At 43.7% G+C, this 62,913-nt stretch overlaps 4 protein-coding genes across 4 annotated transcripts; all 4 read left to right on the forward strand.

The window, feature by feature from the left end:
- Positions 1-22,619: 22,619 nt before the first annotated feature.
- Positions 22,620-25,822, forward strand: LOC122893137 (granzyme B-like). Its single transcript, XM_044229975.1, has 5 exons — positions 22,620-22,791; positions 23,778-23,925; positions 24,374-24,509; positions 24,714-24,974; positions 25,546-25,822. Exons 1-5 carry the CDS (start codon positions 22,731-22,733, stop codon positions 25,714-25,716), a joined length of 777 nt encoding a protein of 258 aa, XP_044085910.1. The 5' UTR covers positions 22,620-22,730; the 3' UTR covers positions 25,717-25,822.
- Positions 25,823-35,499: 9,677 nt separating this feature from the next.
- Positions 35,500-42,980, forward strand: LOC122894512 (mast cell protease 1A-like). The gene is given in 6 exon segments (XM_044232344.1): positions 35,500-35,634; positions 41,530-41,609; positions 41,856-41,991; positions 42,187-42,378; positions 42,381-42,446; positions 42,822-42,980. Coding segments are annotated over 6 exon segments (768 nt in total).
- A 1,368-nt stretch (positions 42,981-44,348) lies between these two features.
- LOC122893130 (granzyme H-like) lies at positions 44,349-48,043 on the forward strand. The gene is made up of 5 exons (XM_044229967.1): positions 44,349-44,534; positions 46,086-46,233; positions 46,753-46,882; positions 47,085-47,342; positions 47,770-48,043. The coding sequence occupies exons 1-5, from the start codon at positions 44,480-44,482 to the stop codon at positions 47,911-47,913; spliced, it is 735 nt and encodes a 244-aa protein (XP_044085902.1). The 5' UTR covers positions 44,349-44,479; the 3' UTR covers positions 47,914-48,043.
- An 8,739-nt stretch (positions 48,044-56,782) lies between these two features.
- On the forward strand, positions 56,783-59,543 carry LOC122893171 (cathepsin G-like). Its single transcript, XM_044230024.1, has 5 exons — positions 56,783-56,849; positions 57,728-57,866; positions 58,351-58,486; positions 58,658-58,912; positions 59,355-59,543. Exons 1-5 carry the CDS (start codon positions 56,795-56,797, stop codon positions 59,541-59,543), a joined length of 774 nt encoding a protein of 257 aa, XP_044085959.1. The 5' UTR covers positions 56,783-56,794.
- The last annotated feature ends 3,370 nt before the right edge of the window (positions 59,544-62,913 follow it).

Here is a 62,913-nt window from a genome sequence, read left to right on the forward strand (position 1 = left end):
GGAGCCTGCTTCCCTTCCTCTCTCTCTGCCTGCCTCTCTGCCTAATCGTGATCTCTGTCTGTCAAATAAAAAATAAAAAAATAAGAAGTTCTCCATGAACACCATTAACATGCATCTATATTCACATGTGCAAGACTTTCTCCAGGGTATATCCACTTAGGGATATACCCTGTGTATTTGGCTGGGTCATAGAATATATGCACCTTCACTTGTCTTTAGTATTGCCCAATCACTTCACAAAGTTATTGTCCCAGTTAATACAACAATACTTAGTATTGTAAAGCTTAATAACTTTTATCATTCTACTCTGTGTGAAATGGGAAACCATGATAGTTTTTATTACCACTTCCTTGATTATTAGTGAGGCTTATTATCTTTCAAATACTTACTAGCCATCTCAGTTAGCTCTTCTATGAATTGTGTCATACATACCCTTTGCACATTTATATTATTATATATTATATATTAATATTATTATATATTATATATTAATATTCCTTAAGAATTTTAAAAATTTATTTGTATGTTATAGATGCCTTTTTCAACAGATAATTTGAGTATCATCACCCAGTCTAGAGTTGTTTTCTATACTATCATGATACCTTTGATTAAAACAGAAGATTTAGGTTTTCAAAGACTCCAATTCATTAATTTCTGCCTATTATCTTTGAATTCTATGTATTTTTTAGAAAATAGAAGAATTAATTTTTTTAAAGATTTTATTTATGTGTTGACAGTGAGAGCGAGAGCATAAGCAGGGGGAGCAGTAGAGGGAGAGGGCGAAGTAGGCTTACTGCTGAGCAGGGAGCCCAATGCAGGGCTCTATCCCAGGACCCTGGGAATATGGCCTGAGCCAAAGGCAGATGCCCAACCATCTAAGCCACTCATGTGCCTCGAAGACATTAATTTTTGGAAAAATTCTTCACTATTTCTCAAAATGTTTGGATACTCCAGAACCTCTGGCTATGTGATCACCCCAAGAGAACTACTTAAACATATCAGAGAACACTTTCCATCTTCAACTTCATATTTGCAGGATTGGCAAATATTACCTCCTTAAGAAGGTTTTTCCTGACCCTTACAAAAGGTCAGTTTAACCTGTTATATTCCCTTTTTTTTCCCTTCGGAGTACTTGCCACCATTCATAATTACACTACATGTATGTTTATTTGGCCAAAGTGTGTTTCACTCCTCAAATTTAGAAATTGACTTGGTATTGCCCACCATCTGATTCCCAGTGCTTTGTACAATGCCACACACAGACAATGTACTTAATACATTCTTTTGGACTGAAAGAAGTGCCCAGACCTGGATGTTCCACCCCCATTTGTATTATACAAAAACCCTTCCCACAGAGACTGTTTCTCACGTGTTCTGAGATTTGGCTTCCCCGTATCAACTCAAGTAATAGAAAGTCTCAGAATTTGCAGGAGGCGGCTTTTTTTTTTTTTTTGCAGTATCTTTATTTTTGATCTAAAGCCCACAGTGATCTCTTTATGAGGTTCCCACTGTGGCTACAATGACCTTAAAGACTCAACGGCTCTTGCAACACAGTAAACCCTAAAAGACTGATCTGTGGTGACAGCAGTTAATTGCAATTTTGTGGTTATTGACTAATCAAAATGAGCTCTCAGCCTTAACTCAGCTCCAAGGCATTTAGCACTTTTTCTATGACACATTTTCAAGGGATTACTTTATTTTTATTAAGTCTGGGGCAATGAAAGGGGTATCAAGGTTATTTATGAGCAATTAGGCAATTTTGGAATGTCTGCCTTCCATCTGGATGCCATAGCACAGGGTTATGACATACAGACCTCAGCCATAATGCTCCCACTGTCTGCCTGTCACAGGTTTCCTGAGTATATCATCTGTACTCTCCTCTCCTCATCCTGGCTAGAGTTTGGGTTAGAAGCAAGATGACAGATGAAAACACTAACATGGTGTATCAGTATGTGGTATACAGCCATTTTATAAAAGGAAGGGAGAAGGAGGGTGAAAATCACATGTGAAAGAGGGAGTCCAGTGGAGTTCCTAAAGATGAAAATTTATTCTTCAATGACACAAAGAAATAAAAATACATTCCATACTCATGGACTGAAAGAACAAATGTCATTAAAATAGCAACACTACCCAAAACAATTTACACGTTTATTGTAATCCCTATCAGAATAAAAATAGCATTTTTCACAGAGCTAGAACAAATAATTCTAAAATTTGTATGGAAGCACAAAATATGCCAAATAACCAAACCAATCTTGAAAAAGAAAAACAGAGCTGGAGGTATCACAATTCCAGACTTTAAGCTATATAACAAACCTGTCATAACCAAAACAGTATGGTACTGGCAAAAAAACAGACACATAGATAAAAAGACCAGAATAGGAGACCCAGGAAAAAACTCATTGGCATATGGCCAATTAAACTTTGACAACACAGGGAAGAATACCCAATGGGAAAAAGACTCTCTCTTCAACAAATGGTGCTGGGAAAACCAGACAGCACCGTGCAAAAGAATGAAATTAGACCACTTTTTTACACCATACACAAAAATAAATTTAAAATGGTTTAAAAACCTAAATGTGAGATCTGAAACCACAAAAATCCTGAAAGAGAACACAGGCAGTAACTTCTTTGACACCGGCCATAGAAAACTTTTTTCTATATATGTCTCCTGGGGCAAGGGAAACAAAAGCAAAAATAAACTATTAGGGCTACATCAAAATAAAAAGCTTCTTCACAGCAAAGGAAACAATCAACAAAACTAAAAGACAAACTAATGAATGGGAAAAGATATTTGCAAATGGCATGTCTGATAAAGGGTCAGTATCCAAAATATATAAAAACCTTATAAAACTCAAAGAGCTAAAATCAACAACACAAGAAACAACCAGTGTTGGCAAGGATGTAAAGAAAAAAGAACCCTCTTGCACTGTTGGTGGGAATGCAAACTGGTGCAGCCACTGTGGAAATCGGTATGGACTTTCCTCAGAAAGTTACAAATAGAACTACCTATGACCCAGCAATCACACTACTAGGTATTTATTCAAAAATTATAAAAATACTAATTAAAAGGGCTACATGCACCCTGATGTTTACAGTAGCATTGACATCACTGGCCAAATTATGGGAACAGCCCAAGTGTCCATCACTTGATGAATGGATAAAGAATATGTGGTATATATACACATGGAATATTACTCAGCCATAAAAAAGAAGGAAATCTTGCCATTTGTAAGGACATGGAGGGAGCTAGAGAGTATTAAGCTAAGTGAAATATGTTAGTCAAAGAAAGACAAATACCATGGGATTTCACTCATATGTGGAATTTAAGCAACAAAACAAATAAGCAAAAGGGGAAAAAAGAGAGCCAAACTAAGAAACAGAATCTTAACTATACAGAACAACATGGTTACCAGAGAGGATGTGGGTAGGGGGATGGGTGAAATAGGTGAAGGGGATTACAGAGTGCCCTTGTTGTGATGAGCTCCAGGTGTTGTATGAAGTGTCAAATCACTATATTATAGTGACTATATTATACTCCTGAAACTAGTATTACACTGTACATAACTAGCTGGAATTTAAATAAAAACTTAAATTCTTTTGATCTATTATTCTTCATATAAAAAAGCAAGACTGAAGTTACACAATTGGCCTCCACTTTTTGAATGTCATGTTCCTAGAAAGGAAACTTCATAGTAGAAGGTAATGGCATGCAGGAAGAGGGCTACATGTCACCCCACATGAAAGTAACCCCAAAATTTTAGAGGACCAGATCAAATAACAGAAATGAAATCATCTATAGAAAGACATAGAAAGTAAAAGATGAAGTCTTTGTCTCATGGGTTAAGAAAAATGCAAAAATGCAATTGAAGACAACTATCCGTTCTAAAAGATCCTTCCTGCCTGATTTCCTGGAAATCCCAAGAAGCTCCTGGGATTTCTCTTTTGTACCAATAGGAAAGGCATTCTCTTTTCTACCACTGATTGCTCAGCAATCTTTTGATGATCTCCTAAGTAATTTATCAACTATCAGTTTCTCATTACTCTTTTCCCTATTACTCCACATTCATCCCCTGCCTTAAAGTCCACAACTTTGTATTTTGCATCATTTCTTATCATCCCCATCAATACTGACAACATTAAATAAATATCCACATGTGCATTGTCCTCATAATGCACATTCAGTTATTTTTTGGCTGGTTTTTTTTTCATCCTCTGGTTGGATAATCACACAGCTGTAAAACAGGAAGAATAAAGTATTGGAAGAGTAAGGGAAAATACAACCAATTTTGAGACCATCGGGGGTTTTTGGTGACTTTGTGAGACTGAGCCCCACCTCTTTCTCAATTAATAAAGTATTTACCAATACAGACATCTCATTTTCCAATGAGATGTTGTGCCTTCGGAAGGCACAAGATAAACTTCCTTCCTTCAGTGGGGCTGAGACTCTCGGGATGCTCTTCATAAAGCTATAACACTGCCTCTTTACTCTACCAAGAGAAAGTATTTAGGTGACATTCCTGCTCCCCAGAAACTTATTGGGAAAGGGGATAAGTAAAGACCTTCCTTCCTAAACTTTGGGTATAAAGAGAGGAGAAATATCCAAAGTCGGCCAGGAGGGGATGCCGTAAGGAAGCAAGACGTTAATGGAAGGATATTCCAAGAGATTATCTTGTTTGTAATTTATGAGAAGATTCCCTTTGAGCTTCAACTTCTGACTTGAAATATAAGGAAGAAATGCCAAAACTTGGGCTTTCCCACTTTGTCCTATCCTGACTCCTATAGGAAACAGAGCCTGAAGCAAGTATTATGGTGGTAAGGATTTATCTGGGAAGTGCAAGCCTAGGTCAATCAGAGTGAGAAAAAAGAACGGAGTCAAGGAAAGACGCAAAGCTATGTGACCTGTGATATTACCACAGTTGGCCATATTTCCCAAGTGGCTAAGGCAAGTGGTGCAGCAAGCTCAGATACTCAGTGTCAGGGGTTTCTCCAGAACAACTGCAAGGAGTGTCTCAGAGAGTCTGGCCCTGGACAGTAAGGACTAAGACACGAACTTTTCCAAAAGAGAGGCTCAAGAAGAAGTTATCCACAGGAAATAATATCCCAGATATTATTATAATATATAGAATATATATTATTATATTACTATGCTGTCCCCATAATTTATTTATTCTGGTTGTCCAAAACTTGGAGAAGAAGTCAAAGCTTTTTCTCTGTCCAGCCCTGTGATGGACGGTCACAACAACCCTGTTCACTGGCACTTATCACACCTGGACCTACTACCTAGTAGTGATTTGCAGGTGCACCCTGCTTGGCAGGAGTGGAGCATGGCCTCTGTGCCCTGATGATCTCCCCTGAACAAGAGAACCCTCAACCCCCAAACATGGGAGCATACATGAGCGTCAGAGCACCAGGTCCAGAGAACTGGAATGAAAAGCTAGAAACAGAGTCCATAGGGCTGAAACCCTCCTCCTCTCTGGTCCAGCCTTGTTTTCTCTCTCAGATCTACTCTCACATTTTCCCCCTCCAATCTCTATTGACTACCCTGTAAGGATCCCACTTGGGTTCTTTTCCAAATTCAGGCCTCCCAAGGGAAAGAGCTGGGAGGAGAACACCAGGATCACACACTGTCTGCAATACAGCCTAGAGAGAAGGGCTTTCTTGCATTCTTGTGGGAAAGACTGAAGCATCAATTTTCTTACCAGATGAGGAGTTGGTTAAATGGTTTCTGAGGGTTTTACACATACTGTTTATTAGACTAAGGAAGTTTCTTCCCACTTTGGTCTGCTAAAGGGGTATCTTTGTTATCATGAGTGGATGTTGAATTTTATTAACTGCTTTTCTGTTTATTAAGATACTGATATGATTTTTCTCTTAGATCTGTTTGTGTGACAAATTACATCAAATGATCTTCCTAAGGTTCAGTGAGATCTGCATTCTCAGTGTAAACCTAATTTGTTGGACTAATTTCACGAATTGATACTTTGTGCAGAGTTTTTGCATCTATGAATCATGCATGAGATTGACCTATAAATTTCCTTATTCGGCTATTTATATCAGGGCTATGTCAACCTTATAAAGTGAGATGGATAATATTCCTTCTTTATCTCTTTCCTAGAAGACTTTGTAGATGAAAATTTTCCTTCCTTGAATTTTAATAGAAATTAATAGTAAAGCCATCTAGGCCATTCTCTATGTGGAAAATTGTTGATTGCTAATGCAATTTATTTGCTTGTTCCAGGATCATCTAAGTTTGCAATTGCTTCTTCAATAGGGGTGAGGCAGTGATAGTTATATTTTGTTTGAAATTTAAAATTTGTTAGCATCAACTTGTTCTATAATATTCTTGGCTTATCTTTTAATGGCCTGCAGCTTTTGTAAAAATCCTCCCTTTTTAGTTCATAATATTAAATATTTGCTCCTTCGCTCTTTTGTCCTTGACTGGTTTCTCCAGAGGTTTGTCAATTTTATTAGCCTCTTCAAATAATCCATCTGTGCTTTATTAGACCTCTCTATTATATGTTTCCCTATTATTTCATTAACTTCTGCTAACCCCTACTTCTTCCTCCTACTTCACTGAATTTACTCACTTATTAATTTCTAACTTCTTGAGATATGTAATTTCAGTTTTTTGTAATATGTGAGGTTTAAGACTATAAATTTTTCCTCCACGTGCTTTAGCTGAATTCCACCATTTGTAATAAGAACAGTACTGGTGTTATTCAATTCAAAATATTTTCTGTTTCTTTTTAAACTTCATTTTGACTTGTGGGTTATTTCAAAGAATGTTTCTTTTTTTCTAATATTGTAAGGATTTTTCTAGTTACCATTTTATTGATTTTTAGCTTAATTATGTTGCAGCCAGTAAACAGTCCAAAGATCTATGTATTGGGAATTTCTCAAGATTTTCTTTGTGGTCAGTATGGGCCATTTTGACAAATGTGTTCTGTACTTATAAAATACATATTCTGCACTGAATGGGTGCACTGCTATAAATGTGTCTGTCATGAACAATTTGCTCATTGTTTTGTTTAAATCATCCTTACTGATTTTTTTTTTGGTGGGGGGAATCTACTTACAGTATCAATTCCTGAGATCTTTTTTTCTCCTTGGAGTTCTTTCAATTTTTGTTTTATATATTTTCTAGTCATAGAATGAGATGCATTAAAATTTTAAATCATTTTATCTTTCTGATAAATTTAACCTTTTTATTGATGAACTTGTTGATAAAATGGCCCTGTTTACTTTTACAGATGCTTTTGACTTAAAGTCGGTTTTGTCGGGTACAGATACACCTATAATGGTTTCCTATGGTTAACTGTAAATGGTGTATCCATTTCCTTTCTTTTCCTTTCAACTTTTACAACCTGTCTGCTGCACAGAATACTATTTATGTTTCATTTTCATAGTCGATCCGATGTTCTTTTGACTTCACTGAAGCATTCCATATGTTTACATTTAATATAGTTACTGATATATTACTTTTAAATATACTCTTACTTGTGCTTTTTATTTGTCCCCAATTATTCTATGATTTTTTTTTCCCTCATCTTTCTTACCTTTTCTAGGATGGATTACTTTTTACCCTTCCTTTTTCCCTTCTGTAATTTGAAAGACATTGTTTATATCACTTTAGTGGTTACAAAACAGTACAGCATGGGTCCTTAATTTATCAAAGACAAGCTTAATCAGGTCAACCCTCCTCCCTGAAAACCAAAGAAATTCAGGACCTTTAATCTCATTTACCTTCTCCCAACATTTCTGCATTTTTATTCTACCCTATTTCTTTTTTTTTTAAGGATTTTTTTTTTTTAAGATTTTATTTATTTATTTGACAGGGAGAGATTACAAGTAGGCAGAGAGGCAGGCAGAGAGAGAGAGGAGGAAGCAGGCTCCCTGCCGAGCAGAGAGCCCGATGCGGGATTCGATCCCAGGACCCTGAGATCATGACCCGAGCCGAAGGCAGCAGCCCAACCCACTGAGCCACCCAGGCGCCCCAAGGATTTTTTTTTTTATTTACTTGACACAAAGAATGTGTGTGTGCACAAGCATGGGGAGCAGCAGCAGGAGAGGGAGAAGCAGATTCCCCATTGAAGAGAGAGCCTGATTCAGTACTCAATCCCAGGATCCTGAGATCATGACCTGAGCCCAAGGCAGATGCCTAACTGACTGAGTCACACAGGCACCCCCATTCTACCTTCTTTTTTCAGCATTATTAGAAATTGTAATTATCATTTTATATAAACAATGTTCATTTTCCTTTAAGAGTTTCTAGTAACTACATTAGTTTGGGTTTTTCTGTATTGTACCCTAATAATTTCTTCTGCTATTTCTTCCAGCTAGTAATTCTCTTTTCTGTGGCCTTCAGTCTGTAATCAAAACCAACCATTGAATTTTTAATTTTATTACTATTTTTTATTTTTGGAATTCCTGTTTAGTTCCTTATCAAATCTGTTATAACACTACATATTTTCCTGTTCCCTACAGTTATTTTTAAGTCTGTATTATGATATGTGCCAGATAAAACCAACATCTCAAGGGCTTGCTGACCTGTTCTTACTAAGTGTTATTTCTGCATTCACAATGTCATGTTTTCTTGTGTTCTTTTGACATTTTGATTATGTGCAGCCTGTACTCTTAAAAGGTTACTCTTGGGGTGCATGCATGGCTCAGTGGGTTAAAGCCTCTGCCTTCGGCTCAGGTCATGATCCCGGGGTCCTGGGATCGAGCCCCGCATCGGGCTTTCTGCTCAGCAGGGAGACTGCTTCTTCCTCTCTCTCTCTCTCTCTCTCTCTATCTATCTGCCTCTCTGCCTACTTGTGATCTCTATCTGTCAAATAAAATAAATAAAATCTTTAAAAAAAAAAAAGATGTTGGGGGAGCGTGGAGATATCGGGATTTCCAAGGCCTAGAATAAGTGTCTCCTTCAGAAAGGATATGCAATTGCTTCCACGTGGCAGCTGGGGGCATTTCCCTTCTAAAGCATCAGAAAGTCCAGGCCACTGCTATAGACCTGTCCTGTCCAGTCAATGAGAACCTAGGCTGTAAATCTTCAGGAAGGTTGGCCCTTGGTCCTAACTTCTCAGGGTCTGGTTATTTTTCCCCTTTCGATGCTTTTTCACTTTATTCTGTACCAAGGCTGCCTTCTTTGGTGGGGACAGATTTAGTTCTGCTTTACCTTTATGCCACAATGGTAATCTGGGACGGGGGTCCCAGATTAGAGTGAGGGAGTTTCTTACTTGACCCTCTATATCATCTAGACTCAGGACATTGACTTTTATCTCTATTGCCCCAAGAAATCCCCAAAACTTAGGGCCAAATTGTTTAGATGCCAAATGCTTTCAGGGCAAGAAAATAGTTAGGTTGCCTTGATTTCTGCTTGCCTTTCTGGATTTCAGAATTAAATCCGAAGTTTAACCTGAGAGTTCTCCACTGTCTTATCAGTTCATCAGCACTTTTAAAAACTTTTTCTTCCCTGGTTCTTTTCCTTACATTTTTTTCAGTCAGAGGGTTGGGCTAACTAGTCTGCCTGCTAAAACCACAGATAGAAGTCAGCATATTCCTTTTTTATTTACTGAAGCAACCTGATTCAATTTCTTCTATGAGGGCCATAATTAGAATTATTTTCCCTAGCCGTTGCCCTATCTTTTTGGCAGTTATTCTTTACTTCACAAAATCCCAGAAAATAGTTCAATGACTATATTTTAGTGAGCTCCTGTGCTGGTAACATAGAGAAAAACTGTTAAATTTCAGTGAGAAATATCCAAATTTGTCACAGGTTGGTTTTCTTCAGGGGATGTCTCCTATAAAAATTTAATCCAATCTGGTGTGGAAACTTTTTCCTGATATCCTCTTCCTGAATTTTTAAAACTCCTCTTTTCTACATTTAGGGGAAACCTGTGGCACTTAGAGGAATGTAGGGGCATCCAACAGACCATTGTTTGATAGTCAGACCAGAGAATAATGGAAAAAGGAAAGGGAAAGACCTGAGAAACCAGCTAACGGAGATGTTCTGACACAGCAGACATAGGACCAAGGCTGGAGCAAGAGAAGGGATGAAAATACCCCACCAATCCCCTGGTTCTCACAAGGAGAGTTTAGCCTCTCGTTCCTCCCCTTAACTTGCTAGCACCTAATGGGTACCCTGGTCTTATTTAGTTGTGTAAAGGTTAAGACCCTAGAGATGAGAAACACAATGATGAAACTGTACTGCACTGGTAACTGTGGCAAGACAAGAACCAGGGAATGCTTGGGACACCTGGGTGGCTCCGTCGGCTAAGCCTCTGCCTTCGGCTCAGGTCATGATCCCAGGATCCTGGGACCGAGCCCCGTATCGGGCTCTCTGCTTGGTAGGGAGCCTGCTTCCTCCTCTCTCTCTGCCTGCCTCTCTGTCTACTTGTGATCTCTCTCTCTGACAATTAAATAAAATAAATAAAATCTTTTTTAAAAAGTTAAAAAAAAAAAGAAGAAGAAGAAGAAGAACCAGGGAGTGCTTGACGAGCCAGGATCCAGGATGTCATTTCTTAGTAGGTTTCCCAGCAACAAAGAGAAACAGTTCAGCATTTCGGTATCATTTTTTAGAATGTTTATGTGCTATGACATAATCATTCTACCACTGGGAATATATCCTAAAAAACAGAACCCAAAATACGTGCATGCACACACACACACACACACACACACTCACATAGGCTGCAGTAAACGATAAACTTTCAGCATAAAGATGTTCATCTCAGTTTTATTTACTATTGCCAGAAATTAGAAATGGCCTAAAAAACTAAGTGGGGAAGCATTAACTATGGGTATATCCACATAATGGAGTATGATATAAACATAAATAGGATTTTTAAGAATCCTATAGAAAACCAGGCTAAAAATTTTGAGTGGCTCTTTGCATGCTCTCACTCTCAAAAAAGAAAAGGATTAAAATGTCAAGATAACACTTTAGTCAAAAGGACTAACCTGAGGGTTAGTCAGGGATTTAGAAGACTGATGATAATATGCAGTATAGGCACAAGTTTAGAGAACTGTCATAGAGATTTCTTGATATTGAGTATATAAATCACCACAATTTGGCTCAGGTCATGATTTCAGGGTTTTGGGATTGAGCCCTGCCTCAGGCTCCCTGCTCAGTGGGGAACCTGCTTCTCCTTCTCCCTTTGCCCCTTCCCCCTGCTTGTGCACTCCCTCTCTCTCTCTCTCTCAAATAAATAAATGAAATCTTTTTTTTTTAAGTAAAATAAACTGGCACAATCTTTTTAGATAGCAATTGCTAACGTGTACAAAAAGTTAAAAAGGGGCACCTGGGTGGCTCAGTGGGTTAAAGCCTCTGCCTTCGGCTTGGGTCATGATCCCAGGATCCTCGGATCGAGACCCACATCAGGCTCTCTATTCAGCAGGGAGCCTGCTTCCCCCCCGCCCCTGCCTGCCTCTCTGCCTACTTGTGATCTCTGTCAAATAAATAAATAACATCTTTTTTTTTTAAGATTTTTATTTATTTATTTGACAGACAGGGATCACAAGTAAGCAGAGAGGCAGGCAGAGAGAGAGAGGAGGAAGCAGGCTCCCTGCTGGGCAGAGAGCCCGATGCGGGGCTCGAATCCAGGACCCTGGGATCATGACCTGAGCCGAAGGCAGAGTCTTAACCCACTGAGCCACCCAGGTGCCCCAATAAATAACATCTTTTTTAAAAAAAAAGTTTAAAAATACGACTAAACTTTGAACAAGCAAATCCATCCTTGGAAAATGAGACATGTACATAAGGCTGTTCATTACTGTGTTGTATATACTAGCAAATAAGAAAAAAAGAAAATGAGAGAAATCTTGCCACAGAACAAAAGGAGAAACATTAAGTAAATTGCTGTAAGTTCCTATGTCACATACAAATGACAAAATAAAATAAAATGATGATTAATATTTCCTGATAGTTACGTATGACTAAGTAACAAAAACAGATTACAAAATCTTACGTGTAGGAGAATGATGTCACCAAGATGGCAACAGAGGTTGTTCCTGACTTGGCTTCCCCTCACAAGAAGAACAATCAATAACTATTCATGGCCAAGACACCAGTGAGAAAATCCTAGAACACAAAGCACCTCTCTGTACTACAGAGACCAAGACAGATCACATTAGAAGGATAATGTACATTAGCTAAACTTATTTTTGGTAATCATTTCACAATACATGTAAGTCAAGTCATTATGCTGTTCACCTTAAACTTACATAGTGCACTATGTCAATTATACCTCAATAAAACTGGAGGGAAATTTTATGTGTAGCATTATCCCTTTTTCATTTTGCTAAGTATACCTATTTGCATAGGAAAAAACTATTAAAATATACACCAAATCATTGGTGGTTATAACTAGGGGGTGAATGTCATGTGGTATTTTTTCCTAACTTGACTTATTTGTAGCTCTTTTAATTATATTTCTACACATTTGAAGATGAAGAAAGGGGTCATGAACAAAGGAATATACTCTTGAAACTGGAAGAAGGAAGAAATAGATTCCCCTGGGCCCTCCAGAGGGGATACAACCCTGCTGACAACTTGACATTAGCCCCACAAAATTGATGTTTCTGGGGTCATGGCCTGCATAACTGTGAGAGAATATGTTTCTGTTGTTTTAAGCCATAAAATTGGTGATCGTTTGTTGCAGTGCCATAGGAAACTAATACAGCACCTTATCTGGAAGTGTGCATTTGAAAACCACATGCCCTGAGCTAGATGCATCAGGAAAAGCCAGCTCCTCTAAGAGGAGTAAATAGAGACAGACATCTTAGTAGGATTGTAACTAGTGTGGCTACACTGGTGTGCCATTTCTCCAAGGCTTTGCAGCCCCAAGCCAGGAAAGCCATTTCTGGCTGTGGGAGAGCACAACCCATGAAAGCCTAGGCAACTGTTCTGGAGTTTTTGCCACAGAAAAAGCTCTGTGGGCAGAGGTTAGGCCTGGATCAACCTGGGAGAACATACAAGGCCAGGGCTGGGCCCCAGGGCTGGTCCTGATCCCCCACACAGCCCCCTAACAGAGACGACCCACCACAGGTAGCTGGGAGGGGAGGACTAGGAGAAAGCCAGCTCAATCCTTCCTCTCTCTGCCCACAAGAGGCTCCAGAGGCCCCTTCTATATAACAACGAAGCCCAGGACATTGTCTCCTTTGGATGAAAAATAGACCACCTCCAGGTCTTCAGATCCTGAGCTTCCTGCACTGGAAGAAGAGATCAGCGGGGTCCCCGAAAAAAAAGAGTCTCAGCTGAAAGCGGGGACTCAACAAAGGCTCTTCTATGACTGACCATTGTCCCTAGGGAAGAGTCCAGACCTCCCTGTATGGAAGGCTTCATAAACATTCATTTCTCAAATGCAATGATTGATTTGTCCTTTATTTATTCAACCATCACTGAGTAGGAGCTATAACCCGACATCTGCTCACATCTCTCTCGTCTCCTGCATCTTTCTCTCTTCTACTCCTTACCACCTCCTTGCCAAATTATGACCTGCTTGACTCTTTTCCACACCTCTTGTGTGGCTGAGCCCCACACATCCAGTCCCATCCTCCAAGGGGTCAGAGTTCACTCATAGGCCATTCACTCCCAGATTTGGACCCTTTCAGATGTCTATTGGTCACCCATGGTAACCTGGCTTCTGTTCTAAGACCCTGGCTGCCCACCTATTGAACAAAGGAGAGAGTCTCCTCAGGAGAAATGGACAGCACTACTTTTTCTATCAATCAGCAAATAACAGATACTGAATACCTGTTATTTGCCAGACACTGGAGGCTCAGAAGTGAGCATGGCAGGCTCTGTCCAGGCCCTCATGAAACTTAAGGCCATAGGACATTCACCAGAATTTCCCCAAGTCTCCTTCCTTGTTCAGATTGGTGAGATTGGTCTGAATCTGTGTGGGAAATCCATCCAAATGAAAAATCATCTTGTTCAAGATATTCATTTATCTTACAACTTGCAATTTTTGTGTATGTTATCACATTTGACCCTGGAAGTGAAGTTTACAATTCTGGTATCAATGGAGACCTACTTCTAGATGAAGGAGAGATGTAGGAAGGAAAAAATATAACCACAGCAGCCATTTTTTCATGGTTTACATAGAGGTTACCCTATGGGGTGCAAAGTTCAATATAAACTCTGCCATGGAAGAAATACCACACTTCCCTTAACTTCTTTAAATCAGATTAGAGAGACACACATGGGGCCAGAAAAATAGAGAACAGCTTCCAAACCTCAGACCATCATGGTCACTGCAACTCACTGAGTTTCCAAGCTCACAGTGACCCTTCAAAGTCATTTAGCTCTTAGCTTGGGGACCACACATGTGGTATGAGACTCTTTTATGACCATGTGCTGGGTCAGTCTAGCCAGGCATGCCCAGCAGCCATCCCTTCCCAGGTCTTGATGCTTTGGGGTTAACTTTAGTCACAACCGTGGGGGACTATTTTTCAACCAAATAACACATACCACTAATACCATACTCATTTTCACATAGAGGAAATATCTCCCTCTGGGTTCCCATCACCTCAGAGTCATGTCTTTTCTTATCTGCTTGCCCACAAAGATCTCTGTAGCAGAATATCTTAATGATCTTGACCACTTTCATAATGAGGGGGAAATAGCTGACTTCAAATAGTTTCTGTTTGAATGCTGAAGATCCTTCCTCCTGAAACAAATATGTACCAAAATCATGCTCAGAAAGAAAAAAATGAAACAAAAACATACAGTATATATATATATATATATATATATATGTATATATATATATATACACACACATATATATACAACTGTATACACAGGCACATATAAATATATCCTAGGCACTAGACCACCAGGGAAATGTAAGCATACATAAATGTTTATGTCCATACATATACATATATGATGACATTTATAAAGCTCTGGATAAGATCACAGACTTTGGAATCAGATCCCAGCTATGTTAATGAGCACACATGTATAGAGGTGTAATTTGTGACAATAACAACATGGGGTGGGTGTTGAGCTGAATAGAAGTTAATAAAATGAATTCAACAAATTGAAGGTATAAGATCAGTTGTCTCTTTTTTGTATTTTCAAATTTTGTAAAAAAACAATCTTTTTACTTTGAGGTAATTGTGGATTCACATGTAATTCACATGGAAAAAATAATACAGCAATATCTCATAGACACTTGATCTGGTTAAGCCAAGGGTAACATCTTGCACAACTATAGTACAATATCTTCACTGGGTTACTGATATGTAACACTAATGCAGGCAAAGCACAGAACAGTTCTATCATCACAAGGATTCCTCCAGTTGTATTTTTATAGCTACACCCACCTCCCTCCCTCACCCCCACATCCTTGACAAGGAGAAACCACTAAAATGTTCTCCATCATGATAATATTGATATTTTAAGAATGCCAAAACAATTCAGTTATGTTCAGCTTAAACAGAAAGTAAGTCCATACAGGTTTTGAGAGATTTATATCACAGTATTTCTCTTTTTCTTGAGCAGTTGTAAGTGGTATTATATATATTTTTAAGATTGATTTATCTAAGAGAAAAAGAGAGTGTCAGGGCACAGAGGCAGAGGAAGAGGGAGAGAGAGTCTCAAGCAGTTTCCCGACTGAACACAGAACCTGGCATGGGGCTCAATCTCAGGACCCTGAGATCATGACCTGAGACAAAATCAAAAGATAGACAATCAACTGAGCCACTTAGGTGCCCCAGTGGTATTGTATTTTAAGCTTCAGTGCCACATGTTCATTGAGACATAGCCTAAGAAAACTTGAGAAAGAAGAAAAAATTGTTTCTATCCACCAGTAATGAACAATCAATAAGGATATTCTAAAAACAGTTCCACTTACAATAGAATCCAAAAGAATAAAATACCTAGGACTACACTGAATTTAACCAAGGAGGTGAACAAATTATACACTAAAAACTACAAAGTGCCATTGAAAGTAGTTAAAGAAGAACTACTTAATGGAAAGACATCCCATGTTCCTGGATTGGAAGACCTATATTGTTAAGATAGCGATACTCCCGAGTCATCTACAGAGTCAAAGCAATCTTTGTCCAAATCCCAGAGACCTTTTCTGCTGAAATGGAAGAGCCAATTCTAGAATTCACCTGGAATTGCAAGGGGTCCCATATAGCTAAAACAACATTGAAAAAGAAAAACTAAGTGGGAGGATCTGACTTCTTGGTTTCAGGACATATTATGAAGTTACAGCAATCAAAACTAGTGTGGTTCCAGCTTAAGGACAGACATATAGATGAAAGGAATAGAACTGAGAGCCCAGAAATAAACCCAAACATCCATGGCCAATTAATTTTTGACAAGGGTGCCAAGACCGCTCGGTGGAGAAAGAATGATATTTTCAATGAATGTTGCTGGGACAACCAGATAATGACATAAAAAGCATGTAGTTAAACCCCTACCTCATTCCATATATAATAATATACAAAATGGATCGACAGCCTAAATATAAGAGCTAAACCATAAAACTCTTAGAAGAAAACAGATGGCAAATCTTCATGACCTCTGATCTGACACTGGATTCTTACATTTGACACCAAAAACACCAACAACAAAAGATAAAATAGTTAAATTGGATTTCATAAAAATTTTTAAATTCATACACTAAAGAATAGTATCAAGAAAGTGAAAATATAATCTACAGAATGGGAGAAAGTATTTGTAAATTATGTATCTGGTAGAAGAGTAGTATCTGGGATAGACAAAGAACTCTTATAACTCAACAACAAAAAGATAAACAACGAGGGCACGTGGGTGGCTCTTTTGGTTAAGCATCTGCCTTCAGCTAAGGTCATGATCCCAGAGTCCTGGAATCGAGTCCCACATTGGGCTCCCTTCTCAGTAGAAAGACTGCTTCTTTCTCTTTCTCTGGCTCATTCTTTCTCTCCCTTTCTCTCTATCTCTTTCTCTTTCTCACTCTCTCAGAGAAATAAATAAAATCTTTTTTTTCAATTTATTTATTTTCAGAAAAACATTATTCATTATTTTTTCACCACACCCAGTGCTCCATGCAAGCCGTGCCCTCTATAATACCCACCACCTGGTACCCCAACCTCCCACCCCCCCGCCACTTCAAACCCCTCAGACTGTTTTTCAGAGTCCATAGTCTCTCATGGTTCACCTCCCCTTCCAATTTACCCAAATTCCCTACTCCTCTCTAACACCCCTTGTCCTCCATGCTATTTGTTATGCTCCACAAATAAGTGAAACCATATGATAATTGACTCTCTCTGCTTGACTTATTTCACTCAGCATAATCTCTTCCAGTCCCGTCCATGTTGCTACAAAAGTTGGGTATTCATCCTTTCTGATGGAGGCATAATACTCCATAGTGTATATGGACCACATCTTCCTTATCCATTCATCCGTTGAAGGGCATCTTGGTTCTTTCCATAGTTTGGCAACTGTGGCCATTGCTGCTATAAACATTGGGGTACAGATGGCCCTTCTTTTCATGATATCTGTATCTTTGGGGTAAATACCCAGGAGTGCAATTGCAGCGTCATAGGGAAGCTCTATTTTTAATTTCTTGAGGAATCTCCACACTGTTCTCCAAAGAGGCTGCACCAATTTGCATTCCCACCAACAGTGTAAGAGGGTTCCCCTTTCTCCACATCCTCTCCAACACATGTTGTTTCCTGTTTTGTTAATTTTGGCCATTCTAACTGGTGTAAGGTGATATCTCAATGTGGTTTTAATTTGAATCTCCCTGAGGGCTAATGATGATGAACATTTTTTCATGTGTCTGATAGCCATTTGTATGTCTTGATTGGAGAAGTGTCTGTTCATATCTTCTGCCCATTTTTTGATGTGTTTGCCTGTCTCGTGTGTGTTGAGTTTGAGGAGTTCATTATAGATCCTGGATATCAACCTTTTGTCTGTACTGTCATTTGCAAATATCTTCTCCCATTCCGTGGGTTGCCTCTTTGTTTTTTTGACTGTTTCCTTTGCTGTGCAGAAGCTTTTGATTTTGATGAAGTCCCAAAAGTTTATTTTCGCTTTTGTTTCCTTTGCTTTTGGAGACATATCTTGAAAGAAGTTGCGGTGGCTGATATCAAAGAGATTACTGCCTATGTTCTCCTGTAGGATTCTGATGGATTCCTGTCTCACGTTGAGGTCTTTTATCCATTTTGAGTTTATCTTTGTGTACGGTGTAAGAGAATAGTCGAGTTTCATTCTACATATAGCTGTCCAGTTTTCCCAGCACCATTTATTGAAGAGACTGTCTTTTTTCCACTATATATTTTTTCCTGTTTTGTCAAAAATTAATTGACCATAGAGTTGACGGTCCATATCTGGGCTCTCTACTCTGTTCCACCGGTCTATGTGTCTGTTTTTATGCCAGTACCATGCTGTCTTGGTGATCACAGCTTTGTAATAAAGCTTGAAATCAGGTAAGGTGATGCCGCCAGCTTTATTTTTGTTTTTCAACATTTCCTTAGCGATTCGGGGTCTCTTCTGATTCCATACAAATTTTAGGATTATTTGCTCCAGCTCTTTGAAGAATGCCGGTGGAATTTTGATCGGAATGGCATTAAAAGTATAGATTTCTCTAGGCAGTATAGACATTTTAACAATGTTTATTCTTCCGATCCAAGAGCATGGAATGGTCTTCCATCTATTACGCTTCAAAGTATAGGGATAGAGGGAACATTCCTGAACCTCATCAAATCTATCTATGAAAGACCCACAGCAAATATCATCCTCAATGGGAAAAAGCTTGCAGCCTTCCCATTGAGATCAGGAACAAGACAAGGATGCCCACTTTCACCACTCTTGTTCAACATAGTATTAGAAGTCCTAGCAACAGCAATCAGATAACAGAGAGAAATAAAAGGTATCCAAATTGGTAATGAAGAAGTCAAACTCTCTCTCTTCGCAGATGACATGATTCTTTATATGGAAAACCCAAAAGACTCCACCCCCAAACTACTAGAACTCATACAGCAATTCAGCAACGTGGCAGGATACAAAGTCAATGTGCAGAAATCAGTGGCTTTCTTATACACTAACAATGAAAATACAGAAAGGGAAATTAGAGAATCGATTCCATTTACTATAGCACCAAGAACCATAAGATACCTGGGAATAAACCTAACTAAAAAGGTAAAGGATCTGTACTCGAGGAACTACAGAACACTCATGAAAGAAATTGAAGAAGACACAAATAAAATCTTTAAAAAAAAAAAAGACAAACAACTCAATCAAGAAATGGGCAAAGGACTTGAATTGACATTCCTCCAAAGAAGAGATACAAATGACCAGCAAACATAGGTAAAAATGTTAAACATAGGGGTGCCTGGGTGGCTCCGTGGGTTAAAGCCTCTGTCTTCCGCTCAGGTCATGATCCTAGGGTCCTGGGATCAAGCCTCGCATTGGGATCTCTGCTCAGCCAGGAGCCTGCTTCCCTTCCTCCCTCTCTGCCTGCCTCTCTGCCTACTTGTGATCTCTGTCAAATAAATAAAATCTTTTAAAAAATTTTAAAAAGATGTTAAACATAATTAGTCATTAAAGAACTATAAATCAAAACCATAAGATACCTCTCCACACACTAGAATGGCTATAATAAAAAAATGAAAAATAACAAGTATTAACAAGGATGTGCAGGGGCACCTGGGTGGCTCAGTGGGTTAAAGCCTCTGCCTTCAGCTCAGGTCATGATCTCAGGGTCCTGGGATCCAGCCCCACATCGGTCTCTCTGCTGAGCAGGGAGCCTGCTTCCCCCTCTCTCTCTCTCTCTGCCTGCCTCACTGCCTACTTGTGATCTCTGTTTGTCAAATAAATAAATAGAATCTTAAAAAAACAACAACAACAAGGATGTGCAGGAAATAGGAACCCTTGTATAGAAGCCGATACAACAGGCCACATATCTCATGATCCTTTTATATAAAATATTCAGAATGCAAATCCATGGAATAGAAATAAGATTACTGGTTGCCAGTGGACAGAGCAGGGTTGGGGAATGGAGAAGTGAAAGTTATTAAGTACCCATTAAGTTGTGGATGGAATGGATGGATGTCCTGGTGTAATGAAAAAGATTTGTAACTAGAAAGAGGGGGTAGTCCCACAACACTTGGAATGTACAAAATGCCACTGGGCTGTACACTTTAATGAATTGTGAGTTATGTGAAATTCACCTCAATTGTTATGTGGGCCATAGCCTTATGTTTAATATAATCCTCTTTTAATTTTAATAAATGCAGATATATATGAGAGAAAAATATTTTAGATCACACTTCAAGTCATTAAAGATGACTGTCAATGAATGATGAGAAATCATTTTTTTAGTAGGTTCCACACCCAGAGTGGAGCCCAATGTGGGGCTTAAACTCACAACCTTGAGATCAAGACCCTGGCTGACATTAAGCCACCTTAACTAATTGAGCCACCCAGGCGCCCCAGAAATCAGATAATTGTAGGGGCACTTGGGTGGCACAGTCAGTTAAACATTGGATTCTTGGTTTTGGCTCAGGTAGTGACCTGAGGGTTGTGAGATCAGGCCCCATACAGCTCGCACACAGCATGGAGTCTCTTTCCCTCTCCCTCTGCCCCTCCCCTCTGCTCTCTCTCTAAAATAAAAATGAAATAAATCTTTTTATAAAAGGAAATCAGGTAATTTTAATTTTCTCTTTGCTTAAATTGTTTTTGAAATGTCCCAACAATTTTAGAAAATAACTGCTTGCTAAATTTTTAATAACTAGGAAAGAGAAATTAATAGTCATTAATGGCATGACAAAAACACTTCAATTATGGGATAAAGTGAAGATAAAACAAAACTATGTTGTATGTACAGTATGATTCCAGGTATTTAAAATGCGTTGCTGGAGTTGCCTGGGTGGCTCAGTGGGTTAAGTCTCTGCCTTCAGCTCAGGTCATGGTCTCAGGGTCCTGGGATGGAGCCCCACATCGGGCTCCCTGCTCAGCAGGGAGCCTGCCTCCCCCCTCCCCGCTTCTCTGCCTACTTGTGATCTCTCTCTGTCAAATTAAAACAAACAAACAAACAAAAAACGTTTAAAATGCATTGCTGGGACTCATGGGTTGCTCAGTTGGCTGAGCACTGGACTCTTAGTTTCAGCTCAAGTTGTAACCTTGGGGCCTTAGGATCAAGTCCCACCATGGGCTCCATGCTTAGCTTGGAGACTGCTTGGGATTCTTTCTCCCTCCCCATCTGCTTCTCCCCCTGCTTGGTTGCTCACTCTCTCTCGCTCGCTCGCTCGCTCGCTCTCATAAATAAATAAATCTTTTTAAAAATAAATATATTGCTTAGATAACTGTTTGTAGGAGATAGGCAAATAAATATCATTTTTCCTTCCTACTTTCCAAATTTTCTCAATGGACATGTATTACCACTATAATCAGAAAGATACCTTTTTTTTTTAAATGTCCACAACTGGGCAAGCTAGTTTCAAAAAATTAGAGGTTTGATAAATATACTTGATTTGAGAAGGAGGATATTTACACCAGAATTACATATTCTGATAGATAATTTCCTCACAGAAAAACTGTAAAGGACAGAAAATGTAGAGATGGAAACTTGTATCACCAGACTCTACCTACTTAGAGATATTTAGCTGTTCTTTAAACAGAACTGAGCTTAGCTTTTTAGAAAAATGGCCCCTCACATCCAATGACAGTGAGATCAACAGCAGTTTGCTTAGTAAAAGTTGAGTCTATTATGTGACAAACCTGCTGTCTCAGAAGTGTGGCTCTCTGGGCAGAGGCCAGAGAATGCTAAAAGGACAACTCTTGGTCTTTGCTTGCCCGGTGTAATTTCCCACTTGACATGGTACTGGCAATCTAGTAACTGGAACTTCTTTTGGGAACCAACCTTTCCCCAGGTTTAGTTCATGTGTTTTAGGTGGTTTAGACAGGACTGAGTCCAGTCTACCCAAAGGAGGAATGACCTAGGCTTCAGTCAACCAGTGGATTCGATGTCTAGGGTCAAGATGGTTCATTAACATAAGCTAAGTGTCAAATGCAAGGCATTTGTAAAAGCATTGACAAAAGACGTGGACTCTATGACTCTGAGCATTTGTAATTTTAAAACAGATGTTAAAATCCCTAGAAAAGAAGCCAGGCTGATGAAGGGGTTGCCCTATGAATTTAGTAAATAGTGGTCACGCTCTCTTACTGTCTTATGCCTCCCTTACCATGGCCCTGACCATGCTGAACCCTGGTTGTTGCTATTTCTGTCTCCTCCACCGGACATGCTCTCTGAGGGACGGAGACACATCTCTGGTATGTTGGATCATTCAGATAAGGAGCCTAAATACACAGCTGCTAAAGAAATCATCCTGATGGACTCAGCACGGAGCTGAGGCAGTGGTGGCCCTATCACTGGGGACTCAGGTTTCTGGGCTCTAGAAACCCTCCAGGCTGATACCACATCCTCCAGTCCCCACCTTGTACACTCGCTGTCCTGTTCTGGGCTGGAACAAGTGGTCTGTTCTGAGTCAACTTGTGTGGGTTCTGATGTGGTCACAGCAAAATTCTCACACAACCACCCCAAGAACGTCATCAGAGAGAGGGGTGGGGGCAGGGAGGCTGTCATAGAAAGCCTTCTAGGATGAAGCACCACAAACCAGAGAGGAGTTCAATGTCAGTGAGCCCATCTGCACCCCCTTCCTTTCCTGGGAGCTAAAAGCACAGAGGAAGCACCAGTAGCCCCGACCTGGGCAGTCTCCTGGGAAAGATGCAGCCACTCCTGCTCCTGCTCCTGCTGGCCTTTCACCTGCCTTCTGGGGCCCAGGCAGGTAAGTGACCACCTGCCCCAAGGCCCAACCCCCTCCCACAGTGGGCATAGCCCTCCTGGCCCTTCTGCACACCCCTGATCCACCTATCCACCAGGAACATTCTGTACCCTGTTGTCATCTTGCCTCCCACTCTCAAGTAGGGTGCTGGGTAAGCCACCAGCAGAAACGACAGAGCAGAAGACTGGTTTCTAGAAGAGCCAGTGGGTACTGTCCCCTCCCCAGGCTCTGCCTTTGCCATCTGGAAATGGAGATTTCCTAGAAGTACATAGCAGAGGGTGAGAAACTGGAAAAGAGAACATCATAAATCCCCCTGTAGAGGACAGAGCAGACCTGGCTTCCCTGTAGGATGAGCCAGGTACTTCCCTCAGCATCTGCTTGGGAGAGAAACCCAGGCTCAGCAGACCCCACTGTGGGATGGACCATGGTCCCCAGAAGACTGCTGTTACCTTGGCTCTATCCCAAGGCTCCTCATCCTTCTCTCCAACTCTGCTTTTCTTCCCAGGCTGTTAGCGGCTCCCCTTTTTCAAACAGGACCTTGGCAGACATAAACGTCTCTGCTTTCCAGAATCCTAGCAGCACTGGCCCTATCAGCCTTCATCTGGAGGCTCCCTGGGGAGGCTTGCCCTCACGCAGCCAAACAACACTTACCTAGGTATTTACTACATGTCCCATGGAAACAGGCCTTGTGAGACAATACCTATATAACTAAACTTAGGCCCTAAACACAGGATGATGAGGGCCTTAGAAACTCGCTAGAAACAAAGCAAAGTCAAGAGAGGGACTGCTCAGGATCCCCTAGGATGTCTCTGTCCCTACGATGGGTATGGTCCTCTCTGATCATGTGTAGAAGAAAGATTCACACACAGACCGAGACACAGTCTTTTTCCCACTCCCAGGGGAGGGAGTGGAGGCCCCTCCCAAATTCGGGCTGTGCCGGCCCGGTGCATTCAGTGGGTACACAGGAACAGAACAGAATTTTCCCTTAGGAGAGATCATCGGGGGACATGAGGCCAAGCCCCATTCCCGGCCTTACATGGCATATCTTAGTATCAAGAATCAGAATGAGGGGAGAAAGTGTGGTGGGTTCCTGGTACACAAGAAGTTCGTGCTGACGGCCGCTCACTGCTATGGGAGGTAAGGAGCAACTATGAGCCTGTACCACCCTGAAAACCCTGGCATGGAGCCCTGCCTTCTGCCCTCGGCGCTCTGAGGAATGCATGAGCCGGGGGACACCTGAAAGGGGGTGAGGGAGGTCAGGTAGGTGGTGGGGAGAGGGGAGGCTGAAACCAGGTGCATTGCTGGAGTAAGAGAAGAGCTGGGACCTGCTTTGGCATCAGAATGCAATCTCATCTCATTCACATGTTTCTCTGGGTAACTGACCCCAGTCATCTATGGCTCCAGAATCCTACCTCAGCCACGGAGAAGCAGAAGGCACAGACAGCTCAAACCTGGGAATCTCCTGTTGCCTCACTTACCCCATCAACTCCAGTGCTGCCCACCCCAACTGCCACCTGCCCTTCACAGCCCCTGAGATATATCCTGTGATTCCACACCCCCACACCCCACTCTGCCCTCTGTGTAGCTCCATCCAGGTCACCCTGGGGGCCCACAACATCATGAAACCAGAGACGACCCAGCAGGTCATCCCCGTGAAAACAGCCATCCCTCACCCAGACTATGATCCCAAGAACTACTCCAACGACATCATGTTACTGCTGGTAAGGAAACCTCTTTGCTGCCCTTGTTTTCCTGGGTCCACACTGGTTCTTCCTCCCACTGGAACCCGTCCCCTCCCTCCTTCCATCCTGGCTTCCTGGCCAATGTCCCTAGCTCAGGGCAGAGAGAAGACAGTGCAGCCTCATCGGGGCATCCAGGCCCTGAGGCCACTAGCTGAGCTGGACTCTCTTGCCTCTTCCCAACAGCTGGAGAGAGAGGCCAAGAAGACTGTAGCTGTGAAGCCCCTCCGCCTGCCCAGGGACAAGAACCGGGTGAGGCCAAGACAGGTGTGCACTGTGGCTGGCTGGGGGAAGATGGCCAAGATAGGCAGGTACCCAGACACTCTGCAGGAGGTGAGGCTGGAAGTGCAGGACGATGGCAAGTGCAAATCCCGCTATCCCAAGCATTACGACCGCACCATTGAGCTGTGCGTGGGGAACCCAAAGGAAAAGAAGTCTTCCTTTCAGGTGAGATTGGGTGTCTGCTTAGCATGGGTCTAGGGACAGGGGTGTTTGGGGAAGACCTGGGATCTGGAGACCCAAGCAGTGATCTTTCTCATGAGGAAAGGAGGGGGAACAGCCAGAGATAGGGGCACCCAGACCCTCTGCGAGCCTGCTGAGGGTGTAGGATGTATTCAAATGGGAGCTCCTACAGGTTGAATTTGCCGCACTCTTCCCCATGTCGGGCCACCAATGCTAGAAACCTCTGCTCCTTGGGCATGCAGGAGTGAAAACCAGGTGGCACCTCAGAGCTGGTCCCCACCTGGGTTACCAGGCTTGGCCTCTAGCTGAGTGCCAGCCCTGCCCACCGGCTTCTGGGTATCTAAACAGGAGAGTGCAGCATGCAGTCCTTCAGCACAGGACCTGGGACCCAGGGAAGGAGAGGGAGCTGCCAGTGAAGTGAAGCACTGACAAGGTCCAGCCCTGTCCTGTCCTCCCATCTCCTATGGGGTTCACACAAGGCAGTCTTCTCAGAGGGGCTGGGGAGAATGGGGGCAGCAGGAGAACTGATTCATTCCTTCCCTATCTCTGTCCACAGGGGGACTCTGGAGGCCCTCTCGTGTGTAACAATGTGGCCCAGGGCATTGTGTCCTATGGACAAAATGATGGGACACCACCCCGGGTCTACACCAAAATCTCACCTTTCCTGCCTTGGATAAAGAAAACCATGAAAAGCCCCTACTTACAGGAGCCAGACCATTTGCTCTAGAGCTGATCCAGAATCACACTGGAAAGGGTGGCAGGGAAGGCAACAGCAATCGAATAAATGTGTCTTACCTGAATGTCAGCCATCAAATAAATGTCTCTTAACTGAATGTGAAGGGCTGGTTTCTTGTTTATTCATTGACCTTCATTCCCTGGCATCAAATCTGTTCTTACAAGGTCAATTACACAATTCTGCTATTTTCTGCTTCCTCTTCTTCATCCTCCACCCCTTTGCCCCAACACTATGCAAAGTTCTTTCCAGCTCCTGCTTACCTACACCTGTCTCTCAGACCCTGCCCTTCTGCCAGGGCCAAAGCTGAGTACCACCAGGAGAAACCATGAACCTCTCTATGCCTGGGTCTCAGGGTGAACTTCTTACATCCTTCCTCTGTGTTCTCTGGAAGGGAAGAAGGAAACACTGTGGGCCTTGGACACCAAGCTGGCCCAGGCTAGGACAACAGCTCAAGGATGTAGCCCTACCCCACTGGGAAGTGACAGGGACATTCTCAAGCTGGACATCCATCCAAGGAAGCTGGCATGGATTGGGCCTGACTCTTTTGAGTAGCTCTGGAATCTCACCTCAACTGAGTTGAGTTCCATTTGCTGACCTCTTCTGAGCTCAGGGACCAACTTGGCCTCGAGTCTCCTGTATCCCTGCTTACCACTGAGAGTGTTGAGTGCCCACCAACACCTGTGTTTTCCAGACAACACTCTTCTGACCTGGACCTGCCTCCTATCCTTTCCACCTACAACATCCAAGTTTGAGCATCTCACCTCTGAGATGCCAGCCCAGTTCATGATCCAACAGAGAGGGGTATCACAGTCACAAGGCCTGAAAGCACCAGACAGCATCCATGGAGAACAGGGCTGGTTAGGTGGCTCTACAGAACTCTTGGCCCCATCTGTCACCTGGCCAGGCCAGCTCAACCCCTTCCATGTGTCAGCGTCCACTAGCTTCCGGGTCACTCAGTAGCTTAAGTCCCTCTCAACCTGTCCCTCTTGTCACTGCCAACCTCTAGGCTGAGACTTCTTGTTGGTCACCTTGGGCTAAATCAGCCTTTGATTGTAAAAGGGCTCCTCTGTTCAGTAGGACTGAAAAGGACAATTTTTTTCCATCAACCAACCAGCAAATGCTAACTAAGCACCTGCTAAGTGCCAGGTATTGAGTGGACAGAATGCAAGCTCTATCACCTGAGTCCAGGTGAACCTGACACTGTTGAATTTCACCTAAACCAACTAAACCCTTCTCCGTCCTCCACACAAGTCCATGTGACCTACGTCTCTGTGGGAAATGCACAGGAATCAAGTATTTATAGTTATTTTTATTACTGGTATAGTTATATAGTTATTTTTATTACAGGCTGTATGAATGTTATTGCATGTGACTCTAGAACAGCAGTGTATGTGATTTGGAAATAGCAATGTATGGGACTTTAGTCATTTAGTTCCTAGATGTGAAGTTACTAAACTTTGTTTCCTGGGGCATGCTCTTCACCTAAGGGACAGGGCAGCCTTATTTTCATTTGCTTCAAAAGTAACAGGTATAAGGGGCACCTAGGTGGTTCAGTCTGTTAAGCATCTGCCTTCTGCTTAAGTCTTGATCTCCAGATCCTGGGATCAAGCCAGTGGGGAGTCTAGTTCTCCCTCTCCATCTGCCCCTATTCCCCCACCCCCATTCACTCACAAGTGTGACTCTCTCTCACACACACAAAAAATACATAAAACTTTTTTTTAATAAAAATAAATAAAATAGAGAAAGGAGCAAGATGGTGGACAGTAGGAGGCCCAAATATCATCATATCCCAGGAGCTCATCTAGATAGTTACCAAAACATTTTGAACAGCTACAAACCAAAGAGGAAAGAGAAGAGAGGAAGAGCAGCAATTCTAGGAACAAAAAATTGACCACTTTCCAGAAAGTGGGACGCGGGGGTATAGCTCAGTGGTAGAGCATTTGACTGCAGAAAGTGGGACGCACAGAGAAGTGAATCCAAAGTGACAGAAAGATAGACCTCAGGGGAGGGGCCAGCTCCAGGGAAGTGAGAGAGCAGTGGAGCACAAAATTGGAACTTTTAGAGGTCTCCTCCACTGTGGGACGTCACTCCAGAGGCTATGCAGGATGTGGAGCCCTTGTGGAAACAGTGTGGTCTCAGGACCTGCAGGGTAACAAAAAGACCAGGGGTGTCTGAGTAGCAGAGCTCCCAGGTATCAGAGTGGGAAGCCGGCTGCAAAGAGAGAGCCAAGGAGTGAGCTCTCAGTTCAGGGTTACCTTACGCCATGATCCATGTCACAGCCAGGCCACTGCTCTTCAAACAAGGACCCCATGAGTGGAAGAACCCGGGAGACTCATCTTCCTCCCCAGGGAGAATTCCAGGGAGGAGCAGCACAGGAGTGAGGCAGGAATCTGCTAGGTTTGGAGACTCCAAATGGGGCTGTGCACCAGAAATAGAAACAATTGGTCACAGGCCAGGTGAGCTCGGAGCACAGCTGGAGACCAGGGAGACTGGGAGTGATTGACCTCTTTTCTCTGAGGAGTGGGGCCCCAAGCTCTTGCCTCCTCTGGGCTGGAGACTGGGAGGCTTCCATTTTCATCCCCATTCTCCAGAGCTCTACGAAAGAGTTCAGGGAACAAAAGCTCCCGAGCACAAAACCAAGAAGACTGCTTAGCCTGGCCCCTGGCAAGGGTGGTGCAATTGTACCTCAGGCAAATACATTTAAAAGCAACAGGCCTCTCCCTGAGGAGATCAGCAACAACATCAAGTCAAGACCAACTTAACTGATCAATGAGAACTGTGAAACTCCACAGCTAGGGGAAAGCAATGCATAGAATTCATGGCTTTTTCCCCCATGATCCTTTAGTCTTGCAAAATTAAATCTTTTTAAATTTTTTTCTTATTTTTTTATTTTCCTCTTTCCTATTATAACATTTTTATTTTTTTAAGATGTTTTATTTATTTATTTGACAGACAGAGATCACCAGTAGGCAGAGAGGCAGGCAGAGAGAGAGGAGGAAGCAGGCACCCTGCCGAGCAGAGAGCCCAATGTGGGGCTCAATCCCAGGACCCTAGATCATGACCTGAGCTGAAGGCAGAGGCTTTAACCCACTGAGCCACCCAGGCACTCCCTTATTTTAACATTTTTAAACTATTTTATCTTATCAATACTTTTTAAAAATCTTTTTTAAGTTTTCACTGTCATAGTCCTTTTTGTTTTTCTTTTCTTTTTCCAAACAACTTATCAATTCCCTTTTTAGAATCTTATTTAAGTTTCATCTTTACAGTCATATTCGATCCCTTCATCATGTTTACCTTTATTTTTGTACATATAAGTTTTTCTTTCTTTAAAATTTTGGGAGGTAGTTTCTTCTAACACACCAAAATATACATAAAATCAAGTGTGTGTCTCTGTTCTATACACCACTTTAATATACATATATATTTTTCTCTTTCTCCCCTTTCTTGTCTCCTTGGTTTCAGGTCTTTTCTGGTTTAGTTAGTGTATATTTTTCTGGGGTCACTGCTACCCTTTTAGTATTTTGCTCTCTCATTCATCTATTCTTATCTGGATAAAATGACAATGCAGAAAAATTCACCACAAAAAAAAAAAAAAAAAAAAACAAGGAGCAGTACCGATAGCTAGGGACCTAATCAATATGTACATTAGTTATATGTCAGAACTAGAGTTCAGAATAATGATTATCAAGATGCTAGCTGGGCTTGAAAAAAGCATGGAAGATACTAGAGAATCACTTTCTGGAGAAATAAAAATCCCTTTCTGGGGAAATAACTAAAATCTAATCAAGTTGAAATAAACAAAAGCTATTAAGGAGGTACAATAAAAAATGCAGGCTCTTACTGCTAGCATAAATGAGGCAGAAGAGAAAATTAGTGATATAGAAGATCGAATGATGGAGAATAAAGAAGCTGAGCAAAGGAGAAAAAAACAACTACTGGACCACAAGGGGAGAATTCAAGAGATAAGTGATAGCAAAAGACAAAACAATATAGATTAACTGGGATCCTGGAAGAAGAAGAAAGAGAGGGGGCAGAAGGTATATTGGAGCAAATTATAGCCAAGAATTTCCCTAACTTGGCAAGGGGAACAAGCATCAAAATCCAGGAGGCAAAAAGAACCCATTTTCAAAATCAATAAAAATAGGTCCACACCCCATCATCTAGTAGTAAAACATACAAGTCTCAGAGACCTGGCAGGCTAGAAAGGACTGGTATGATATACTCAGATCACTAAACAAGAAAAATATGCAGCCAATAATACTATATCCAACTACACTGTCATTGAAAATAGAAGGAGAGAGGGGACTGGGTGGTTCAGTAGGTTAAAGCCTCTGCCTTTGGCTCAGGTCATGACCCCAGGATCCTGGGATCGAGCCCTGCATCAGACTCTCTGCTCAGTGGGGAGACTGCTTCCTCCTCTCTCTCTGCCTACTTGTGATCTCTGTCTGTCAAATAAATAAATAAAATCTTTTAAAAAAAAAAGAAAATAGAAGAAGATATAAAAAGCTTCCAAGACAAACAAAAAGTAAAAGAATTTCAAACACTTAGCCAGCCCTACAGGAAATATTAAAAGGGGTCCTCTAAGAAAAGAGAGAGCCTAAACAGAACAGACCAGAAAGGAATAGAGACAATATACAATAATAGTCACCTTATAGGCAATCTGATGGCACTAAATTCATATCTTTCAATAGCTACCCTGAATGTAAATGGGTTGAGTGCCCCCAATCAAAAGACACAGGGTATCAGATGGATTAAAAAAAAAGACCCAGTGATATGCTGTCTATAAGAAACTGATTTTAGACCCAAAAACACCTCCAGATTTAAAGTGAGGGGATGAAAAACAATTTATCCTGCTAATGGACATCAAAAGAAAGCTGGGGTGGCAATCCTTATACCAGATAAATTAGATTTTAAGCCAAAGACCATAAGAGATGAGGAAGGACACTATGTCAGAATTAAAGGGTCTATCCAACAAGATCTGGCAATTTTAAATATCTATGCCCCTAACACAGGAGCAGCCAATTATATAAACCAATTAATAAAAAGAAATCAAAGAAACACATCAAAAATAATACAATAATAGTAGGGAACTTTAACATCCCACTCAATGAAATGGACAGATAATAGTAGGGAACTTTAACATCCCACTCAATGAAATGGAAAGATCATCTAAACAAAAGATCAAAAAGGAAACAAAGGCTTTAAATGACACACTGGACCAGATGGACATCACATCACAGATATATTTAGAACATTCCATTCCAAAAGAACAGAATACACATTCTTCTCTAGTGCACATGGAACATTCTCCAGAAGAGATCACATCCTGGGTCACAAATTAGGTCTCAACTGGTCCCAAAAGATTGGAATCATTCCCTGCATATTTTCAGACCACAGTGTTCTAAAACTAGAACTCAACCACAAGTAGAAAGTTGGAAAGAACTCAAATACATGGAGGCTAAAGAGCATCCTACTAAAGAATGAGTGCGTCAGCCAGGAAATTAAAGAAGAATTTTAAAAATTCATGGAAACAAATGATAATGAAAACACAACTGTTCAAAATCTTTGGGACACAATAAAGGCAGTCCTAAGAGGAGAGTATATAGCAATACGAGCCTTTCTCAAGAAACAAGAAAGGTCACAAGGACATAACCCAACCCTATACCTAAAGGAGATGGAGAAAAAAATGCAAAGAAAACCAAAACTCAGAAGGAGAAGAGAAATAATAAAGACCAGAGCAGAAGTCAATGATATAGAAATCAAAAGAACAGCAGAACAAATCAACAAAACTGGGAGCTGGTTCACTGAAAGAATTAATAAGATCGAGAAATCCCTGGCCAGACTTAAGAAAAGAGAAAGGACCCAATTAATAAAATCATGAATGAAAAAGCAATTACAATCAACACCAAAGAAATAAAAACATTTATAAGAACATATTATGAGCAAATATACACCAGAAAATTTGACAATCTGGAAGAAATGGATCCATTCCTAGAGACATATAAACTACCACAACTGAACCAGGAAGAAACAAAAAACCTGAACAGACCTATAACCAGTAAGGAGATTGAAGCAGTCATCAAAATCTCCCAACAAACAAGAGACCAGGGCTAGACAGCTTCCCAGGGGAATTCTACCAATATTTAAGAGGAATTAATACCTATTCTCCTGAAACTGTTCCAAAAAATAGAAATGGAAGGAAAACTTCCAAACTCATTTTATGAGGCCAGCATTACCTCGATCCCAAAACCAGACAAAGACCCCATCAAAAGGAGAATTACAGACCAATATTCTTGATGAACACGGATGCAAAAATTCTCATCAAATATTAGCCAATAGGATCCAACAGTAATTAAAAGGATTATTCACCACGACCAAGCATGATTTATTCCCGGGCTGCAAGTTTGGTTCAACATTGGCAAATCAATTGATGTGATACAATACATTAATAAAGGAAAGAACAAGAACCATATGATACTCCCAATAGTTGCTGAAAAAGCATTTGACAAAGCACAGCATCTTTCTTGATCAAAACTCTTCACAGTGTAGGCATTGAGGAAACCTATCTCAATATCATTAAAGCCATCTATGAAAAGCCCACAGTGAATATCATCCTCAAAGGGGAAAAACTGAGAGCTTTTCCCCTAAGATCAGGAACACACTAGGGCTGTCCATTATCACCACTGTTATTCAACATAGTACTAGAAATCCTAGCCTCAGCAATCAGACAACAAAAAGAAATTAAAAGCATCTGAATCAGCAAAGAAGAAGTCAAATCGGACTCTTTGCAGATGATGTGATACTTTATGTGGAAAACACAAAAGACTCCACCCCAAAACTCCTAGAACTCATACAGGAATTCAGTAAAGGGTCAGGATATAAAATCAATGCACAGAAATCAGTTGCATTTCTATACACTAACAGCAAGACAAAAGAAAGAGAAATTAAGGAGTTGATCCCATTTACAATTGCAGCCAAAACAATAAGATACCTAGGAATAAACCTAACCAAACAGGCAAAGAATCTGTACTCAGAAAACTACAAAGTAGTCATGAAAGAAATTGAGGAAGACAGAAAGAAATGGGAAAAAATGTTCCATGCTCATGGATTGGAAGAACAAATACTGTGAAAATGTCTATTCTACCTAAAGCAATATATCCATTTAACACAATCCCTATCAAAATACCATCCATATAGAACAAATAATCCTAAAATTTATATGGAACCAGGAAAGACCCTGAATAGCCAGAGGAATGTTGAAAATGAAAACCAAAGTTGGAGGCACCAAAATTCCAGACTTCAAGCTCTATTACAAAGCTGTAATCATCAAAACAATGCAGTACTGGCACAAAAACAGACACGTAGCTCAATGGAACAACATACAAAGTCCAGAAATGGACCCCCAATTCTATGGTCAACTAATCTGCGACAAAGCAGGAAAGAATGTCCAGTGGGAAAAAATTTCTTCAATAAATGGTGTTGGGAAAATTGGACAGTCCCATGCAGAGGAATGATACTTGACCATTTCCTTATACCACACATAAAAATAGACTCAAAATGGATGAAAGATCTCACTGTGAGACAGGAATCCATCAAAATCCTTGAGGGGAACACAGGCAGCAACCTCTTCAACCTCAGATGCAGCAACTTCTTCCTACAAATATTGCCAAAAGCAAGGAAATCAAAGGCAAAAATGAACTATTGGGACTTCATCAAGATCAAAAGCTTCTGCACAGCAAAGGAAACAGTCAACAAAACCAAAAGACACCCACAAGAATGGGAGAAGATATTTGCAAATGACATACCAAATGAAGGGCTAGTACCCAAAACCTATAAAGAACTTATCAAACTCAACACCCAAACAACAAACAATCCTATCAAGAAATGGGCAGAAGACATGAACAGATATTTCTGCAAGGAAGACATCCAAATGGCCAACAGACACATGAAAAAGTGCTCAACATCACTCAGCATCAGGGAAATACAAATCAAGACCACAGTGAGATACCACCTCACACCAGTCAGAATGGCTAAAATTAATAAGTCAGGAAATGACAGATATTGGCAAGGATGTGGAGAAAGAGAAACCCTCCTACACTGCTGGTAGGAATGCAAGAAGGTGCAGCCACTCTGGAAAATAGCATGGAGATTCCTCAAAAAGTTGAAAACAGAGTTACCCTATGACCCAGCAATTGCACTCCTGGGTATTTACCCTAAAGATACAAATGTAATGATCCGAAGGGACACATGTACCCCAATGTTTATAGCAGCCAATGTCCACAATACCCAATCTATGGAAAGAACCTAGATGTCTATCAACAGATGAATGGATAAAGAAGATTTGATACATAGACATATATATAGATATACATATAGATATAGATATATAGACATATATATGTCAATCTCTCTCTCTCTCTCTCTCTCTCTCTCTCTATATATATATATATATATATATAGGATACTATGCAGCCATCAAAAAACTGAAACCTTGGTGTTTGCAATGACATGGATGAAACTAAAGGGTATCATGCTAAGCAAAATAAGACAATCAGAGAAAGACAATTATCATATGATCTCTCTGATATAAGGAATTTGAGAGGCAGCGTAGGGGGTCATGGGAGGTAGGGAGGGAAAAAATGAAACAAAATGGGACCAGGAGGGAGACAAACCATGAGAGACTCTTAATCTCATGAAACAAACTGAGAGTTGCTGGGGGGTTGGGGGTAGGGATAGGGTGGCTGGGTTATGGACAATGGGGAGGGTATGTGCTATGGTGAGTGCTGTGAATTGTGTAAGCCTGATGATTCACAACTGCACCTCTGGGGCAAATAATACATTATATGTTAATATTTTAATTTTCTAAAAAATAAATAAATAAATGGAACATATTTTACGATGTAGCAGATCAGAATGTCTTTGCACAGATTCTAATGGTATGAATAACCACAATATTCAATTGCCCAAAGGCAATGGGTGACTCTAAACACACACCCAGTTCTATAAGCTAGAGACAATCTCTGTCATGACTGCAAGCTCCCACCTATGCAGATTCAAACTAAAACCAGAGAGGCTCACATCGTCTGGAAAAATGGAGAATCACCTCTTCTCTTCAGGCCACCATGGTTCCTGCTGCATCCACAAAGCCCAAGACTTTCTAGACTCTTCAACATTCAGAAGTTGCTGGCTTGGAGGCCACACATAGAAGATGTGATTTCTTGCTAAACAAGGATTTCCTTGTGTTGAGCTTGCCTCACAAGATGCTTCCAGCAGCCATACCTCTAAGGTTTTGCCATTAGTGTGGGCACTGCCTGAAAGCTGAGCCTAAGTTCCAGCCCTCGACTAATGCCCCACTGCACCAAATACACACACCACCACCCCCTTCTGTGACATGGGGTAAATACTCTGTGGTCATGTAACCCTCAAAGCCATGCCCCTTCACATTAGGAGCAAACCCTGAAGAAACACCATCTCTTAAAGGCCTTGGGCACTTTTACAAGGGAAGAGCAATGAGGTCCCTAACTTCTGAGCTGGAGCTGGAAAAAAAAAAAAATCTGGGTATTTAAGGCATACTAAATTCTTTAGTTAAAAAAGTTATTTTTCCCTTGATTAAAAGTTTTCTTGATTAAAAAAGACAAAAAGTGAAGTGTCCAAATCCTATATGTGAGAACATGAACTTCTCCTGGAGGAATGAATGCAACCAGTGTAAGGCCCCTAAACCAGATGGCCCAGGAGGGGGACCAGGAGGCTCTCATATGGGGGGTAACTACGGAGATGATCGTCGTGGTGGAAGAGGAGGCTATGATCGGGGCGGCTACCGAGGCCGAGGCGGGAACCGTGGGGGCTTCCGAGGGGGCCGGGGTGGTGGGGACAGAGGTGGCTTTGGCCCTGGCAAGATGGACTCCAGGGGTGAGCACAGACAGGATCGCAGGGAGCGGCCATATTAGCTCGGCTCCTGAGTTCTGCAGCAGCTTCCTTCTCGTACCCAGTGTTCCCCTCATTATTTTGTAACCTTCCAACTCCTGATCACCCACGGTTTTTTTGTGTCGGACTATGTCATTGTAACCGTACCTCTGGTTCCCATTAAAAACCATAGTTTTGGTTAAAGAAAAAAAAAGACAAAAAGTAAAATGCAGAAAACAAAATTTAAAATACTATTTTTTAAAGTTACCCAGCCACACTCATATTTAGCTTATGTATAACCTTTACTTCAAGAAAATGGTTCTGTGGTTTAAAACAAGTTTGAGAACACTCGCCACTGTCTCTTATCCTCCTTGGAAAGATGGGAGATAGACAAAGTCCCAGGAAGGCATAGAAACTGATTGAAGGTACCAGAGTCATGACAGAGCCTGGACTGAGACCAGATCTCTTTGACAGCCAGGCCAGCAAGAATCCTTACATATTTTCTAACGCCACTCTGTGACGAGCTTCTGCTCAGACACCGCCCTGGAGGGAAAGCCTCTAGGCTCCTGTGACAGTGCTTCTGTGACAAGTATTCAAAATATCCTCCTTGTTGAGCTGAAGTCTACTCATGGGCACAACTGGATTGGGGTAGGGAGCACCTTAAACATGCCAATTTCTTCAAATCTCCTTTGTTTGGGGGAAATATCCCCCTACTCCCAGCTTTGAAGAAACAATTCTTCTCTTGCTTAACAATCTGTCATGAAAATTAAGAAATGAAACAAAATAAAATAGTTCAGTAGTGACCTCAAGGAAATGGTTCTCTCCTCCCCCCAAGATCTGCTGCCATGATACCTCCTTTCCCACAGACCCACTGGAAGAGTCAGGTCACAGTGTGACTGGGAAGAGAAATGCAAAGCCAGCTTCTGGTGGAGATAGACCTGAAGGAAGGCCACATCTTCTTCATTTGTTTCAGGAACATGTTATGGGATGGCTCTGCCTTCCAGTACCACACTTCATGGACTTAGAGAACTGTCAGGGTTTGTTACCTATCTGTATCCCACATGACACTGCTTTGACCATGAAAGATGTGCAGCTTTAAGTTCCTTTTTTTCATAGGCTTATTGCTAGATGACGTTTCTCATCCCCAGCGAGTGAGCCTCGGGTAGGACAAGGATCTAAACACACAAGAGTCAAACTGGTATTTGATAAAGACAAAAAGGTGAAAGTAGAGGGAAAAGAAGAGACATTACTTTAGGGGAAACAGCAATAAGAGTAACAACAACAAAAAAAAAGAATAACAATGGGGGGGGGGGAAGTGTTTGACTATTAAAAAAATAATAATAACAACAAGCTTCCCACCAGAAACAACAAAATTCAGAAGATAGTCAAATGACATTTTCATTTTTTTAAAAGATATGTTTATTTATTTTAGAGAGAAGAGAGTACACAAGAAAGGGGAGAAGCAGAGGGAGAGAGAGAATCTTCAAGCAGACTCCCTGATGAGCACAAAGCCCCATGCAGTGTTCAATCCCAGGACCCAGAGATCATGATCTGAGCCCTTAACTGACTGAGCCTGCCAAGTGCCCCTTAAATGACATTTTTAAACAATTGAAAGAAAAAAAGGAATAGGCAACCTATTTCTGGTATTCAGCCTAGAATTCTCTATCCAGTGAAAATATCGTTTTAAAGGAAGGCAAAATGAAGACATTTTCAGAAAAACCAAGATAAGAGAATTGTAGCCATCAGAACTGCATTGTAAAAAATACTAAATGCAATTCTTTAGGCTAAAGAGAAATGATCCCTGTTGAAAGTAGGAAGGGAAAAAGAGAAATAAATGTATAAAATGTGACTAAATATAAAAGATTTTATATGTAAATTTTGTTCAAAGATTACTGATTATTTAGGGCAAAAAATGCTTTAGGAATAATGGTATACAGTAAAATGTATGACAAAAATAATTCAAAAGGTCGGGAGAAGTTATATGGAAAGACATCATGACAAGTTGCCTATGGGAAGTGGTATAACATTAATTCAAAGTACACTGTGACATGTGAAGAATCATACTGCAATCCTAGAGTAAATGCTAAGATAATATATACAGGTATAAATAAAAGGCAATAAAGACAAACGGGTGCCCGGGGGGCTCAGTCACTAAGTGTCTGCCTTCAGCTCAGGTCATGACGCCAGGATCCCGGGATCAAATCCTGTGTCCAGCTCCCTGCTCAGCAGGAAGCCTGTTTCTCCCTCTCCCACTCCCCCTGCTTGTGTTCCCTGTCTCACTGTATCTCTGTCAAGTATATAAATGAAAATTTTTTTAAAGAAGACAAAATGGAACACAAGGAAAAGAAGGACAAAGGAACAAAGAAGAAATCACACAAATACAAATCAAATCCCAATAAGACATTCTGCAATCAATCCTATCAGCAGCTCCATTAAATGTAAACAGATTAAACTCTAATTAAAGGGCAGAGATTATTAGTCAAGATAAGAAATGCAAGACTGAATTCTGTGCTGTTTACAAGAGAGACATCTTAAATTTAAAGACATAGATAAGATGTAAGTAAAATTATAATGTAAAATAAATATACCCTGCAACACCAATCCAAAAAAAAAGACCTGCCCATGGAGAATTCTGTTTAAATTTAAAAACAATCTTTTTGTGCCAATGTCTACCTCACCCTCCTCAACCTGCTCTGATGAATTGCAAGACTGCCAACTCAGTGGAGGCTCCGTCTCCCTGCTTGAGCTCCAATACCAGCTACTAGCCCAGCCCCTGATATGAACATCCACCTCACACCACTTGGGTGTCCGCTTCCTGAACTGGGCTGCCCTCCTCACCTCACATTTATTCTGCCATCCTAAATTGGGCTGCCCAGTGCAGGGCATCCAAGCCCATGTGGGATAAGGAGAGTGTCCACATAGGAGGCCTGCTGTAGGCACCTTCCTCACCTCACACAGGTTTGCATCGCCACCCTCCAGTTCACTGTGACTCCCCACCCTGCCAGAGTCGATATTGGCTTCATTGCTTCTTAAGACAGTGGAGATCAAGATGTTCAGAAGGGACAATATTTTCACATGACTCCCATCTTTATCTATTACGGGGAGACTATCAGAATAACTTGTTTAGGAAATGGTACAGGGATATGAGAAATATAGTTCCCCAGACAGTGGTGTGAGGATATTGTTCTAGCTCCCTGGCCTCCATTCCCACTTCACGTGGTATCTGTAGCTCATTAATGAGAGTAACTTTTGAGAGACAGTTAAACCTCTTCTATTCTCAACATGTTTGGTCATAACAGAGCACATCTCACCCTATCCACAGGCTATGACCTCAGTTTAAACCAGTCACTGGTTTCAAGTCCTCTGACCAACTCTACCTACAGCTAAAGCAGTATGGCAGATTGTCCTCTGCTGTGGTTGCCACTGTATGTCTCCCATCCCACAGGCTCTTCCCACATGACTGAAACACTCCTCCCACTCAGAAGTGAGGTTTAGGCCCCTTCCTTTTTAACCTGGATGGAGGTTTTTGATTGCTCCAAGCAGTGGAATATAATAGAATGCAGTGCTATATGACTTCAAAGACTAGGTAATAAAAAGGACACAGCTTCTGTCTGGCTCGATTTGGGGGAGATGCTCACTCTGGGGAAGCCAACCATCATGTTAAGAGGAAGATTAAACAATTCCATGCAGGGACTGCATGAGAGGACCTCACAGAGAGGAACTGATGGGCCCAGAAGACAAACACCAACCACTGCGCATGGGTGAATGAGACTTCAGGTGATTCCAGTCTCCAGGCTTCAAGTCTTCCCTGACACCAAGAGGAGCAGAGGAGAGCTATCCACAACTTGCAGGTTCGTGGGAAAGGTAAATGGTCGTGGTGGTGGTGGTGGTGGTGGTGGTATCATTGCTGTTGTTTTAAACCACTCAATTCTTCAGTAAGTGAAGCAAGCCCTCTTCAACATTACTCCCACACCATTCATTCAATCCATCCCTCTAACTGTGGCCCTCACCATCCTTATCAGATCGCTGGTGATTTTGACTCCTCCACCAGAAGCAAAGGATCTCACCTCCAATACCCCCAAGTCTCGAGAAAAGGCAGCTCAATGAAAAATCATCCTGATAGTCTACAGAGAGCCCAGGAATAGAAAATGTTCTTGGATGTATCATCAAGAGGCTCAGATTACTGCAACTCAGGGCCCTACTTCTCACGGATGTGACATCTTTAACCACCCCACCCATAGTCTGTGGTTCCTATTCTCTGCTGGTGTGGTCAAAAGCTACCAGCGCTGATGTGGTGACTGATAAATTATTTCACTTGGGCCTGGACTTGATCAGACAGCGATAGGAGGCACTCAGACAGAGCCTTATGTGATAAAGACTACAACACCAGAGAGGAACACAGTGGTTAGAGGACTAGGAGGAAGTACTGCAGCTCCAACCTGGGCAGCCTTCCTGGGGAAATGCAGCTGCTCCTACTCCTTGTGGCCTTTCTTCTGGCTCCCAAGGTTGAGGCAGGTGAGTGACTGTCTGCCCCCCACCCCCCTCAACAGAGGCCCAGCCTCATCCAACTGTGGCACAACCCTGCTCAGATACTCCACTCAGGCACATCCTGGTCCTGCTGAGTTTTGATCCTACATTAGATCTGCCAACCTCCCTCCAAGATGGGCAAATCTGAAGCAGGATAAACACTCAGCATGAATGACAGGGCAGAAGTCTATTCCCCGGAGGGCAAGGGCAGGGAGACTGTAGGTCCTACCCTTGTCATCTGGAAATTGGGTTCTTATACAAAGGCATCTAGAAGAGTTGGAAGGTAGGAATGAGAAATAATTAATCCCTCAGGAACAGGTATTTTGGAGAAAGGGGCTGGCTTCTGTAATCAAAGCTAGGCCCACTAACTTTCTCTTTTGTTTTGTTTTGCTTTTTGAGAGAGAGAGCATGTTCATGGGAGCGAGGGGCAGAGGAGAGAGAAACTTAAATCAGACTCCACACTGAGCAAAGGGCCCTATTTGGGCCTTGATGTCACCACCCTGAGATCATGACCTGAGCTGAAACCAAGGGTCCAAACCAAGAGTCCTTTGCTTAAGTAGGCCCACTAACTTTCTAACTCAATGTCTTAAAATCTATCTTCAATCTCCACCCACTTCTCCAAGTTTTGTCATTCTTATGCTGCCCAAGGAAGGAGCCAAGGACCCAGCTGGTCTCAGAGATGGTGGCATCCTGGTCCCCTTAATACTTAGGTTTGGTAATTTTTCAGCCACAGTGGGTACAATGGCTTTGGCAGGCCCCATATTTACTGGTACTTGGAACCACAACCAGCACTCCCTCAGAGGCTGATTGGGAGCCATTTCTTCATGCAGCTAAGACACTTCCTGGCCAGCTAATATGTGTCAGGCTCTCATGAAGATCAAACACAACTCAAAACATAAACATGAGCATTTTGAGTTCATGTTCCAAACATTACAAATAAGGAGCAGCTCAGTAAAGTCTGGGAAACAAAAGGGGATAGTGAACCCAGATATCAGGGAAAGGATTTTCTGGGATATGTGGGGACTGCACTGTTTCTTCCAAATGCAAATTCCATCTGCCACCATATGTGTCCACTGCAGGAATTAAGAAACAAGAACTGCTCTTCTCTTTGTTAGAGGGAGAATCTGAGTCTTGTGGGTCATTTGGTAAGCCAGGAATGCTGCCTGAGGAACCCTTCTCGTTTGCTGTTGCCTACTACAGACCCTACTCTCTGGAACCCCAACTCCTTCCCACCTGTTTTAGTCATCCCCATCTCTCCTTCTCCAGCCTTTGGCTCCATGAGCACAGCAGGCAGGGTAAACGATTTCTTTCAGGGAAAATAATCGGAGCCATGAAGCCAAACCTCATTCTCGTCCCTTCATGGCATTTCTCCAGATCCAGAATCCAAATAAAACCTGTGGGGGGTTCCTGGGACACGAGGACTTTGTGCTAACAGCAGCTCACTGCAAGGGGAGGTAAGAAGCAGCGCCTGGAAGCCCACCCTTTTGTTAACTCCATATAAGGATCCCTCTTCCAAGAACTGCCACCCAGCCTAGGCTGTCAAGAAGCAGGGGGTTCACAAATGCTCAGCTCTGGGGCCCCATCCCCTAGAATTCCTCTCCATCCCCGTCTTGCCCTGCCCTGAGCTGTCCCATTTCATCCATGGCCTTTGGGCTATACCTCCTGTGATCCCCCCCACCTCCCACTCACTCTCTGTACAACTCCATCAGGGTCATCCTGGGGTCCCACAACATCAAGGAGCAGGAGAGAACCCAGCAGGTCATTCCAGTGAGAAAAGCCATCCACCACTCAGACTATAATCCTAAATATGTCTTCAACGACACCATGTTACTGCAGGTAGGGCCCTTGATCCACTGTTTCTTGCACTCTTTATTCCTAGGGATTTTGCATCCCCTGTGATGTCATTTCTGTCCCTCATTCCCAATATGACACTTTCACTTGTCCCGGGGCTATGAGGAAGGCTGCCCCATGACTGTCCCTGGAGTCTTTGTGAGCCATTGGTAGATTAGAATTCCTTTCCTCTGCATTCAGCTGGAAAAGGCCCACCTGACTGCCCAAGTTAGCCCCCTCAGTCTGCCCAAGAGGAGTGCACAGGTGTGGCCAGGGATGGTGTGCAGTGTGGCTGGCTGGGGATGCCTCAGCATGAACAGCACCTCTGGGGCCTGGAAACTGCATGAGGTAGAGCTTGAAGTCCAGAGGAACAAGCAATGCATCTCATGCTATAAAAACTCTACAATGGCACAACCCAAATGTGTGTGGGGAACCCAAAAAAGAAGAAGTCTTCTTTTAAGGTGAGATCCCCAGCACTATCCATGCCCAGCCCTGGGACAGCCAAGTTTTGAGGAGAAGGCACAGTGATAACTAGCTTTATTTCTATGTCCTCAGCATTTCTATCCAATCCAGTCTCTGGTCCTATCTCCCTGGGGGGTACGGTGGGTGGTGAGAGATAGTCCCACAGCTACTTATGGGCAGAGGCTTTCTGAGGGAGAAAAGGGAGGGGAGTATCAGGGCCAGGCTGGAGCCCAAGGACCAAGGGAGGCCACAAGGCCTCCCCTGGCCCTGATCTCACCCACAGTCCCCTAACAGAAACCACCTACCCCCAGGGGTGGCAAGGAGGACAGGACCGAGAGAAAGTCCAACTCAGTCCTTTCTCCCTCTCCCTACAGGGAGACTCCGGGGGCCCCCTCGTGTGTAACGCAGCCCAGGGCATTGTCTCCTTTAGAAAAACAGATGGGGAACCTCCACGTGTCTACACCAGGATCTCAAGCTTTTTGCACGGGATAGAAAGAACAATGAAATGCTTCAGCCTGCAGGGACCAGACTGAGATACCCCCAGGATCAATCTGTCTTTCTTCTCTGGGGCAGAGGCCAGAATTGCACTGGGAAAGGGGGTAGAGAGGAGGTTGCCAAGGCTTCATAAACTTCCATCTCCCCACTCAAATTAAATCCTCTTCTTTTATTCACCATAACATTTGTTAGTTACCTACTGCGTGTCCAGCCACCATCTGTTCACATTTCTCTAGAACAAAAAGTCATGTTGCTTTGGTACGCAGCTCCTTCCAAATACACCTCCCAGCACCACTTCCCCCTGCCAGGCTGAATGTAAGCTCCATCAGGAAAAAGGAGACATTGCCCCAAGAAAAATGACCCTCTCCTAGAGGATGCTCTTATCTCATCCATATTGCCTTCCTACCTTATCCCACACCTACACCCGCACCCCCTCCTACCCCAATATGGCAACATAAAGGAATCCACATCTGGAAGGACCACCTAAGAAGTTCTGGGATAGGGGGCCACTTCATCCTAATAGAAATGGGTGGGAAGGTTCTGGAAAGCTGTAATTCACCCCATGCAGCACTCCCTCCTCCAATCAGAGTGGCTGCTTGGGAGGTTGGAAGAGTTTCGAGAGGGCCTTTCAGTACTCCCAGGCCTAGCCCAAGTGCCAGTCACAGCCTTGCCGTGGTCCCAGAGTCCAGCACAGCATCTGGTGTCCTTATGCCCATCTTCCCACAGTCCCAAATGACATTGAAAGTACTCTTCCATCTTGGTCTGATCCAGCCTCTTCCCACCCCATACTCTTTCTGTGTGTGTGTGTGTGTGTGTGTGTGTGAATGTGTTCATTACAATAAAAAGTTGTGTTTAAAAGGTATCTTATGGTTTCAAAGGTGTCCTATAGCCTATAGTTAATTGAGTAAATTTTTTCTTCCATTTTTCAACCTCTAAGTCTCTTCCAAAAGAACGTATTCAGAAAAAATAATCTCATTTTTAAAACATCCACCTCAGAAAAGGCAGGCTGAAAAGAAAAAGTGGTTGGCTAAATGCCTGCCATTGATGAGTGTGTTTTGACTGTGGGAAAATGTACACTTACCACAGATTCTTAGTCTGCTCCAAACGACCATCGGTATCTCAAGCTCTCTGGTATCCCCGGACCTAGCTAGCTCAGTAATTATTCCTGATTTCCTCAGAAATGGAAAAAGGGCCAAGAGACGAGAAATGGAAACATGCTTGAGTCCGTCACTGAGGGGCTTCTGAGGTACCAGCCCTCCTGCTGGCAGGAGCCACAGCCTTCACTTTCTTGTTCTTTCTTCTTGCTGTCACCTTATGACTCAGCTGTGGCAGTGCAAGTGTGATAGCTGCACCATTCTCCCCTAACCCAAGCCGGAGAACTTCAACAAACCACCTTAAATGACGACACCCAGCCGTAGAGACACAGAGGTTGAAGAGGCTTAAATCAGTGAGCCACCCTTCTAGCACTCCCCTAAGGGCTCTGTATCTGGAAGGAAGGAAGATCAGCAGCTCTGAGGTGGGCAGACCTTCCGGGAAGATGCAGCCTCTCCTGCTTTTGTTGGCCCTTCTTCTGCCCCTTGGGGCTGGCACAGGTGAGTGACCACACCCATTCCAGAGACCTGAGCCCATCCCACAAAACCCCCTGTACTCTTGACCCTTCTGCCCAGAACAGTCAGGGATTGTCCTCAATTTGAGTCTAGAACCTTTCTGAACCCCCAGCTCCTACCCCGAACTCAGACCTACAGGTCCGATGCTAGACAGACGCTCAACAAAGCCAGCCGGCAGAAAGGGTGCTCACTAAAAGGGTTAGTAGGGGGTAGCCTCCTTCTTAACGCTTGGAAAGTGAGTTGTTTAGAGAAAGGCATTTGGCAGAAGATATGAAGCTACAAAAGACAGGCAATTAAAAGCCCTGAATCTGGGGCGCCTGGGTGGCTCAGTGGGTTGAGCTGCTGCCTTCGGCTCCGGCCATGGTCTCGGGCTCCTGGGATCGAGTCCCGCATCGGGCTCTCTGCTCGGCAGGGAGCCTGCTTCCTCCTCTCTCTCTCTCTCTCTCTCTCTGCCTGCCTCTCTGCCTACTTGTGATCTCTCTCTGTCAAATAAATAAATAAAATCTTTAAAAAAAAAAAAAAAAAAAAGCCCTGAATCTAAGCCAGGAAAGGTAAGCTCACACAAACCGGCTACAGTAGTGGGAGGTGTCACTGGACCCAGCTTAAAGAACCAGTTAAATTTCCCAGCGCTCTCCACCCTCTCACTCCTGCCTGGGAGAAGGGCCCGGGTACAGTCGATCTCAGCAACAGCTAGACGACTATACCCAAAGCTCTACCCCAGGCCTGTGGAGCCCACTGTCAGCACCACCTCCCCCTGCCTGTGCAGGGCCCTCGACTGCTTCACTGTCTTTGGCTGTGCCCTCCCTGACTCCTGTGGCCTCGCGTTCCACCAGCACTAACTGCACCCAACCTCAGCCAAAAGCTCACTGATAACCATTCCCTTGTGCCACCTAAAAATGTCTACTGAGACCATGTGCTAGCCCCTAGGACATGAGGATTTTGGAAAATACAACTCCACAAACTCATAGGTAGTTTATTAGAAAATGACAGCCTGGGATGTTAGCAGAGGCTCAGAAAGACCCAGGAGATTCACTGAGAAGCAAGGTATCAGGGGAGTCCTGTCCATGATCTTTTGGGACTCCATCATCTTGAAGATAGATCTTTTTTTTTTAAGATTTTATTTATTTATTTGACAGAGAGACAGAGAGAAAGCATGAGAGGAGAGAAGGTCAGAGGGAGAAAAAGACTCCCTGCTGAGCAGGGAGCCCAAGGCAGGACTCCATCTTGGGACTCCAGGATCATGACCAACCAAAGGCAGTCGCTTAACCAACTGAGCCACCCAGGTGCCCCTTGAAGATAGATCTTATCTCCTCCATACATGTGTCTAAAGTGGAATGTGGAGAACAAGTAATGATCCCTTCTCAGGGGTGTTCTGAGGTTCAAGAAAGAACATCCTGTTACATGAACCTGGGAGGACTGCCCATCCTGGGGTCCACAAGGGTGCTGCAGACCCCACCCTCGATCACTACCTTCCTAAACCTTCCCTCCTGACCACAGCCACCCCCAGACACCGCATCTTCCAGCTTTTTCTTTCAGAGGAGATCATCGGGGGCCATGAGGTTAAGCCCCACTCCCGGCCCTACATGGCATTTCTTCAGTTTCTGGATAACGGCAAGAAGAAGAGGTGTGGCAGTGTCCTCGTGCACAAGTACTTTGTTCTAACGGCTGCTCACTGCCGGGGAAGGTGAGGGGCAGCAGCCAGCCTACACATCTGAGATCCCAACAGGGACCCCTGTCCTATCCCCAGTAGTTGCAGCCCAGGGAAGCACCCGGGGCTCCTGGTAACTCAAGCCCATGAGAGCTCATCAGAGGAGCCAGCTGAAAGCACGGCTAGGGTAATGAAAGCCTGAGAAGTAGGACAGGTAAGCTTTGGGGTCAGAGGGTCCAATGTGAGAATAAGTGGCACAGCTGAGAAGAGAGGGACCACACCAGGCAAAAAAAAAAGCAGCCGTGGAGGATGGAAATATCCACTAGAGCCAAATTGCAAACTCAGTGTTCTTTCATGATATTGCCTGAAGGCTAAAGAAACCTCGAAGAAGCCCTTCCTTCAATGTCGAAAAAACGCAGATCCAGGACCCATTTGTCACCTCGATTTCCCCCTTGGCTCCAGCCCTGCCTTGCCCTGGCTGCCACCTGCCCTTCACAGCCCTGGTCTGTATCCTATGACTCCATACCCCCACACCCCACTCTGCTGTCTGTGCAGCTCCATGAGGGTCATTCTGGGGGCCCACAACATCAAGAAAAAGGAGAGGACCCAGCAGGTCATCCCCGTGAAAACAGCCATCCCCCACCCAGACTATAAGAACTTCTCCAATGACATCATGTTACTGAAAGTAAGGAAACCTCCCTGCTGCCCTTGCTCTCCTGGGTCCACTGGTTCCTCCTCTCACTGGGACCTGTCCCCTCCCTCCTTCTATCCTGGCCACCTGACCAGTCCCTGTGGCTCAGGGCAGAGAGAAGACAGTGCAGCTTCATCAGGGCCTCCAGACCCCAAGGCCATTTTCTAAGCTGGACTGTCTCGCCTCTTCCCATCAGCTGGAGAGAAAGGCCAAGCAGACTGCAGCTGTGAAGCCCCTCCGCCTGCCCGAGAGCAAGAACCCGGTGAGGCCTGGACAGGTGTGCAGTGTGGCCGGCTGGGGGCGGGTCTCGATGACCACCCTAGCAACCACTCTGCAGGAGGTGTCACTGAAAGTGCAGAAGGATGAGACATGTGCATCCCTCTTCCCTCGCTATTACAGCGGGGCCACCCAGATTTGTGTAGGAGACCCGGAGGAGATGAAGACCGCCTTCAAGGTCAGGCTTTCAGCATCTACCTAGACAGGCCCCAGGAGAGAGAAATTTAGGGCAGACTGGGGTGTGGGAGTGGCCCTATCTTCCTGCCTCAGCCTGAGAGCCCGGGGAGCAGGGTCCACAAATCCAGTCTTCGGTTTCCCCCCTAAGTGGGTCAGGATGGAGGGGAGGAAGGACTCATCATCCAATCGTAGAATTACCCCACACACACACATACACATTCACGGTTCCCTTAGGACTAGAGAGAAAAGTTTGGCCCTGGAAAGAACAGTCAGTACCAGGCTAGAGCCCGAGGACTGAGAGAGGGCACAAGGCCTGCCCTGGGCCCAATATCCCATGCAGCCCTAACACAGACCCCCCCATCCCCAGGGCAGCGAGGAGGGCAGGACCACTGCGAAGCCAGCTCAGTCCTTCCTCTCTCTGCCCACAGGGGGACTCCGGGGGCCCCCTCGTGTGTAACAACATGGTCCAGGGGATTTTCTCCTATGGAAAACGGAACGGGACCCCTCCAGGGATCTTCATGAAGGTCTCCCACTATCTGCCCTGGATAAAGAGAACAATGAGGCGCCTCTAACAGCAAGCATGAGATTGACTCCCCTCTGTTCTCGGCCATCTTTTCTGGGTCAGAGGCAAGAATCCTTTGGGACTGGGGGAGAGGGGGAGGAGGGATGGCAGGCCCATAATAAATGGATCTCTAGAGCGAATACGACTGAGGTCTTACTTATTCACTGAACCACTTCGGGTATGAAGCAACACTGCCCAGGCTGTCTTCTGTTGTCAAATCCAGGCTTTGCTGCCTCCTTTCTTCCCCCACCCCCACCCTCCCTAACCCCTATGCTGCCTAGTTTCTCATCAATTTCCCAGTAAGACCTCTTTGGTGCTAAGGTCTCTGCAAAGGTTCAGCCTAAACTCTATTATAGAAAAGTTTCTCTCCCTGAAAAGTATCCTCTCTGGGCCTTAGAAATTTCTTAAATTCTCTAAGCCAACCACCATCACCAACCCAACAATTTGGTCAGTAGAAAGAGAGTAACTCCAGGCGGCCAGGGGACCATGCCATGGGCACCCCATTTCCTGTTTCAAGGGGCTCTCTCTCTCTCTGCGGGGGAGGGGAATGGGGGACAGGGAAGCAGGTTTCTCCTACAGCAAGGACTGTGTGCAGCTCCCCCAGCCTCACCCACGTTCCCTTCCATGCCTTGCCCAGCACTGAATTTAGTCAACCTTCCTCCCTGGTTGCCCATCCCACATAGCCTCTGTTTTCCATCCTGACACCTGAGTTGCCAGCCCACCGGATGCCCATCAGAGGGACCCACCTTCCAAAGGGTAGGACTGGCTGAGTCCCTCCCTCCAAACCAGCATCCCATCCCCCAGGGTCTTAGCCTCTCTGGCCAGGGGAGTCACTCTACAAGCTCAGCCCCTTTCAGCCTGGCCTGGTCTCAGAACTCCAGCTCCCCCTGCTGGCAACCTGGGTTATGGCAGCTTTGTGAGGCAGAGCACTCCAGGCTGCAGACCATCAGTAGATCAAAAGTTGATCTCTCTTGTTTGTGCCAGGCACTTGACGGGCTCTGTGCCTGCCATAGGGAAACATAGTGAGAAATGTCTCCTAAATTCCCCTTCCACCTCCTTCCACCAATCAGTTCAGGTTTGGCACAAATGGATCTGTATTTAGAATTCGTGAGATGTACTATATGTTGGCTAACTGAACATAATAGAAGGGAAGGGAAGGGGAGGGGAGAAAAAGGAAGGGAAGAAGAGGGAAGGGAAGGAAGGGAAAGCAAGGAAAAGAAGGGAACAGAAGTATCCATGAGAAAGCCTGTCTTGAAAATAACTGAAATTCCTGAATTTTATCTGTAATGCACATTACACTTTCACATGCATGACTTTGGTTCCAGAAGGGCAATCTTAAATGGGAAGAAGTTTCTAATCTATGCATGGTAGAGGCCACATCCTGAGGTGAGGAAGGGAGGGACAGCCTTATTTTTATTTCCCATGTAGAAGATATGAACTGCAGTCCACAAACCCATGAAATGCCACATTTCAGGTGCAACATAGTTAACTATTACCAGATAAACTTATTTGAGGGTCCTGTATCCTTTTTTTTTTTTTAATAGTTATGAGTGGGGCAGTGGTGGGGCTGGGAGGACGGAGAGAGAGAGATGGAGAGAATCTCAAGCAGACTCCCTGTGGAGCTCAGAGCCTGACCCTGGGATCATGACCTGAGCCAAAATCAGGAGTCGGATGCTTAAATGACTGAGGACCCCAGGCACCTGGAGTCCTATATCCTTCAAACGACACCAGTAGTGAGTCAGACGTGACAGAACACAGTAAATTCACAATAGCTGGACAACCGGTCAAACACTGACTCAAGTGGGACCACCATCAAAAAGGGAAATTTCACTGAAAAGGATAACAAATAAATCGCATGGATGTGAAAAAGCAAAATCCAGTCCCTTGAAAAATAAGGTGAAAAGCACATAAAAGCCAATTTTTCTCACGTGACTGTGTGTCCATCCATCTGCCAAGTCTTCCCTGGAGCTCAGAGCACCAACAGTAGCACAGGGTAGATTAAGACTGAATGCACGTGTGGAGGTGAGCAAGCAAAGAGTTGGGGGAGCATGAGCCAAGGGACAACTTCGGGCCCAGCAGTAAAAACAGCACCCTTAGGAGAACCCAGCACACCAAAGAATTGTAGAGACCTCCAAAAGGCACCTTGAATAGCTCCATGGAGCTCCAGGGTATGTGCCTGAGCCAGTGGCAGAGTGGCCAAGGACATCCACACCAGAGGCAGAGGTGTGTAGCCTTGAAGGACAGAGCCTGGTGGATCAGTGTTTGCCTCACACCTGATACATGCACTTGATGGGGTATAATACACACTAGGAAGACAAACTACGACCTTACAATGACCATAGGAGCGTCATGAAGACTGGGCTGCTGTGGATATTTCCTCAAAATGATTTCCAAGTCAGTTCACACCTGTTTCTGTCTCTTGATTTTGTGAGTTTTATTTCCAGAACTTCATCCTATATAAGGTTTAAGTGTGTGTGTGTGTGTGTGTGTGTGTGTGTGCAGGGAAATTATTCAAAAGGTGTTAATTCATCACACCATTCTTTAACAATAAACCTCTGACTGGAATCGGTATGAATGGCCAAAATAGGAAAATTGTGAGGGATGCCTGGGTGGTTAAGTGGTTAAGCGTCTGCCTTCAGCTCAGGTCGTGATCCCAGGGTCCTGGAATCAAGTCCCACAGCAGGCTCGAGTCCCACTGCTGAGCAGGGAGCCTGCTTCTCTCTGCCTTTGCTCCTCCTGCTCACACTCACTCTGCCTCTCCCACCCTCTCCTCTCTGACAAATAAATAAATAAAATCTTTAAAAAACGAGGGAGGGGCAGCTGGATGGTTCAATGGGTTAAGCCTCTGCCTTCAGCTCAGGTCATGGTCTCAGGGTTCTGGGATCGAGCCCACAATGGGCTCTCTGCTTGGCAGGGAGCCTGCTTCCCCCCCACCCGCCTCTGCCTGCCTCTCTGCCTACTTGTGATTTCTCTCTCTCTCTCTCTCTCTGTCAAATAAATAAATTTTTAAAAAATTTTAAAAATATAAAAAGAAAAAAAATTTTAAATAAAATAAAAAACGAGGGAAATGGTCAAGTATGGCACATTTACATGAATATGCTATGCAACTGTTGACATTTACATTATCCACTGCTCTAGAAAACTAGGCTAAGGAGAAGAAAGCAAGCAAACTAAGCTTAGAACATTAATAGGCAAGTTATAAAAAAAATAATATTTGGGAAAAAGTAAAAGCTCACTAATTAGTGCAAATCAAAAGAATAATTTTTTGCTTCTATGAGAAAAATTCACAACAACTGAGATTCTGTATGGACATAGAGAAGATGGCATTTCCACGCCTTATACACAAAGTTTCTTGAAAAAAAAACAAAAAGAAGAACAAAGGAGTCCTTGACCTACCCATCACCTGCATGGAGAAAACTGGGCAAGGTCAATCCTTATATATTTATTACAAGTCAAATCTTAGAAACAACACCAGTGTCCAGGACTAATGTGGATATTTGTCATTTTTTAAATTATTTTTATTAACATATAATGTGTTACTTGCCCCAGGGGTATAGGTCTGTGAATCATCAGGCTTACACATTTCACAGCACTCACCATAGCCCATACCCTCCCAGGGATTCATTTTTTTTAAATTATGTACTATTGTACACTATGGAAACTTGAAAGTTATGAAATAGAATTATATTTTGCCCCATGGAAGAATGTTCCCTGGTATACCTAAATCAGAAGCACATGAGAGCAGTATATGTTATTCTCAAAAAAAAAAAAATCAAATTTTTGCTTATACATATATTTTCCTTTTAGGCTTTAATTGTTCTTCCTATATATCCATTTTCCTAATTTTTCTGCAACTTTAGATATTATTTAAATAACTTAGGGGCGCCTGGGTTGCTCAGTGGGTTAAGCCTCTGCCTTTGGCTCAGGTCATGATCCCAGGGTCCTGGGATCTGGCCCCGTGTCGAGCTTCTGCTGGGTGGGAGGCCTGCTTCCTCCTCTCTCTCTGCCTGCCTCTCTGCCTACTTGTAATCTATGTCAAATAAATAAATAAAATCTTTTAAAAAAATAACTTAAAAACCTGTTTATTGGGGCGCCTGGGTGGCTCAGTGGGTTAAGCCGCTGCCTTCAGCTCAGGTCATGATCTCAGGGTCCTGGGATCGAGTCCCACATCGGGCTCTCTGCTCAGCAGGGAGCCTGCTTCTCTCTCTCTCTCTGCCTGCCTCTCCATCTACTTGTGATTTCTCTCTGTCAAATAAATAAATAAAATCTTTTAAAAAAAAAAACCTGTTTATTAAATACAAATGAGATTTTAAAACAATATTCATTAACAGATATTTAATTAATTCATTAACAGATATTTACTAACTGAGGGAGATGTCTGTGTTGGATAAAAACTACAGGATTCAAAACTAAATATATTACGGGGCGCCTGGGTGGCTCAGTGGGTTAAAGCCTCTGCCTTGGGCTCAGGTCAGGATCCCAGGGTCCTGGGATCGAGCCCCACATCAGGCTCTCTGCTCCGCAGGGAGCCTGCTTCCTCCTCTCTCTCTCTCTCTGCCTGCCTCTCTGCCTACTTGTGATTTCTCTCTCTGTGTCAAATAAATAAAATCTTAAAAAAAAAAACTAAATATATTATAATCACACCTCCATAAATATTGAAAAAATACAGGTGGAACTACATCTGTTAACAGTGGTCAACTGGGGGGAGGGAAGTGGGGGGGCTGGGTGAGCCTGGTGGTGGGTATTATGGAGGGCATGTATTGCATGGAGTACTGGTGTGGTGCATTAATAATGAATTCTGGAACACCAAAAAGAAATTTAAAAAATAAATAAAAATTTTAAAAAAACAGTGGTCAATTGAGTGGTAGGATTAAAGCTGACTTTTCTTTCTTCCTATTTTGTAATGTATCCAGTTATTAAATTTTATAATTAATAAAACAATTTTGGGGTACCTGGGTGGCTCAGTCGATTAAGCAAGTCATGATCCCAGAGCCCCAGGATGGAGCCCCATGTTGGGCTCCCTGCTCAGCGGGGTGTCTACTTCTCCCTCTGACCCTCCCTTCTCTCATGCTCTCTCTCTCTCTCACACACTCTCTCTCAAATGTCAGGAAAGGTAGGCTTAAGCAAGTTGGTACATGTGTTAGTTAAGATAACCTTAACTGTTCCACCAAATAAAATAGCAGTTCAGTGACTAACAAACAACAGAAACCTATTTCTTGCTCACAAATAGTCCAAAATGGATGTTCCTGGTGAGTAGTGCCTCCTTTTACTCTCAAGTGTCCCAGATGGGACAATAAATTACATGCGTGCCCATGATTGAGGAGTCCACACTCGGGCTCCTAAAGATGGCTTCCAAGCTCCCTGCATTTATCTGCGTCAAATCTAGGTAGGGGAAGAACCTGAATGGTCAGACATGGGAGCACGTGATAGGCCACGTCTGGAAAGTACCCACAACATCTCCACTCATATCCCGTTTGCTACAACAGTCACATAGTCACACCTACCATCAAGTAAGCCTGCACAACGATGTGCACCCAGGTCCTCCAGAAGAAAAGGAAATTCTTTTGCTAAACTGCTAGCTTGCCTCTACCATAATTCTTACAGTGTTTGCTGTTTGTACAGATCACGGGCCCAAAATTTTGTTCTGCCTATAAAACTAATGCAAGGCCATTATAGGAAAAAAAAAAATGGCTAATATAAAAGGGAAAATAAGGGGCACCTGGGTGGCTCAGAGGGTTAAGCCTCTGCCTTAGGCTCAGGTCATGGCCTCAGGGTCCTGGGATCGAGCCCTGCATCCGGCTCTCTGCTCCCCAGGGAGCCTGCTTCCCCATCTCTCTCTGCCTGCCTCTCTGCCTACTTGTGATCTTCTGTGTCAAATGGATAAATGAAATCTTTAAGAAAATAAAAAAATTAAAAAATAAAAGGGAAAATAAGAGTCATAAAATGATTGCTATGGCTGTTGCTCCTTTTTAACAGAATCAGTATCAAACTGTATACACCATTTCACGTTCTACTTTTTCCACTTAATATCAGATGGTGCAAAGTGCTCCGTGCCATAGCAGTCTTTAAAACATGATGCTATTTAATGTCTGGATAGCATCTCACCCCGTGAATATATCAGAATCGGCATTACTGATCTCTTGTTGTTGAAGAGTTGGAGGGTCCAAGCATTAGGGGAAGAGAGTCTCAGGGACATGTCCACCTAGAATTTCCTTTGTCACTTGTTCTTTCCTGCTGGAGCACGGACAGGCCAATTCTTGACAAGAAAGGTTCTCACTCCCAGCAGACATGTGCACGTGGGAAGACAACAGTGCAGACATCACTTCCCCTCACACTGGCACTCCATAAAACAATCACAAGTTCACCAGCAGAAACTTCCCAAGGAGCTTCCACTCTGTCCTTCTCGACAAGATACTAAGGGGGCCCTGAGAACGTCCAGAATGCCTCAGTAGTACAATGGTCTCCGACAATGCCAAGAGCAACCAGATTGGTTTCTGACCAGAGTGGCATCAAAGGGATGGAGAGGGAAGTAGCCCAGTCTCAGCAGGCAACTGCTGGCCCAGAGGTTTTGCATTTGGGTGGAATACAGGGCCTGGGAGGAGGTGGGAAACATCCTACTTTAATGTCCCAACATCCCAGAGGAGAAGACTATTGTAACTGACGGAAATGTAATAAAACAGTCAAAAGTAGATGTAACCAGCTATGAATATTGTGAAATGTATCACAGTCTTCCTTGTTCCAATATCACAATTTTTATTAAAAAAGAAAATAAAAACATATGTGCCCCTGTTTGTTCTCCCACATTCCATTCCCATCTCCCACAGAGACTGTCCAAAAGCTCTCTCTAATCCCCAGCCCTGGCAAACAGACTTTTTTAAAAAATTTTTATTGCAAAATAGACACACATGAAAAGTACTCAAAACTTAAACAACAAGGCCAAATTTCAGAAACCCCACATATGTCTCTTCCCTGTAAAAATGCCCTCTCTGCCTTCCAACCCCAGAATTAACTTACCACTGTGACTTTTTTTTTAAGTTTTATTTATTTTTGAGAGAGAAAGCCTATACAGGTGCTACAGGGAGAGACAGAGAGAGGGAGAGAAAAATTTTAGCAGACTCTGTACTGAGCCCCTCCATCCCGCCCTCCACTCACCCCTACTTACACTGTCTCTCAAATAAATAAAATCTTAAAAAAAAAAAAGTTAAGACTAATGGTTTTAAAACAAAGTGTTGAAAAAGTTAAGTAATAATAAATTAAAATTACCCCAATGCTAAGGCACTAATAAAACCGTTATATTATCTTCTCTTTTTTCTACATATTACCATTCAGACGCATAAAGAAATTTCATGAGGTTGCCATCATTAATCATGTATCAGAGAAGGGATTAAGTTCTTTGCAGCTGTGAAAATCATGCATCTCTCTATACAAGGAGAAGGGCCTTCATTTCCATAAGATTTTCAAGTGGGGCTCTCATAGCCGTAAAAATTTAAGAATTGTATTACTTTTTAATTCTGACATTTTTGAAAAAATTATACCATATTACAATGTTTTTTCTGTGCACCCACAGAGTCTTCTAAGTATTTCTGAGGGTGTCTGTGTTACTCTACAGTGATCTGTGATGTCTTAATCTCCACGTGGTGTGCATGTCCTTTATGTATTATAGGTGTTTCTTTATGGATTATAGACAGCCCAGCAAGCGTGCATTTCCTTCTTAGAAGCCCCTGGGGCAGAGAATGGGGATTGGACTCATATCATGGATAAAAAGGATCTTAGCTGCTTTTCTTTCAGCCACGGTCTTTTCTGTGCACAGGGAAACTTCTAGGACACAAAAGCCCTCATCTAGAGTAGCAAGCAGGAGAATAGGGACACCTGGGTGGCTCAGTCGTTAAGTGCCTACCTTCGGATCCAGTCATGATCCCAAGTCAGGTCATGATCCTAGGGTCCCGGGATCGAACCCTATATCGGGCTCCCCGCTCAGCGGGAAGCCTGCTTCTCCCTCTCCCACTCCCCCTGCTTGTGTCCCCTCTCACTGTGTCTCTCTCTGTCAAATAAATAAATAAAATATTTTAAATTAAAAAAAAAAGCAGGAAAATAGAAATCTTCAACTGTGTCATAATTTTCACTGAGTGTTTGTTGGGGGCTCAATTGTCCTGTGAAAGTAATTATCAGCAGCAGAATCTTGTTCTTCCCTTTTTCCTTCCCTGGCAATGCCCTGCACCCATTCAGAAGAGCTGCTCAATCTGCCTTCACAATTTCTAGAAAGAACTGGGAGCAGCTAAGGTATCAGCAGGGGGCCAGAGGGTCAAGACTGGCAGGCTTCTTCCTCCCTCTTTTGCCTCTTCCGACGTATTCCTGGTGTCCTCAACACATCCCGCCCTCACGGCACACCTGTCTTTCATTCACCCATGTCCATCCCTCACTAAGGTATAAATTAAATAAGCAATCTAGGAAACGTGCCTTTATTTAGAGGAACTCTGAAGATCCAAAGGACTGAGGTTCGACCCTGGAGAGGATGGAAATGGGGGAGACGGGCAGCTACCAGCTTTCACGCATTGTTGGGGTATTATCGAATTTGGTGGGTTTAGGGTTCCAGGCACCCCAAGCCCCTTCCCAATTGCCCCAGGTTCCCACTTAGGCTGCCAGCACCGACTCAGCTGCTGTGCGGGAGACTACGGCGTTGGCTCAGACTACTCTCTTCCCCCCAGATCACTGGCAGTTGGTGGGCAAGCCTCCTGGGCAGCCACGGGTGATGAAACCTATCACGCCAGCAGAAGCATGGAACTGTTCTCGAGCCCTCCTCCCGCCCCCCAGACTTCCTTCCTCTCTTGGGGGCTACAAGTCAGGAGGAGGGAGCACCCGCAGCACCTGCCTGGGGCAGCCTTCCCAAGAAGATGCCACTGCTCCTGCTCCTGATGGCCTTTCTCCTACCCCCTGGGGCTGGGGCAGGTGAGTGACTGTCCCCTTTCCTAGGACCCTGGAGCAGACCGCCTAGACACCTCCTCACTCTGTATCATTGGGCAAGTTATTTGAATTCACAGCGGCCCAGACTCCTCATTTATAAATTAGGAATGATACCAATGCATACCTCCTAGAGTTCTACAAGACTTAAGTTAGTATGCTTTCTAAAACTCTTGGGGGACGCGTGGGTGGCTCAGTGGTTTAAAGCCTCTACAGGTTATGATCTCATGGTCCTGGGATGGAGTCCCGCATCGGGCTCTCTGCTCGGCAGGGCAACTGCTTCCCCCTCTCTCTCTGCCTGCCTCTGTGCCCACTTGCAATATCTGTCTGTCAAATAAATAAGTAAAATATTTTTTAAAAAGTTTTTAAAAATGTATAAATAAATAAAACCCTTGGAATTGCCCCAGCACATAGTACATGTGAGATCAACGTGCTCTCTAAATTCATCCTGCTGCCTACCACTCCGAGCCTAACCAATAGCGCAGGAACTACCATCAGCTCTTGTCTAGATTCTGGAAAAACAGACCCATGCTGGTCTTGAGCGGGCCCTGAGCAGGCCTCGGAAGGACCTGAGACTCTCCCTGAGGAAAAAAGTCTCAGGGAACTTTAGAAGAGAGAGGTGTTGCTCTCTGGGGAGCTGGGAGGGTGCTAAGGTCTGGGACGGGAAGCCAGCTGTGCTTCCTGCAGAATGCAAGAGGCTTCTCCAAAGTGTGGTGCCCTGGAGACCCAGCTCTCACCCCCAGCTCCTCCTTCCCCTGCATCATCTCTCCCCCTTCCCATCAGCCAGCCTTTCTGCAGCCACCACCCTGGTGCCCACAATATGGGTTCCACAAGTGCAGAGGTAAGGGCCAAATGCTTCCTTCCAGGGGAGATCATCGGAGGCCGAGAGGCCAGGCCTCATTCCCACCCCTACATGGCATATCTCCAAATCGATGAGCTCAGAGTTTGTGGGGGTTTCCTGGTGAGAAATGACTTCGTACTGACAGCAGCTCACTGCTGGGGAAGGTGAGCAGCTGGGGGCTGGGGCGGGGGGTGGGGGGGCAGACAGCCAGGACTGTGGACCCATGGGAGCCGCAGGCCAGCCGTGGGAAAGCAGGGCTTCAGCCATGAAGGAGTGAAAAAGAGACCAGTGGGACTTTGGGGGCGGAGAACAGGCTGGGGCGAATGGGGAGAAAAGGAGGACATGATCAAAAAGACCAGGAGGAGATAAAGGCACATGCTGGGGTTCAAAATAGTTATTTCGGCTATTTCTCAACTTATTCCAGGGGAAGCAAAATGCAGTCACTGGGTGCTCCCACCACCCCAAGCTCAGGGCTGAGGAGAGGCACAGCGGGCTGGGGCCCTGAAAACTGCGCCCCGCCCCCATCCCCATCCACTCAACTCCCTCAGCTGCAGTTTTACCACCTTGGGCGGTCCACCTGCCCTGCAGAGCCTGGGGTCCAGAGCTCCTGAGGCTCACACTTACCTCTAGGCTACCTCTCCTTTGCAGAACTATCACTGTCACCCTGGGGGCCCACAACATCCAGAGACAGGAACGGACCCAGCAGCGCACCGGGACTCTCAGAGCCATCCGCCACCCTAACTATGATCCCCAGACCAACAGGAATGACATCATGTTACTGCAGGTACCGCCCACCCCACCCTCTGGTTCTCCTGCCAGCCAGCCGGCACCCAGTGCTGGCAGCTTCGCCATCCTGGGATTCTGGGGAGGAAGCAGGGGCCGAGTCCCAGGATGGGGATAGACTGTGGGCCTAGGGGCACAAACGGTCCCTGAGCGGCTGCCCTCCTCCCCGCAGCTGGCAAGGAGAATGAGACGGACGTCTGCTGTGCGGTCAGTGACTCTGCCTCGTGCGAGGGCCAGGGTGAGACCGGGGGCCAGGTGCACTGTGGCAGGCTGGGGCCTGCTGGGCCTGAACAGGGGAACAAACAGACTTCACGAGGTGCAGCTTACCGTGCAGAGCGATTCAAGGTGCTCCAATCGCTTCACTTTCTACGACAGCCGAACACAAATTTGTGTGGGCAACCCAATGCAGAGGAAGTCTGCCTTCTTGGTAAGGCCATGGGCATCTGACAACACTGCCTGTCACCAGGGTCTGGGCAGGCTGGGCAGTAGGAACAAGCTACAGCCCCACTAACCCCACACCCCCTGCCCCGTCTGGTGGGGTCAGAGCAGAGTGAGGCAGGGGCTTCTCCCATCAATCAGGTGGGGGCGGGGGTGGTGACGGGAGGAGCACCGGGTACACAACATATGTATGTGCAGAGTTTTCCTGCGGAAGGGGAAGGTATGTTGACATGGGCTGAGTGAGAAGCCCATGTTGACATGGGCTGAGTGAGAGTGAGAAGGTATGTTGACATGGGCTTCAGCCAGGCCTGAAGCCCAGCCATGGAATGATCCAGAAGGCTAACTTCCATACCTCCACTGCACTCCCTCTGAGAGCCAGGGGGAGCAGCAGGGAGGCCCTGCTTAGGGTCTCTTTCTCTGTGTGTCCACAGGGAGACTCCGGAGGCCCCCTGGTGTGTAACGGTGTGGCCCAGGGCATTGTCTCCTATGGAGATAGGAGAGGGTCTCCTCCAGCTGTCTTCACCAGGATTGCAAGCTTCATGCCCTGGGTTAACAGAACAATGAGACGCTTCAAACAGCAGTGCCAGACCAGCCCCTCAGACGAGCCCCCCACGCTTTGAGTGACTCTGCCCTGGGGCGGCTCCAGGGAGGGTGTCAGAGCCTTAATAAATGTCCATGTCTAGAGTGGAAAGAACGGAATTCTCTTGTGTTCATTGAATGTCCTTCGGAGCACAAAAAACACATGCCAGAACAGAGTCTGAGCTGCTCCAGGAAAATGAGGTTCTTCCCCCGGACCAATTAACCCCTCCTACAACATCATGGGGACCCAAGGAGCTTCTTCCCTTCTCCAAGCCATCCAGTCCCCCATTTCTCCTCCTCCCACCGCCTTGGAGAAGGATGGAAAGACATCTCTCTGCCCTGGGCAAAGCTCTCTCCCCTCCACCCTAACGGAGAGTCCCCTACGAGATATTAAAATAAACTCTGAAATCGTATCCCGGTGCTATGTACAGGACAGGCAGACCGAAGGGACAAAATTGAAGTTGCATACAAAGCTCAATTTAATATTTGATAAAGGTGGCAAATCGCTGGGAAACAATTAACTTTTAATAGATGGTATTAAAACAACTATATTGTTATGGGGGGGTGCGGTTAGAGATAAAATTAGACCTATTCCTCATACTAAAAGCCAAAACAAACCTCAAATACATAAGATACCTACATTCAAAAAACTGGGTGCCTTGGTGGCTCAGTCAGTGGTTAAATGGCTGCCTTCAGCTTGGGTCATGATCTCAAAGTGTTAGGATAGAGCCCCGGGCCCTGAACCCTTGCGTTCCTGCTCAGCGGGAAATCCGCTTCTCCCTCTCCCTCTGGCCATCCCCTTGTTCCATCTCTCTCTCTCCCTCTCAAATAAATAAAATCTTTTTATAAATAAATAAATAAATGCAAAAAAATGAAACTATACACATAAAAAAATTAAGATTTGCTTGCTTAAAAATAGCTACCAAACACTCACATTCATGGCATGACTATTTACAATGGCCAAGAGATGCAGGCAGGCCAAGTGCTTACCAATAGCCAGTGTTCTTCTCTTAAACCCTAAAGCCACACCAACCCCCACCAGAGTACAGACCACTGCTCTCATTTTCTTATTTTTGATTAGACTCTAAAGTTATACAAAACTCCACACAAAATGTTGACTACAATGACTTGTACCCTAAAAATTAGCCCATGATTATTATATCAATATTATATTCAAATAAAAGATTATACTAAAGCCACAAAATTTAAACCATACTTTAAACACCTTCTTAAGATAACTGTACAGAATCATCTGGGAGGGTTTTTTACATCCATCAAAATGCTAATTACTTCTTACAGTGTGATGTATACCATCTGAAACTTTTGCAGTTTCCATAATCTTAAATGGAATAGTCATTGAACACATATTTTACCAAGTCTAACTGGCTATATATAAAAACACTTCGGTAAATGTAATCATTATTGTATGACTATTTTTTTATCAGAAAGTCATTTGCCTATGATATTCCGTGTAAGCCGTGTATCAACAAACTTTTAATCAATGTTACGTCTTTGACAATACTTGGGCACTCCCTACACTTGCTACCATCTACCCATAGGAATTACCTATTCTTTGCCTGCTCTGGGGATAACAGTCTTATTATTAAGTGTTTGAGTTGGCAAATAGGAAGAATACTTGGTGGTGGAGAAGGGGGAGGGGAGAGCGACGGAAGAGTCCATTCAGCCCTTCCTCTCTGTCACATTTACTTAGAGCCCCACAGCACCACTCTGGACTCAGTGCCGAGGAAACATCAGGGCAGACCCATCTCACCTCCAGGTCTTTTTCACCAGTCAGCACTTCCAAGGTAGCCCTTCACTTTGCCTCCAGCTGCCCTGCTGCGAAGATTTCTACAGAACTCACAGTGTTCACCTCCAGAAGACAATTCCCAATGAGCCAATGAGGGAGCTCATCCCCCACCCCCCCCATAAGTCCATACTCTTCCCTATTAAGTAAACCTCAGCAGCAGAACTTTGGTAAGAAAGTATTTTTCACACTGAAAACTAGTGCGAAAGGACTCAGTTCCTCCCACCTTCCTTCTCCAGGTGCAGACTCAGTATTACAGGCCCTCCTGACTTAACAAAAAAGCCATAAAAGGATGAGGAGCTCATACAGAAACCTCAGCAGAAACTTCTCTCCCAAACCAATAGCTCCTGCAGACTTGCTGCCTACAGAGACCTGTTGCCTCCACTCCCAGGGCAGAACATAAGAGTCAGGAGAAACTAGACCCTGGCAATTCACTAACTATAACTGGACACTAACTACAGCAGAGTTGCAGAGGGGAGGGCTGGTGACTTTGATAATGACGTCTGAGTGCATTTGGGGATAGGAGGATGCCCCAAGAGAAAGTGGGACAGGTACAGAAAGTTAGACAGAGAATAGGGATATTGAGAGCTGGGGTTCTTCGAGAAGCGACTGTTCTCACCGCTGCAGTCAACAGGGATCAAAATGCAAAGGACCTGGAACCTCCCAGCCTGGACAGACAGTGCAACTCGCCTCCAGACAGCTGGTCCAAAGAGCACGGGTGCTGAGAGGGAGAGGACACTGAAGATGTGCGCACTACGGTCCCCCCATCTCTGTCCACCTAAGCCACACTATTTGCATTTACACTTCTTCCCTCCCAGGACGATGAGCTCTGCATCCATCCCTGTCAACACAATCTTGGGAGAAACACTATGCTGCCCCTGCAAAAAAGTTCAGAAGGTCAAAATTCACCCGAGTATTTCTCCCAGTACCAGGACACTAATATGTAGAGTACTACCTGGGTACTTAGCCAAAGTAGATAACAAAAAGTAAAACATGATAATATAATGTGTAACAAATAATCACACATACCTAAGTTTTTCTTTAAGACTGTTTACCTAGATGTTTTGAAAATTTATTTTGTTCTTTATTATTTAATTTTCTCTTATTGTATGCTATTTTTAAACTATTCCACAATAAGATTATTTACTGGGGTCATTAGTAACTAACTGTAAGACTAATTAAACAACATGTATGGAAAGAGTATACTATCTTATGTTTCTGCCACTTAAACAGCAATTTTTTTCATCTTTTTTTAGGAGTTACATTTTGTTGGCTATCTTACTGTGTTGTTTTAGTATACAAAAAACTGTATGTCATTAAGTACATTATTATTTCAAAGGACAATATCAAATACATGAAGTTTAAGTAGACAGTGTCCACATAAAATTAATATAGCAATGCCGTGTTATCTCTGCCTTATGACAGAGTAAAATCTTGTTGCATTTCTTTTTTCCTCTTAAAATGATATTAGGTGATCTGCTCGCCTCTAGAGAACACCCTTCTCTCCTTTGGGTAGGAACAGAATGAGCTACATTCAAACATCATATTCACTTTGACTTGGAGCTCTGCTCTTACCAAGTCCACATTACACTGATTCCCAGTCTCAT

The sequence above is a fragment of the Neovison vison genome, chromosome 13 (assembly GCF_020171115.1).
Source record: "Neovison vison isolate M4711 chromosome 13, ASM_NN_V1, whole genome shotgun sequence".
Classification (NCBI taxonomy): domain Eukaryota; kingdom Metazoa; phylum Chordata; class Mammalia; order Carnivora; family Mustelidae; genus Neogale; species Neogale vison.

What these genes read in the sequence shown, in the direction of transcription:
- LOC122893137 (XM_044229975.1), top strand. Translation starts at nt 22,731, where the DNA reads ATGCAGCCACTCCTGCTCCTGCTCCTGCTGGCCTTTCACCTGCCTTCT. An exon ending in GCCTTCTGGGGCCCAGGCAG is followed by an intron (nt 22,792 to 23,777) that starts GTAAGTGACCAC and finishes ATTTTCCCTTAG; the next exon opens with GAGAGATCATCGGGGGACAT. An exon ending in GCCGCTCACTGCTATGGGAG is followed by an intron (nt 23,926 to 24,373) that starts GTAAGGAGCAAC and finishes CCCTCTGTGTAG; the next exon opens with CTCCATCCAGGTCACCCTGG.
- LOC122893130 (XM_044229967.1), top strand. Translation starts at nt 44,480, where the DNA reads ATGCAGCCTCTCCTGCTTTTGTTGGCCCTTCTTCTGCCCCTTGGGGCT. An exon ending in GCTGCTCACTGCCGGGGAAG is followed by an intron (nt 46,234 to 46,752) that starts GTGAGGGGCAGC and finishes CTGTCTGTGCAG; the next exon opens with CTCCATGAGGGTCATTCTGG. An exon ending in ATGACATCATGTTACTGAAA is followed by an intron (nt 46,883 to 47,084) that starts GTAAGGAAACCT and finishes TCTTCCCATCAG; the next exon opens with CTGGAGAGAAAGGCCAAGCA.
- LOC122893171 (XM_044230024.1), top strand. Translation starts at nt 56,795, where the DNA reads ATGCCACTGCTCCTGCTCCTGATGGCCTTTCTCCTACCCCCTGGGGCT. An exon ending in ACCCCCTGGGGCTGGGGCAG is followed by an intron (nt 56,850 to 57,727) that starts GTGAGTGACTGT and finishes GCTTCCTTCCAG; the next exon opens with GGGAGATCATCGGAGGCCGA. An exon ending in ATGACATCATGTTACTGCAG is followed by an intron (nt 58,487 to 58,657) that starts GTACCGCCCACC and finishes TCCTCCCCGCAG; the next exon opens with CTGGCAAGGAGAATGAGACG.